Source organism: Saccoglossus kowalevskii, chromosome 3, assembly GCF_978046115.1.
Source record: "Saccoglossus kowalevskii chromosome 3, keSacKowa6.1, whole genome shotgun sequence".
Lineage (NCBI taxonomy): Eukaryota > Metazoa > Hemichordata > Enteropneusta > Harrimaniidae > Saccoglossus > Saccoglossus kowalevskii.
In genome coordinates, this window is record NC_140643.1 from 15,501,087 (window position 1) to 15,573,175 (window position 72,089).

The following is a 72,089-nucleotide window of genomic DNA, read 5'->3' on the forward strand; positions in this document are numbered from 1 at the left end:
TTTTTAATTTGACCCCCCCCCTCCAATCGAATGGTCTGACCCTTATGAGTAGTTACGTTTAATAACCCAGCTATATATAGTTATATATTTGATAAATAAATAGACATGTCTTCTGAAAAAAATCACACACTGAGAATTATAATAATTGACAGGTTTCATATATAGAGATATATTGGCAAGTGCTAACAATTAACTTAATGAGCAATGAAAATAAGGCGATCTTTCTGGTTAAAAAAAAAATCTGCAGGACAGGAACTCAGAGTGTAAACTTATTTTCAATGTTATTTAGAGATTCCTCAGTGTAATTAAAACATATGGTTCACTTTAACCACCAACCTGCCAACACACAGAGCCATTTGAACTAATGGCAGGAAATACGCAAGGGGTACATGTGCAACAGTCGTAAACAAAAGTGTGCAAAAATAGGCATTGCCTTCTTTTGTTAAAAACCAATAACACAACAAGTTTCCAGACTGTCAACATGTTTTTTATCATCAATTAGGGTCACCTGAAGCCATATAGATAAGTGATTTGCTTTCACCACCCAAGTCCCACGGGCTTCAGAATTGATGCACATGCTCCCTGACTACAAGGGTAAAAAAAGACAAGAAAACTTATCCTACCAGCTAGAATGTCGGATGCCGCGCCTGCGGCAATAACCCACGCTAGAAACCTAGAAAGGAAAAAGCAAAAGAGCCAGGCAGAGCCGCTCAGAATCATTCCCGACGAGGCGGAGATGAAAGAAGAGTAGTTGTACAGCCGTTAATGGCTATGCCATATGGCCTCGGTCACGTGGTTTGTGACGTAAGGGAAAGAGAATCTTGGGGTCATAGGGCTTCCCCTGACCTAGATTCTATCTCTCCGTCACCGGCAGAATCGCTGATTAATGCCTACAGTTCAAAATAGTCATTTTGACTGACCGGAGGTTATGGTGGGTAATTGAACGTAGTGAATTTGCATTCGTTTGCACATCTGTCTTTCATAAGTTGATATATGACCTCTACGTGCTCCAGCAATCAGTCCAATAATAAACGGCCATTTACGACATGATTATTCACATTTTTTTGAACATTTAACGGTGGTTCTCGATAATATAACAATATAGGTCACGCGTCCATGTAAAATTGCCAACTTTGCAATCACTTTTCACAACTTTGTAAGCAGTTTGTTTATTAATTTACGCTTTGATAGCGGTATAATCTGCTAAAATAAGTTTTTTTTTCCAATACATTTACTCATCTTTTTCTATATTTTCAACTGCTGGGTCGATATAAAAATGACTTAGGTCAAATATATTAGCAAACCCACCAATTTTTCAAATGCATTTCATATCTTTTTACGCTATTTTAGAACATACTCCGGTCAGCTCATATGTCACTCTGCTATACAGGACTTTCACTTGCTTCTATTAAAATGTCCGACTTTATAACTTCACGGTTAGATATGACAACAACTTAGGTCAAATATATACGCAAATCTACCAACTTTGTACTCACTTTGCACAACTTTGCACGCCGTTTTAACAGCTTACATTCATTATGTGCCTATTGCAAAGTATATTTGTATATTGAAAATACGTGTTTTCCATTGCCATGTTTGTGACGAAAGCAAAAAATAATATTTCACCAGCCAGTTTGCTCAGGGAGTCTCCCATGCAATTACTAGGCACGCCCGATTAATGTTAACTTTCGTGATGGCCGATCACCTGACTACTCGGCTATGCTGACTATTTGAATTTTATTCGAATTGGAGTCCATTTAATGTTTGGAAATGTTTCAAAATTGCATTTGTTTGCACCTGTGTCTTTCGTAAGTTGACCTATGACCTCTACGTCATCCAGCAATCAGTATGATAATAAACGGCCATTTACGGCATATTATTTACTTTTAGCGATGTTTCTCGATAATATAACAACATAGGTCACATTTTCATTTAAATTTGCCAATTTTGCAATTACTTTTCACAACTTTGTAAGCAGTTTTTTTTTTTATTTTACGCTTTGATAGCGGTATAATCTGTTAATATAAGAGGCTTTTCCAATACATTTACTCATCTTTTTCTATATTTTTAACTGCTGGGTCGATATTACATTGACTTAGATCAAATATATTAGCAAACCCACCAACTTTTGAAATGCATTTCATATCTTTTTAGGCTATTTTAGAACATACTCCGGTCAGTTCATATGTCACTCTGCTATACAGGACTTTCACTTGCTTCTATTTACTTTTCCGACTTTACAACTTCACGGTTAGATATGGCAGCAACTCAGGTCAAATATATATGCAAATCTACCATCTTTGTACTCACTTTGCACAACTTTGCACGCCGTTTTAACAGCTTACATTCATTATGTGCCTATCGCAAAATATATTTGTACATTGAAAATACGTGCAAATTTTAAAACATTCTATAAACTTAAAAAATCAAAATAATCAGCACGACTTTCTATTATAAGTGTGTGACTATCCAAGTATAAAATCCAAAACAAATGCTTTATGTCATTTCAATGTTTGTGACGAAAGCCAAAAATAAAATTTCACCAGCCAGTTTGCTCAGGGAGTCTCCCATGCAATTACTAGGCACGCCCGATTAATGTTAACTTTTGTGATGACCGATTACCTGACTACTCGGCTACGCTGAATATTTGAATTTTATTCGAATTGGAGTCCATTTAATGTTTGGAAATGTTTCAAAATTGCTTTTGTTTGCACCTGTGTCTTTCGTAAGTTGACATATGACCTCTATGTCATCCAGCAATCAGTAAGATAATAAACGGTCATTTACGACATACATTTATTTACCTTTTTCGAACTTTTAGCGATGGTTCTCGATAATATAACAACATAGGTTACATTTCCATGTGAATTTGCCAACTTTTCAATCACTTTTCACAATTTTGTAAGCAGTTTGTTTATTATTTTACGCTTTGATAGCGGTATAATCTGTTAATATGAGGCGCTTTTCCAATACATTTACTCATCTTTTTCTATATTTTTAACTGCTGGGTCAATATAACATTGACTTAGGTCAAATATATTAGCAAACCCACCATTTTTATGTTTTGCCCTGTGTGCGTCCGTGCGTCCGTGCATCCGTGCGTCCGTTCGTCCGTGCGTCCGTGCGTCCGTGCATCCGTGCGTCCGTGATCTCCTGTATCTCGAACATGCATGGACTGATTAACTTCACTCATACATCACACATTATATGGGACATATGCACATGCATTTTTTTCATGATCCGATTAACGATAGCTGAATAGCGGCCATTTTAAGGCCGAAAATGCATCAAAATCGCACATTTTCACCATTCCGGACCCGGATCTCAGTTATGCATGGACGGATTTCGTTCAAATTTGGTACATACATTAAACATAATAGGACCTTGATGCACGTCATTTTTTTGGATCGGCTTTGAAATGGCCGACTGGCAACCATTTTGTTTTAAAGAATTCAGTTCTGGATTCGTATCTGAGACATGCCTGGATTGATCGAGTTCAAACTTCACACATACAAGGTACATCATGTCAGAAATATGTATGTGCATTTGTTTCATGATCTCATTAACGATAGCCAAATGGCGGCTGCTTTAAGGCCGAAAATGCATTGAAATCGCACATTTTCACCATTCCGGACCCGGATCTCAGTTATGCATGGACGGACTTTGTTCAAATTTGGTACATACATTAAACATAATAGGGCCTTGATGCACGTCATTTTTTTCGGATCAAGTTCAAAATGGCCGACTGGCGGCCATTTTGTTTTAAAGAATTCAGTTCTGGATCCGTATCCGAGACATGTCTGGATTGATCAAGTTCAAACTTCACACACACATGGTACATCATGTCACAAATAGATATGTGCATTTGTTTCATGATCCGCTTAACAATAGCTGAATGATGGCCGTTTTAAGGCCGAAAATGCATCAAAATCACGTATTTTCACAATTCCGGAACCGGAGCTCAGTCATGCATGGATGGATTTTGTTCAGATTTAGTACAATGTGTTGCTACATATGCAGGTGCATTTCGGATCAGACCACGTCATGATCTGCTTTGAATGTATATGTCACTCAAATATGAACGGAACGGGGACGTGTCATTGACAATAACTTGTTTCAAATGCTTTTCATACGTGTTTAGGCTATTTTAGAACATACTCCAGTCAGCTCATATGTCACACTGCTAATATACGGGACTTTCACTTGCTTTCTATTCACTTTTCCGACTTTATAACTTCACGGTTAGATATGACAACAACTTAGGTCAAATATATACGCTAATCTACCAACTTTGCACTAACTTTGCACAACTATGCACGCCGTTTCAATAGCTTACATCCAACATGTGCCGACAGCAAAATCTATTTGTAAATTGAAAATACGTGCAAATTTTTATACATTCTATGAACTTAAAAAATCCAAATAATCATCACGACTTTCTACTGTAAATGTGTGACATCACAAGTATAGAAATGCACAAAAAATGCTTTATGTCTTTTCCAAGTTTGTGACGAAAGCAAAAAATAATATTTCAGCAGTCAGTTTGCTCAGGGAGTCTCCCATGCATTTACTAGGCACGCCCGATTAATGTTAATTTTCGTGATGGCCGATCACCTGACTACTCGGCTATGCTGACTATTTGAATTTTATTCGAATTGGAGTCCATTTAATGTTTGGAAATGTTTCAAAATTGCATTTGTTTGCACCTGTGTCTTTCGTAAGTTGATCTATGACCTCTACGTCCTCCAGCATTCAGTACGATAATAAACGGCCATTTACGACATATTTATTCGTTTTTTTCGAAGTTTTAACAATGGTTCTCGATAATATAAAAACGTAGGTCACATTTCGATGTACATTTGCCTACTTTTTAATCACTTTTCATAACTTTGTAAGCAGTTTGTTTATTATTTTACGCTTTGATAGCGGTATAATCTCTTAATATAAGGGGATTTTCCAATACATTTACTCATCTTTTTCTATATTTTTACTGCGGGATCGATATAACAATGACTTAGGTCAAATATATTAGCAAACCCACCAACTTTTCAAATACGTTTCATATCTTTTTAAGCTATTTTAGAACATACTCCTGTCATCCCATACGTCACTCTGCTAATATACGGGACTTTCACTTGCATTCTCTTCACTTTCCGACTTTGTAACTTCACGGTTAGATATGACAACAAATTAGGTCAAATATATACGCAAATCTACCAGCTTTTCACTCACTTTGCACAACTTTGCGGCCCTTTTTAATCACTTTTCACAACTTTGTTAGCAGTTCGTTTATTATTTTACGCTTTGATAGCGGTATAATCTGTTAATATAAGGAGCTTTTTCAATGCATTTACTCATCTTTTTCTCTATTTTTACTGCGGGATCGATATAACAATGACTTAGGTCAAATATATTAGCAAACCCACCAACTTTTCAAATGCGTTTCATATCTTTTTAAGCTATTTTAGAACATACTCCTGTCATCCCATACGTCACTCTGCTAATATACGGGACTTTCACTTGCATTCTATTCACTTTTCCGACTTTATAACTTCACGGCTAGATATGACAACAACTTAGATCCAATATATACTCAAATCTACCAACTTTGTACTTACTTTGCACAACTTTGCATGCCGTTTTAACAGCTTATATTCATTATGTGCCTATCGGAAAATATATTTGTACATTGAAAATACGTGCAAATTTTAAAACATTCTATAAACTTAAAAAATCAAAATATTCAGCATGACTTTCTACTATGAATGTGTGACATCACAAGTATAAAATACACAAAAATGCTTGATGTTATTTCCATGATCGTGACGAAAGCAAAAAAAAAAAGTATTTCACCAGCCATTTTGCTCAGGCAGTCTACCATGCAATTACTAGCCACGCCCGATTATTGTAAACTTTCGTGATGGCCGATCACCTGACTACACCTGGCTATGCTGACTATTTGAATTTTCTCGAATTGGCGGCCATTTAATGTTTTGAAATGTTTCAAAATTGCATTCGTTTGCACCTGTGTCTTTCGTATTTATCGGTCATTTACGACATATGTATTCACTTTTTTCGAACTTTTAACGATGATTTTCGATAATATAACAACATAGGTCACATTTCCATGTAAATTTGCTAATTTTGCAATCGCTTTTCTCAACTTTGTATTTAGTTTGATTATTGTTTTACGCTTTGATGGCGGTATAATCTGCTAATATAAGGAGCTTTACTAATACATTTACTCATCTTTTTCTCTATTTTAAACCGCGGGGTCGATGAAACAATGATTTAGATCAAGTATGTTAGCAAACCCACCAACGTTTCAAATGCTTCTCATATTATTTGAAGCTGTTTTAGAACATACTCCGGTCAGCTTATATGTCACTTTGCTAATATATGGGACTTTCACGTGCATTTTATTCACATTTCCTGGTATCTAAGTTCACGGGTAGATAAGACAACAATTTAGGCCAAATATACACGCAAATCTGCAAACTTTGCATTTGCTTTGCACATCTTTGCACGCCGTTTTAATAGCTTACATCCTTTATGTGAAGACAACAAAATCTATTTATATTTCTGAGAGGAAAAAAACGTATAATAATAATAATAATGAGGTTATTACAAGGATACTGCAAAAGTATGCACTCAGACAGTACTCAGACTCGTAATAACCTCATAGTAATACATAGCCAACTATGACAAGAATAATACTTAAGCCAAAAAATATACACAACTCCATAATTGGACAAACAGACTGACAAAATGTACTCATTATTGTTAATTGTGTTGATTAATTCATCAAATTCATCTGAGGCAGTATGGTTTTTGTGATACCAAATAAATACATGTGGTGTAACATTTTTTTTCAAGTACAACTGTTCCCAATCAAAACAGCACTACCACAGCTGAAAGGTTAATGTTGTCACCATTTGCATGGTGAACACATGCCATATGACATGACATATCATTTCTTGTTTTCTGAATTTGTACCACAATAATTATATTGACTCAGTATTATATGTAACAAGTAAACATTTACGGAAATCATTGCCCTTTATATACTTGCCACCAGAGTGCCACATTAGTTTTCGTAAAAAGTGCAGCAGTACCATAGTTCGTACACAATAAATATACATTCTCCTGCCATGTGAGGACAAAGGGCATTTCAAGTTCAGAAGAATGACACATCTTGATGTCAATTTTACTTTTTAATTTTATAGTTAGTGTTGATGAAAACAATTTAATATAACTTTAATCGCTATCCCATATCCATATAAATTATTGTTTTCTTTTTAACATAAAAATTGACATAATCTATCATAACACACACATGTATAAGCCGTTTCTCTTGTTAGAACAGAATGACCTCATTGCTGAAAACAAGAACAGTAACATGAAAACATGTTCAATTGCACTTACATTTCATTAAATATTTGCACTTGTGTTTGTGGATTATTTTCATAAACTAAAAAAAGATACGCATAAAAAAGTCAAAACACACCTTTCAGTTTGCAATCTTTTCTTAAAAATAGTAATGCAGTAAGTATTTTTGAATAAAACTGGTCAAAACAGCCGAGCAATGTAAAACAAAAATATATACACACAACACATTATTTCTACTCCGTAATGGCAGCTCAAGACATTTTATTCATGGAATAAAGAATGTCATGGACAATGGCGCCCCCTAGTGCTATACAATTACACATACACAGGACCTCCATAGTTCAAATGGGAAACAACTGATAATTTATAACTACATTCATGAATAAAACAATTGGCACAATTTATACAAACATAAAATCATTTTCATTTATTTAATCTTGCATCATATATATTTTGGCATTTAATTAAATCCGACTTGCCCCTTGTTCTGCCATGTAAATGCAATAACTGAATTAGAATGATTCAAGTAAATGATGGTTTGCTCAATCTGGTGAACTGAACATGAAACATTCTAAATCATTGGATATTTGATCAAGATACATTTGTTTCTATTGACACTTTATAAAAGATTTTGCAAATATGTCTAAACCGAAAAATAGAGAAAATTTGTGTGGTCAGTTTGTGTGGCCTGAGGAATGGCCAGTTCACCCATTCTAACATATCTTCTACACAAGCATGAATTGAATACGAATGCTATAGGAAGAGTTCTGTCTCAAAGTCAAAATTGAGTAGAAATGGTAATTGGAGATGCAAGTAAGGCATTGTCAAAACATGAGCGTAATTATAGTTTAACAGTTTAGTTTAGGGCAGGTAGTCACCAAAATGCAGATGGCATGTCAAGAAGAGAATATGAGGCAGTTGAAGAAGAGTCAGATTCTTTAGAATCAATTCCAAATGAGGATGTTCGGTCATCTAAAAGGCGTACACAGGGTAGGTCACCCAAAGTTAAATAGAAACCTAATGATAAGAAGGGTAAGTACAAGTAGCTACAAAAAAGGTAGCCAGATCAAAATAGACAGAAACTGACCACAGGAGAGCATATTTAGCTTATCTAGACTGAATGGTTGAAGCCAAAGAGGGTATTGGGCAGAATGGGGCCTTATGAATATGAAGAGGGGTATTGTATCATCAATATCAATCAGCTGATCGAATAACAATCCAGTATGCAAATGACAATCAAGCGCGAAACATCGCTTCCGGGTGCTCCGCAAAATCACTCTTTTCATGTACATAGACATGAATATATCTGCGATACAGTTGCGATGTTATTTTGCAAGTTCTGAGCGATGTTAGTGAGCTTTTCGCGTAAAAGCGGTAGGACTGCTCGAAATTACTGTCAGTCATGGGTTTATGCAAATGCAAGGTGCTAATCCTGCAATGTAAGGTGTTGTTTGTTCAATCTCTCTGTATGTTTATGGAATTACGGAGTTGATGTAAGTGATATCATGGAGCTAATAAAAAAAATGGTATGCTGTGAGCTGTTTGCTCGGTCACTCCAGGGTCGTCGCCTATCTGGCGCGAGCGAGTACGGGTGGCACGAACTGGGGTGTGCACGAGAAAGGGGAGACTGTGCGTAAACATTCCAATACTAGTAATTACCTTAGTGTATGTGCGCAAAAAGGACATTCACGACTAGAGGGCTTGTAAACTTGCTCGATTCTTATTTTTCCAGCGGCAAACAGAGGGGAACCAGGTCAGTTACGAGAAGGGAAAAATAGTTTTCACCCCATTGTCGATGAAAAGACGAACCAAGCTGTGGATACTGGCTTAGATTAGTTCATTGGCGGATGTGACGGGTCTGTTTGGTCATGATAACATGGTAATAGCGAGGTTCGTTCGAAGGGCTCGTCAACAAATAAGTCCCCGACAATATGTCGAGTATAGTTCTCGAATTCATTATATAAAGTTCTAGTTTAAAAAGTACAAATGTGTCTCGAAATAAATAAATTGAAAGATCTCGCAGAAAATGTTATATTCCCTGAAATATATCCCCGCAGTGAAATTATTGGTGGCCGACAACATTGCGTAAAATTTATACGTGTCCGTGTTTAATACTTTTTTGTAGCCTATGAGTCGCGCAAATATTCGTATTTATTGGGCGTCGGGCAACTGGGTATGCCCGTGCTACACGCCCGTATCACGAAGTTGTTGTTTTTATTTAATTTGTTGGCGCCTTTTTGTCACGTTGCCTGGCCGCATTGTGACAAACGTTGTACCGTGCAATAACTACATTGTGTAGGTCATTCAAATAAACTACACTTAATATTGTCGATGCGCTGTTTCATGCAAGCACGATACTAAATAAGGAACTCCATGATGCAAGTATGAAAACTGCTTTCAAAAGATTGCGTGGGCCCCGTTGGCGTTGAACAACGCGATTCAATGAGTCCTTTTAAATTCGATAATAGCGTATGTTAGCTCGCGGAATTGAACCTTCGGTTAAAATGATAACAGCTGTTTACCAAGTAAATAACTGGGGATCATGCAAATTACGTTTCCCATGACGCACTGGTACAATCCCTGGGATTGTGGGGCCGCGCTTTAAGAAAAACACTGATCAGGAACGCCCGGCCGGGCCGCAGGTGTTCCAAGAAGTGACACACTCGCTTGGTTTGTGAGAAGATGCGTACAAAGGTCTAAAATCCAAAATCGGACGGAATGGTTGAGAGTTTCAATAAAACATCAATAGGTGAGACACCAAATCTATTAAGACATCCACGCCAATTGAAATTGCAATGAGTAGGGTCATAAATGAGGAAAATGATGACATCGCCACAGGGTGTGTACAAACACTGAGACATAGACTGAGAGAAACTTATGAGCGAGCTAGAATAGTGCGCGACGACAAAAAACTAGACTGTGATCATATACAAACCCTTGAAGAGAAGTCAATTTGTATGGCTCTTCAATCTTCAGAGGAAAAAAGGGGTCTTGATTGAAGCTCGGCCAATTTGGGAGGGACCACACAATACACTATCTAAGTTGTTTGTTATATAGAATTCAGAAGTACACGAGTAGTACCAAAAGTAGTCCATTACGATCGACTTAAACTATATGGTTAGAACCCACTGATGATGGTGAGTAGTCTACAAATAGGAACAACCTGGTGTGAAGTAACATCAACTTTTCTGGATCTTAAATGTATTTGGAATTGGTTTAAATTAGAAAATTTATAGTATATCTGTGGTTAGTAAAATGTTAAATATTTTAGAATATAAATTAAAATATACATAAACGTAAAATTATATATATATATATATATATATATATACACCCAGTATATACTACACGAATTTGGAGAGTGATTCAATTGAGGGTGGATAAAAAGTTGTATGGTTATACTGTGCTTTGAGTATTATTTGAGTATGGATCGAAGAATGTTGGGAAATAGGGAAAAATGGGAGTCTGTTGGAAGACCATGTTTGATATGTTTATACACTTTATTTATATGTTCCTGTATATTGTACTTTACTTTTAACATGTTATATTGAATATCTGTTCACTACTGATACCCTATCACAGTACATTATGTATCTGATCAAGCCATTTGCCAAGAAGAGGAAATCACAGCTTGACCGAGATGCTCAATGAACTAGGGTCTCCAATAAGATAGTTAAAATTGCATATCTTCGGTAAACAGATACACATGAGAAATTATGTTTTCATTGTTGCATTACCAATGGCATTGACCAACAGCTTTTAAACTAACATTTAGTCAGTCCTCGGTGAAACCTTCAGCAGTCAATAGCTCAATTAGAAGGTTCCTGCAGTATGACACTGTACGTTGTACTGTTACATACAGTCAATGATAGCTGGAAAGACCACAGACTACAGGGGTTACAAATGACTCTGGAACACACTCCATGGAGGCTACCTATTCCTGAACTTTGCCAGTACCTTTGTGTCTCTGCTTGACTACTTGCTGTCTGCTACCGCATTGAGCTCCAGATCTGAACTTGCTACAATAACTTTACTCAACTACGCACACCTACATCCCGCATCTCCATGGCGTGGAAGAACTATGGTGTATACACCGTGGGCTTGACTTTCATCACGTGATCATCACTGAAGTTTTACACTGACTCTGTATTACCACTTTTCACTGAGCTGATCAGATAAATATTTTTTTTCAATGTGCTAGATTATTAATTGTGATAGGGATATTTAGTATTAAATCCAGATTGTATTTGTTTTATTTGAATGTATGCTGTGCCTTATTATGTCAGTCTGCTCCTATAAAAGTTCCATCTTGTCTTCCCGGCTCCTTAAGTGACCACTTTGAAATCCGAGCCTCGACCGCCAAACCACGTCTGTTTACGTTGCCATGTCTCAAAGTTTAACACTGTTCAAATTAAAAAGGAATTACAATGAGTTCAATAAATGAGTTCAGAGGGGAACTATATACATTAAACTAGTTTTCACCGTCAGTCGTGTTGTACAGATGAGTTATCTTTAGTGAAATATCGTATGTTAATCGGGTGTTGTTCATGGTTTTCATTTCCTCAAAATATATGGTTTGTTCTGGTGTAATTCACTTTCATCGAGATGTTTTCCTTACTGGTTACTATATATTTCCGATTATTTCAATATTATTTGAATGGATTTTTAACCATTTAACCATATTTTTGATAATATCAAATACTGTGGAATACTTTGTTTTCGCTTGAATTAATTTTCGCTGAAAAGGCTTTTTGGGCGTTTTACGTGGAATTTATTTTCACTGATTTTTTTATGAGATTAATGTGAAATATAGGAAAAAAAGTATATTCGCTGAATTTTATTTTCAACGAATCATCCCTTCAGCGAAAATAGTGAAATAAATTCCAAGCTAAAATAAAGTATTCTACAGTAGTCTGTCATAGTCGGCGTTAGTTATTGCGCCCTCGCCGACGGATTCACACGGACGCATTGAATCCGTGGGAGGGCGCATTGGCTAAAGCCGAACTTTTCAGACTGTATATCCGATTACTTCCAATTCACTATTAAATAACCTTCCTTGCTAGTCGAATGGCAAATATAATAATAAGTTGAGCATTAATAATAATCTCATAATCTCGCTACCGTTAAATGGGAATCTGCAAGGTTCCATTGAAACATTGTCTGAAAAGTACATCATGTGCAGTGTTTTTTTCGGGAGTCAGCAAAACGGTTTCGACTGACGTAAAAGGGAAATAGCCCAAGTTCGACGTCGGGAGGGTTGCAAAGACAGGGAAGTCGTTTAGAAAGGCAGAACTGTTTTGAAAAGCTGGACATGTGTCTTGCGAGTCTGAAAAACAGAAAAGTTGTTTGCAAGTGGTCAAGATTATGAAGTAAAATTACGAAACATTTCTTCCTGCTTGAAGCAGACTTTTGAAAGTAGTACATAGTTTAGGTTTTAGCAGGGGGGTTGTGTTATCTGAATTCCGTTCCCCCCCCCCCCCACTCAGGATCCATAGGGGGCCGCATGCGCGTTCCCATTTTCTCGGGAAAGGGGGTACTTTTTGACGATCTGTCTCGGGAACATTTTCCCGAGAAAATCGTAGAAAAGGGGGTATTTTTTGCTTGTTTTCCCGAGATTCTCAAAATAGGGGGTGTATTTCAAAACACTTCCCGAGATATACAAAAAAGGGGGATTTAAAAGGAGTTCTAGACTGAAAAGTTCCCTAGATAGGGGGTGAAATTCATCGAAAAAGCCCGTGAAAGAAGGGGTTAAATTTTCTTCTTTTCCCTAGATAGGGGGGGTCAAAAAAATGAGGGAACAAGCATAGCCCTCCCCCCCCCTAAATATAGGGAGTGGGGGGGCGGGATTCCGTTATACTGAGTATTGCAGACTGTCGACAGCCCTCGGGACTAATTTGTTAGTATACTAAGTCAGCGAACAAATGCCAGAGGCATTTCGGCAAAGACCTGAGAGGACTGTTAACGCTTGTAAACGCCCTCACGTGACTTTATGTGGGTTTCCACCACGTAATGTCGCGTGAGGGCGTTTGAGAGCGTTAACAGTCGGCGTGGTCAAGGCATTTCTGGTATAATGTTCGTTATATTTATAGTACGCATAAACCTTCTTCAGTAAAACTGAGTTACTGGGTAAGTTTAAACATCAATCCAGCAAAGGGGCGATGAGAATATTTGAAAAGAAAGTAATTACATGTAATTTGAACCTCAGAACAACATACCTCTGCGATAAATGCAAATAATACATACACTTCAGTGTTTGACATTGCCGATCGCCCCAGTTCAAGTTTTTTCTGTGACACAAAGATGTACAACGTCGTCACCCTGTTTTTCCACTACTTTTTGATAAGCGTCAGAAAGATTACTATCTAGCATGTTTTTCTTGTTAATTCTTTGTATTTTCCATTATGCGCTTATGAAGTTATAGCAATAATATAACATAGTTGAACTCTGGTGACCTTGCCCTTTGTTATATAATATAATTCCCTTTATCATAGTTTGTTTCAATATAAATATGCATTGTCATAATTAATTTTGAATACAAACAAGTTTTGGGGTTGAACCAACAGTGGGGAATCAGTCTACCGAATGTCCTTAAAAGATGTAAATATCTTACAAAAACATTGGTGCCTTGTTTGTTTAATTATTTTAAGGAACATAATTTCCAGCTTTATTGAAAGTAATTGAGATATTTAGAATAAAAACAAATGTCTCATTGCAAAAAAAAAAGTGCTGCATTTAGATGTGAATAGATTCATAAAACATGCAAGATAACAGAAAAATTTAGCTGGCTTTAGTTCAAGTATTTTGTACAGGTGTCTGTCAAAAATGAATGATTCACTGAGACAAATATGAACTGCCTCATTGTGTGACTACTGTATTATATGAAAAGTAAAAAAAAACACCCTTTATGAATAGCTATCATGTTGCAAGCTCTGCTTTGTATGCAAATCAACTTAAATAGTTGGTGTCCAGTGGAGGGAGAAGTCAACAGTACTGTTGCGTCCTGAGAAACTACATCTTCAAACACTGCAATCTCTGAAGTGCGTTTTTAAACTAGTATTATAAAAACTCTATCATTCTGTTCTAATAGCTGAAACATATTCCTGTGAGTTTTCATTTGTCGAATGAACTGTTTGTCAAATACAGAATACATATATTTTAGAATAATTTTCTTTTTAAAATGTGGATGAAATGTTTTGCTTTTAATGTATTTTTTATGTATTGTTTTTTGATTTGATAACTTTTGACTAAACAGATTTTCTATTAGCTTCAGATCTTGATCAAAGTTTGGCACCCAGTTCATAGCAGTGCTTATATTGATTTTCTGACATCTTGTTTTCTGTAAAGATTTTATTGGTAGGTTTGAAAATGTGTATCAGACTGTGCAATCTCTCCATGAGTTGGTTTTGAAACCCAGTATGCGATTCTGAGATACATTACCAAGGATATTATTACAAGATAAATCATTTGCTTCATTGAACACATACAACAATGCATATTTCCACTGAGATCAGTGACCTTTGATGTGTATCACCAGTGATCAGTCAAGTAGAAACAGTCAAAATATTTTATCAGATTTTCTCAATTTTTGCACGATATTTTCATACAGGACATCTGTTGTTCAAACTCAGGGAAGACTTTATACTGATGAATAAGGTGACCAAGTTTGATAAAGTTTGGAATAGAATTAGTAAAGTTATTATGCACACAATAACAATTATTAACGACGACGACGACGACAACAACAACAACAATGACGACGACGGCAACGCCGGACAAAATTTTTCTCTTAATATACCTTTCCCTTCCATCTTAGATGGTACGGGCAAGGTAAAAACACCACATAAGCACTCTTTGATATACTAACAGTGTCTCTCATTGGTAATACAGGTGGTTGTCTGTTGCAGATTATCCAGTACCGTCTTGCAACTTAACTATTGTTAACTTAACTAACTTAACGAGTCTGGCAACTAAAATAATAATAATAACTTTATTACACTACCGAACCATCAGCGGGGTCAGTATGGTAATTAAAAAAAAAATATTACGATATTAGGACAATAATAATTATGCGTGAGCGGCGACTCGTACGTGTACATGTTGTGGTTTTACGTTTTTTTGTTACTCATCGTTCGACTGCTGATACCTTAAAGGGCTGTAGTCGTAGCGCCGTGCAGAAAGGTTGAAAGTGTTCTGTATTGTTGGGAAATAGAAGAGAAAGTATAAAATGTCCATTGAGAGAATGTGAAACTTGTCTGGGGAGCCTGAAAACTATAGTATATTCACTCATCACAGCTGGGTTGAAAATGTCGATTCAAATATTGGCAACACTTGCTGTAATCATCATGCTATTATGGATTTTGCTAGATATACCGGTATATGGAAATGATGACAGATGCGTTTACCCTCATTCACATTACAGGAAGATTTCTAAAGCATTATAAACAATGCCATGTCTAATTTAGTTCAGTAGTATTAAATCTAATCAATACAATTCACTGAGATATATGAAACAATTATTTATTTGGATAAATAAAAGATTCTGAATAAAATACAGTAATACATAGACAACTATTATAAGGATAATATTTAAGCCAAAAAATATACATAACTTCATCAATAGACATAACAGACTGACCAAATGTACTCATTCTTGTTAACTGGGTAGAATAACTCATCAAATTCATGTGATACCAAACAAATAAATATATGTAGTGTAATATTTTCCCAAGTAAAACAACACTAGCACAGCTGGAAGGTTAATGTCATCATCATTTGCATGGTAAACACATGCCATGTGAAACGACACATCACCCCTTGTTTTCTTACAATGTTTGATACAACAATAATTAGAACAAAAAAATTTACAAAACAATGCTGATCATGGTCCTTTATATACCTTGCCACTAATTGTATTAACTTTCTCTTGTGTGCCACTTAAGTTTGCTTAAAACTGCAGTACATGTAGTAACAGTAATTCTTATACCATAAATATACATTATCCCACCATGTGAGGACAAAGGGCATTTCAGGGAAGTTCTGAAGACTCACACATCTTGATGGGAAATTTGTACTTGACTCTCTATAATCAGTGTTGGTGAAAACATTATTACATAAGTCGATTAACGTAGGCATTGTTATGAACAATTCTACTGATTTAATTTTAATAACAATGAAGTACGATACCCCTGTTCTATATGTATTTATATTATTTTTTTACATAAAAATTGACATCATGACACACACATGTGCAAGCTGTTTCTCTTGTTAGAAAAGAATGACCTCATTGTTGAAAACAAAAATAGTAACATGAAAAGGAACAAAACAATTGCACTTACATTTCATTAAATATTGGCACTTGTGTGTGTGTGGATTATTTTCATAAACTAAAAAAATTACACACCAAACAAGTCATAACACACACTTTGCAATCTTTGCTTAAAAATAGTAATGTAGTAAGTATTATTGCTGGTCTAGTCAAAGAAGCCAAACAATATCAAACAAAGTGTTACATAAACAAACAAAAATACACACTAGTACACAGGACAAAGAATGAGAAATGTAATGGACAATGACGCCCCCTAGTGCTATAAAATGACACACAAACAGGACCTCCATAGTTCAAATGGGAAACAACTTCGCACTGATATGTTATAACTACATTCATGAATAAAACAATTGGCACAATTTATACAAACATAAAATCATTTTCATTTATTCAATTATCCATCATATATAATTTGGCATTCAATTAAATCTGACTCGCCCCTTGTTCTGCCATGTAAATGCAATAACTGAATTAGAATGATCCAAGTAAATGATGGATTGTTCAATCTGATGAACTGAACATGAAACAATACAAATCATTGGATATTTGATCTAAAATAGATAACTAATTTTTGGAAAGTTGGTCATAAAACACGAACATTGTCTTATGATTCATGACCAATTTTCTCGAAAATTATAAGTCAGTTTTTACCTTAAAATAAAGTTTGTAAAAATCTTTTGATCATGACTTGAAACTGAATTGTTGTTAAATTAATCATAATCTGTGCACATGGTTACATTTGGCAAGGAAATGATGACATAATCACTGGTTAGTGGTCAGTTTCTGGTGATGCCCATTGTTCTACTGGTATGTTTCTAGGTATGTCATCTTGCCTTGGTTGTGGATGTGAGTATGTTCTTTTCTCTGCTCCTAGTACTGAAATGGGACCTATCTGTAAGATACAACATATGATGTATGTACGTTATGAACTCATACACTGGATATCATCTTGCCAAAGCACATGGTCCACGACACCTAAACCTAAATGTAATAATTGCTGATTAGTTTCACAATTAGTAAATCTAATGTTATGCCAGTCTTGACTGGCGATAACAATAAAATTTTATGAAAATGAAACGATAATTGCATGCTTTTAATGTTCATAATAATTTCTGTTTCAAATTATCCTTAGATGGCAAATCTTAATTGAAAACAATTTTTCGACAACAAATTAGCATAAGCCAAGTCACAAGTTGTTCCACAATGGAAACAGTTATCATCTGGTATATTGACACTTTCAAAATTAAATAAACTTTTGCCTAATACTAATCCAACAATTAAAGTGAATTTGTATATATACCCAATACTGGTATATTTATTAAATGCAGTTCATCACCCCATGCAAATTGGACTAGGAGAAATATCAAACAAATCAAGTATTTGGCTGTTTTATTTACTGAATAATGTATGATAGAAATATATGCACTGAAAATATTCTGGCTTCACTGAATATATTGTACAACGAATAAAAAAATGAGTAATTGTATTACATAGAAACTGTGAGTTCTCAAGTTTTAACATGAACAAGAACAGTAAGAGAATGTCATAGATATGAATCCAGAACTATATTCACTAAAACATTAATCAATCTGACAAATGAATTGGTATGCATTAATTTCCCATGAAATTTAAAGTACTGTACATAGTACGTTTGAACAAAATCTGTCCATGCATGACTGAGCCTCAGATCCTGAATTGCAGAAATACTTGAGTAGTTTGTGGATATGCTACTGCTCACGCTAAAGGCAATTATAAACGACAGAGAGACACACAAGCGTAATTTACGTTGGCAAAAACACAGTATTGGTTTATTGCAATACGAAGTAAACTGACATAGAGTACTGAGGCAACTGGTAAAAACATGAAATATAACAGAAATCATGGGTATTTATACCCTCTATGCGAACGTGAAAGGAAACACATTTAGGCATAAACTATGTAACTAAGTTTCAAATATGAGCGGCAAAACAAGGCCGAACTGTCACAGTTTGGCTATATCTTAAATTGTATTACTTGAATCAAATAAATATGCACATGTGCGACATAATATATGATGTTTATATACCAGTATATTGTTTTAATTTGAATGTTCAGGGCATCTCAGGCATATAGCTCCAAAATAACATTTGTTAAAACAAAAAAGCTGTCAGTCGGATATTCACTTCTGGAATGGCAGAAATGTTGATTTTGATGAATTTTTTAAACATTAAATGACTGTCATTTGGCCATCTTGAATTGGACTGACAAATGAATAAAAGTGTATGAAGTGTGACATGATGTTTAGTTCTTGTTCGGATGCCATACGCAAACAGGGAATTATGAATTGACCTGTGTGTTTGTTCGTGCTTCCACTTCTATATCTTAGACATGCCTGGACTAATCACATTCAACCTTCACGCATATATCATACATCATATTATACATATGCACATCAATTTGTTTCACAATCTGATTCAAGATGGCGTCCATTTTTGTGCTGAAAAATCATTGAAATCAAGCATTTCCCGGCTGTTCACAGGTAGATCTTGTTCAAACTTGGTACTTACATTGGACATTATGGGTCCTTGATGCATGCCATTTTGTTTTTCAGATCGGATTCAAAATGACTGACTGGTAGCCATTTTGTTTTGTAATGAATGCGGTTCTAATGCCATATCTCTGACATGTTTTGACTGATTATGTTCAAATTTTATATATTCATTATACATCATGTCATAGATACATGTACACTACTTGATCTAATTCAATAAATACCGGTAATAAAATATGCATATGTGTGACATGATAAATGATGTACCAGTACTTATAAAGTTTGAACATGATCAGTCAAGGCATGTTAGAGATATGGCTCTGGAACAAATCCATCAATGTAAACAAGATCAGGTTCCATAATGGCAGAAATGTTTTATTTTTATTTAGATTTTAAATTGGATTATGAAACCAATAGAAGTGCTACATGTATGTATGCATGATGCATGATGTATGTGTGAAGTTTGAATATAATCGGTCCAGGCATATCTGAGGCACACATGGGTCAAAACATAGGTCTCAGTTGTACAACTTAGGCAAGGAAGGGAGTATTTTCTTACCTGGCTCCATTTGTATTCTTCTTCTTTTCTGTGTGCCTCTTTTTTGTTCTCGACCCAAACATTCACTTCTTTTGTCTTATTTTTCTCAGATTTGTGAGCCTACAATTGAGTAGACAGTACATTTTAACGATTATCATATGTTTTACAGACACCCAAACTGATCTATTAGACTGAGTTTTCGTTCTGCAGTACAAACCACATTTGTAAATTTGAAATTTTGAAGGATGGACAGGGCTAACAAGTTAATGCAGTTACAAATTTGAAAATTTTGAAAGGTTCCATCAAATAAATTACAAAGAGCAAATAAAAAACAGGAATATCTGAACTTCTTTCCATGGATACAATGATTTGTAACCTCCCCAATATAATTAAATCTTACTGTGGTGGCCATTTCTAATTGAAATTTGACTGAAATACACAACTGAGTTTTATGATTTCAACAACTAGTTTGGATAATTAAGTTTTTCCTCAGTCCAAAAAAAATTCCTAGCTGTGTCAAAAATGTGTTAGTTGTGTCCATCCTAACATCAGTACATATTATATAATGTTCATATCAACTAATGATTATAAATAAATATGTTTACCTCTTGTTTTTGTTTTCTTAGTTGTTTCTGTAGTTTTTCTCTTTCTGCAAAACTAGTAGCAACCTGGCTCTGTAAAATAAAAATTACTTTGTATGATTAAAACTTTGCAATCACAACAGTCCTTGCTTGCAATGCTTGATTTTCATTTTGTACTTTTAAAATTAAAACAGCTACTATTTAACCATCTTAAATCAGATCATTGAACAAATGCATGAGATGAATTCATAATTGCTTTGTTTCTGGACAGTATCAGAGTGAGGACAAAAAATGTTTCTGTGAAGTTATAATCATGATTTTCTAGGGATGGGCGCATACCTGAGCGCACCCCCCCCCTGTGTAAAAGAGAATTTTATTACAATATTAATTAGGTACCACCCGAATTTAAGCGGAGGAACCCGCCTATTCACATAGTTCATACCCACCAGAGACTCCAGTCAGTCAAAATGACTATTTTGAACTGTAGGCATTAATCAGCGATTCTGCCAATGATGGAGAGATAGAATCTAGGTCAGGGGAAGCCTCATGACCCCAAGATTCTTTTCCCTTACGTCACGAACCACGTGACCGAGGCCATGTGGCAGTGCCATCAAAGCCAGATAATCAATTCTGGTTCTTTTCTCACCGCACTGAGGACTAGACCAATGCTATGAAAAGAGTGGGGTGGTTGGAGGGAACCCAGAGCCTATGATGGGTATGAACTATGTGAATAGGCGGGTTCGGAGAAATTCACTACGTTTAATTACCCACCATAGACTCAGGTCAGTCAAAATGACTATTTTGAATTGTAGGCAGAGCAAACAGAAAATGATGAAGGTCTTTTCCCAGTCCGGGATGATACACTCTACATCACTCATCACCTAGCTAAGACCCCAAAGAGGGTGGTGTCTTACCTTGCCTGAGCAAAAAGCCAAAAATGACAGGGTTCGGTGTGCCTGAGAAAGCTAGACCCAAAACCAAAATTAGAAAGCAGCATACTTTCGAAGTAAAGACCAAAACAGTTCTGCGTGAGGACATAGGCCGAAAGCAAGACCTGGAAACTTCCAAGGAGTGCTGATGGTAGAGAAATCTGTCCACAAAAATGCTGAGACCGACTTATTGCCTATGCGCAGGGACCCTTGTGGTCGTTCAGGCTGGGTCAGCAACCAAAGTCTACGACGGAATCCAATCTAGAAGAGGGCCTCCTCAATGGATTGGGTGTCTCTTAGGTAGTAGTTGATAAAGACGTTTGCGTTCTCCAGAAGCCTGTCCTCAGAAAATGGGGGTCGCCTGACACTGGGACTAGTGAGTTAGCAATCGCACGGGCCTCATGCGCTCATACTTGGTGTCTCTGCAAGCTCTCTGTTGAGGAAGTTAAGTTTTATAGACCTCTAATACAGTCACAGTAATCCACCTGGCGATGGAAGTCAGGGAGGCCGGCCTATCCAGCCTGCCTGGACTGTAACACAAAGACAAGTGCTTGGCACCACGTCTTGAATCCTTAGTATGGTTTTGGTAGCAACTCAGTGCTCGAACCAAACAGAGAAACAATTCCTCCTGACCCTCTGGGTCGACAAAATTTGACAGCCGGGGGATGACGATCAGGTGAGGATCTTGTCCTGGGATTTGGTTCTTGGCGAGAAACTCGATTTGTGTCTTTAGCACAACTTGATTGTCCATAAAGGTGGTACATTGTCCGAGAAGGACAATGCCACCCAGTTCTGACCGATGCCTACCTGAGGCGAGGGCCAGTAGGAAGACTATTTTCCACGTCAAAAATTTTAGTGGTGCTGAGTGGTAAGTCCGGAAGCACTACTGGTGTTTCGACTAGCATTTCCAACAGAAGTGAAAACTAGGCCTTGGTTGGCCTATTGGGTGCAACCAATGACAACATGCAGTTGTGCACCTGTCAAAGTTTTCTTCGGTGCCCGGTGAACTAGTGGGAAGGGAAGAAAGGCATACTCATCTATGTGGGTCCACGGGGTCAGCAAAGTGACCCTGCCCCAGGCTCCTTGAGTCGACAGGAGTGTTGTGTACGTCGGAAGCTTGGCATTCTGGGGTGTGACGAACCGGTCTCTTTGGACTGTCCCACAGCCAAAACAGCCTGAAGGCTACCCACTGGGGTATAAGCCACTCCGTTTTCTGAAGACGAAGCCGCCTTGAAAGGGCGTCTGCCAGACTGTTCCTCACCCCTGGAAGGTGGTGTGCGGTTAGCTCCACATTGTATTCCAGGCAACAAAGGCGAATTTGCTCCGCTAGGACTGACAACGATGGGGAACGTGTCCTCCCTCCTTGTTAAGAGAGACCACCGCTGTGTTTTCTGTGTGGAGCGGGACTCTGTGATCTTGAACTTCGGGTAGAAAGTGTGGTAGTGCTAAGTGCACTGCTTTCAGTTCGAGCCGGTTGATATGTCAGTCCCAAAACTAATGCAGGGCCATATACCTTGGGCTTTTTCATCCAATAGATGTGCTCCCCAACCTTGGAGAGAGGCATCTGTTACCAGTGTCATAGCTGCGGCGAGTGGGTCCAAAGGGACCCCCTGTCTGAAGTTGGCCAGTGACGACCAACAGGGCAGGGCTTCCTTCACTTGGTCCGGGATCAATAATCACCTCTTTAGTTCCCATAGGAGAGCCGTGTGTTGTAGCAACAAGCGTTGTACTGGGCGGCTGCGCAATGTGGCAGCAGCACCACCTGTTCCATCCATTTTGGTGGAACGTAGGGCGCTGTGCATAACCCAAAGGGGGGGGGGGCACCCGAGATTCGAATACTTGGCCCAGATGGGCGACTCGTAGGAGATGGCAACTCGCCGGGTGCATTGATATGCGCAGGTAGGCCCTGCTTAAGTCTAGTGAGGCTAGCCAGTCGAAATGGTGTCACACTTTGGGGTCTGATGCCAAAACCACACCGACTGAATAGCGTTTGGTCTAGCGGAAAGGGGGCCTTAGGCATTACCTCCTCCGCAGCTTACCAACGTCCGCCCATCAACATTGTCTGCACGCCCTGCACCCCACTCAGCACTGGGCTGAACAGGGGGAGATGTGCCGACGAGGTTGCTTTGGATCCCGACGCATGTGATCCCATAAGCATTGAAGCAACAGTAAGTGGTTGCCTTAGGATCAAGGGTGGGGGTATATACATCGTATCACGGATGGAAGACTCTGAGGGACCGCCCGAGGTACCAACTGTATCCGACGCGAGTGAATTGTCTCCTTTCAACTTAAATATGTGAGCAAGAGCGTGTTTGACTGTGCGTCTCATGACAGGGTTGGTTCCCTCTGGGGATGACCATGGGTCGGTAAGAAGGGATTCAAAACCCACAGCGGAGCCCGGACTCTAGGGTAAATTCCTGAGTCCGGTACCACGCAACGAACCCTGGCTGGCTGTAAGTAGGGGGGGACAACATGTGCCCTGACCCAAAAGCCCTGCCCCGAAATCGGAGGCTTGGCTGCCAGCATCCCTGTTGGCATTCAGTGCCCAAGGTCCCAGAGGAGATCTGATGCAACTAGCCTGAGCCTCGCCTCACCCAAATCAGCGGGAGAGTCACGGCTGGGAACGGGGGGTTCCCCGGAAGAGACATGTTTTGAATGCGAGCAATGCTTTTGTGTTTCTTCCTGCTTGCTGACTGAGGGACAGTGCCAGGGACGCAATTGCCCCGACAATCCTTTGACCAAAGCACTCAACTCGGAGGCGAACCTGGCGCCGTGCGAGGAAGGGTCCACAAAAGGACCCACAACGGGCCCCATAGGAGGAGAGCCTCCAGAGTCACAGCCTCGCTGCAGCCGGTAAAATCGGGTAAACCACCGCCTGAAAAAACAGACTGTGAGGATGCCCTCCGATCAGCGGGGGGGACCGAGAAAAATACCGGTACCTCCACCATCGGGCCTCCTACTCGACGTCTCATTACACGAAGTACCGGTAGCCGAGCGTGAGGACTTTCCACTCATGCCAATATGCAACTCACTTTAACAGATTTTTACTGGATGCGTGACCTTGCTGTGAAAATACGAGCGACACGGTCAGTCTCAGCGATTTTGTATGGTCCTGGAAAACATCCCAGGCTTCAAAACTCCAGTGAAAAACACATGCCTTCAAGGCGAAAACCCCGTACTCTGCACGCAGTCACAGCAAAAATAGCATTTTGGATGCGGGTTCTATGCTGGTAAATTCTGATTATAACCACTGCACAGTCGCCTCAAAAAACGAGGAGACAAAACCAGCAGCAAGCCTCTGGTGCTGTCATTACATATATCCATCTCTGAATACATTGATAAAGCATAAAATGAACACAACATGCATGAGGGAAGCGAAATACAGTTAGAAAAGGTGACACAACGAAACCAACAGGTGCAGAGATAAAAATAGAAGTGATTATCTGACTATGATGGCACTGCCACATGGCCTCGGTCACGTGGTTCGTGACGTAAGGAAAAAATTCTTGGGGTCATGGGGCTTCCCCTGACCTAGATTCTATCTCTCCATCATTGGCAGAATCGCTGATTAATGCCTACAGTTCAAAATAGTCATTTTGACTGACCGGAGTCTATGGTGGGTAATTGAACGTAGTGAATTTACGAGGTTAGAAATATTAGAGTCTGTTAGAACACAAAGTCAAAATCTTCATCATTATCTTCATAGTTGAATGTGTTGGATTGTATGCACACTGTTGATGAAAAGCACTTTCCCCCATGATGTAGGTAGGTAGTAAAGTTTACTGAGTTCAGTATATGTTGTCATACATGTACCTTTAGCATTTGCAAACTACCTCCAGCTTCCTTAGCTCTCTTAAATAAATCAGCATTTTCCATCTTCAGTCTCTTGATTTCATCTTTCAAGATTCCATTTTCATCAAGAAGAAACTTTAAAAGTGAGTAAAGAAAAAAAAACATTTAACCTTGGAGGTAACAAGTGCATCACCACTAGAGGGCGCTAATTCACAATCACTAGAGGGCACTACTTGTACTGTAGTGGTGAACGGTGTACTGTAAATGCATTAATTATTCACTAAATTTGTGAAATTAAAACCCAGTGAACACACTCACAACGTCAAAATAGTGAAAATACATTGTTTTAAACTACTGTAAAAGGATTAATTATTCACTGGGTTTTAATTTTGCTTATTTCGCTGATTGGAAAATGCGCTAAATTAAAACCCAGTGAATATGTAAAATTTAGCATAGAACATATTATCTAAATGATAAAATCGAGAATTTAAAACCCACTGAATATGTCTGGAATGGTAAATAAGTGAAATTTAACCCCCATGAATATTATCCATTTTACAGTATTTTGTTACTTGTAACTATGAATGCATTCTTTTAATTTACTGAGGGTATACAGTGAGAAGTACCTTATGCACACATGTGTACCTGCACGTAATAGACCCATGAATTGTAACGATAACCATCGTGTACATTTACGCTAACAATCTCGTGCACACAAATACAATCCATTTCGTCTAATTATCCAGAAGTTATTTCTTTACCAGGAATTACTTCTAATCACATTTCCCTGAAACACACTTATACTCCTGTATTGAATATAAAGACTTTATATTCACCTGATACTTTCTTTGTAGATCAGACGACTTTTGGGATGCTCTCAATCTGGCGGAGCCTTCTCGACTCTTGCCTCTTTCATTCTCATCATCTTTGTCTTCTGTTTCTTCTTTATTATTTCTAATCAAATAATAAATTAGAAAAATGAACATTGTGGTAACACATATAAAATTACATATTTTATTATAATTAATTTTACTCATATTTGACTTATAGTTCATGATACTACTAAAATTTGCAGTTTTTTTTTCAAATTAACCAAATTTTAGGAATGATTGATAATAATGCTGAAAATAGACATACTGCCTTGTGGACTAGGTTAATCACATTTTGTGTGAGAAAAAAGTATTAGCAAACTCTGAAATGAAAAATTAGTGGAATAGTTAATGTTACCGACACATAAATAGGATACAGATCTGAGTTTTGTGAAGACCCCTGTGAGTCACGTAATGTACATTTTACAGTATCATGATATATGTCAAAAATAAAGAGACCTTAGATGCAATGGCTGCATTAATTACGTTAATTGTTTTTGACCCTCAAATTATAGTGTATCATTCTCTCTTCTCAACAATGAACACAATGACGAGAAAGGATGTGATACTATTGGATGGATAAATTAAGTCTAGTGACTCTCTCTTGTGTCAAAGTTCTGCTTAACACTTGTGAGATATGCAGAGCAAGGGAGTCGTCACCTGTGCATGCGTCAGATGGCCATAGCGTGTCATTGTTTACAAACAAGCATCTACCAATGAACCTTTGTGTTCTTAGCGTGTGTTGTTATCATCGCTTGGGACTCAATTCCCGCGCGTGTGCAGGTGACGACCCTCTCGCTTTAACGCATCGCCCACCAACACCATTTTTCTCTTCCCCATTCATTTCCATTAACGTGGAGGCTTTCAGCAGGTGATGCATTAAGACTATTGCAATCGAAACACTGAGACTATAGAGATTCTCAATAATACGACTAAGTAGCAACAACACAGTATAATAACGACTTATCTATTCTATTAGAGACAGTGAGTACACTTACTCTTGTTTATCTTGAGAGCCATCACCCTCACCATCACTCTTAGCTTTTATCTGTCTCTTTCTTTTCTCCGTCTCATACAAATCTTGATACTTTTTGGCATTTTCCTGCGTTCTTTTTAATTCCTCCTCCATCTCAGTTAGTCTCCTTTCAGCTGCAGCAAACAATAATAATAACAAATTATTATAGTGTTAACACTTCATTCTGTGTTGTGTTTTTTTCTCTGATTTTCCAGAAAATACCACACTGTCCTTGGATCCTTTGCAATTTGTTAATTTTACTGTGGACTGTGAGAATGCGTTTAGTAAAGTTGTCACACAGCATTTTATCCTCACTCAATTCAAAAATTGGAAATTCACAACATTTCACTATTATTGTTTTCTTGTAATGTTTAAAATAATTCATGTGCATCCAACAACAGTCATTATATTCACAGTGACTCTTCACGTTTGTGATTTACCAGAGGCCACAGTAGCGATTCTGGCCAAATCCTCGAATATCCTCACAATTCGTACATATTCATACCATAAATATGTCACGTAACATTGTAATAGTCCTAAGACAAAGCTTTATGAATTCTATCTCTGAGGGCATCTTCAAAGTAATCTACCCTATGAAAAGATTGTTTGGAGATGAAAATGAAAATGACACACTAGGTAATTGTTATACATTACAGCAGTTGAAGCATAAATAAAGCTACTGTAGCTTATCTTGCTTTCAAAACCACTATATAATTACATATGTCTCAAATAAGCAGAAAAATTTGCCCGAGTGTGTCTCATATTAGGAGAACATAGGTACCGGTGATGACAATGATGTTCACCTTAAAAAAATATGTATTATGTGAAAAAGGAGTGAATTTTGATGTGTCACCAGGTGTAATGTTAAATATGTTACACAGAATTACATCATTAGATGTTAATATTTACAATATGTTGATTAATCTAGAACATGCACAAGAGCAATGATTTCAAAATTGCTACACAATTTTTGTTAAACCTGATTGACTGTGTATTCAATAACACTCAATGTTGTAGTAGGTACGTCACCATAGTAATTTTTTACTGCTACAAAATTTTGTGATTTTCAATTGAACATGTGAAATTTAATATTCACGCGGTATATTTCACTCACAAAATTCAAGAAGTTTACAAAATTTGATTGATGAAATTTGAAAAGACATCGACTTACGCAAGAAATTTATGCAGCATATTACACAGCCATCATGTCGTGAACAAGTGAAATAAGCGGCACTCCGGTATAATGCTCATTATGAATATTGTCACTCAACATTATCTAATGCTATTGCTTATTTATGAGGATATACCGGTACAATTCATAACAATGTATAAAACCTGAAATGGTAGCTGTATTTTTAGAGCACTTATTGCTTTGGTGCACGCATCAAAGCCACTTCATCAAAGCCATGAGTAGATAAACTCAATTGATTTCCAGAGCGTTTGTTCCTGTCCACACATGTTTTGTTCGGTTACATGCGGTGTTCATTGTTCTATGTACAATGGTAATTCAGATATTTCTAAAAATAGTAAATCCATGCATTTTATCGTGATAGATTTTTTATATGACCAGCAAAAAACATGTAATTTTGTATATACATGTAAGCCGCTAAATAGTCACTAAATTTACCATAACAGTACATCACTGATACACTGTAGCAAATCCTGGAATCAACTAGAAGCACTCATTCATTGACTAGTTTGATTGACAGTATATATGTCTACTGTGAGACTATTAACAAAAATATTAAAGACTGACAAGGTATATAAGCACGCAGAGTCTATTATTCAAATGAGAAACCCTCACCAATAGCAATAGCTGCGACTAAAAAAAGCTTCAAAAAACATGAGAAACAGTGATTCATTGCATTATATTTTCTATTTTTCAGACATCAAGGGAACTATGAATGTTCAATTAGATTATGGGAGGAAAATGTCAGTGTGATTTGTATAAACAGATGGTATGTCCAATCAGTGTAGGATTCTTGAATCTAAACGAGGACAATGACATCCCACACTCAATGCCATACAGATGCACAGTGTTTTTAGAACTTAATTTTTAGTTCACTTTTATTTCAGTCTATTTCATTGATAGAAGTGCTAAAATTAAAGCTTAGTGTATGTTTATCTATGACATTAACCATATAAAATATATTGCTAATTTGAAAGTTATTTCCATTTTATAACAATTCAACGAATTTATTTTTGCACGTTATTATAATCATTACTAGGTAATAATCAACAATTGTAATGGCCGAATTGTTTGGAGAAAATTGCGCTGTCTACTTTTTAATCCAACAAGAAAAAAAATGTATAAAATTTTAGATTAACTTCTTCAATAGCTTCTTTTGTTTTGGGTGGTCCAATTGCCGGCATTGAAAATCGGTGTAGGTGGATTTTTCAATGAAAATATAAGTCCCCCTAAAAATATTTGATGATAATTATTTGAAAATTTGAACCCCAAATAAGGGCCCGCCAGCCGTGAAACCACCAGGGCGATTTTTCGGATGGGCGAATTTACGGCAGAATTCGGTATTACAGAATGTGATTTTAGGTTTTTTTTGACAAAATGGCCACCATCTCGACAAATTTGATCAAATCTCAAGACAAAACATGTTGTTGTTTTACCATCTTGCAGAATACTACCTATGTACAAACTTTGAACTAAATCAGGTCATATCTTTCAGAGGAATCAGCACAAAAAGGAAACAAGCAGCCTATCGGCTGAGATAGCTCCGCTGTTAGCAATGCACATTTCAATTAAAGAACTGAAGACATCATTAGAAAATGAACAATATGTATAGTATCAAAGCAATCGGACTTACAGTTTTTAACAAGAAGTCGAAAATATCACTTTCTACCAAAAATGACCAAAATATTCACCAAAATTAGAGAATTGAAGATATCATCACGAAATGAACAAATCTAAGAAAGGTCTACATGTAGTACCTATATATGTAATATCAAAGCAATCAGACTATTGGTTTTTTACAAGAAGTCGAAAATATCACTTTTTACCAAAAATGACAAAAATATTCACCAAAATTATAGAATCGAAGATACCATTACGAAATGAACAAATCTGAGAAAGGTCTACATGTAGTATCTAAATATGTAATATCAAAGCAATTGAACTATTGGTTTTTAACAAGAAGTCGAAAATATCACTTTTTACCAAAAATTACAAAAATATTCACCAAAATTAGAAAATTGAAGACATCATCACAAAATGAACAAATCTGAGAGAGGTCCACATGTAGTACCTATATATGTAATATCAAAGCAATCGGACTTGTGGTTTTTAACAAGAAATCGAAAATATCACTTTTTACCAAAAATTACAAAAATATTCACCAAAATTAGAGAATTGAAGATATCATCACGAAATGAACAAATCTGAGAGAGGTTCACATGTAGTACCTATATATGTAGTATCAAAGCAATTGGACTTGCGGTTTTTAACAAGAAGTCGAAAATATCACTTTTTACCAAAAATGATAAAAATATTCACCAAAATTAGAGAATTAAAGATATCATTACAAAATGAACAAATCTGAGAGAGGTCCACATGTAGTACCTATATATATAATATCAAAGCAATTGCACTTGCGTTTTTTAACAAGAAGTCGAAAATATCACTTTTTACCAAAAATGACAAAAATATTCACCAAAATTAGAGAATTGAAGATATCAACATATACACCAAGTATCAAAGCATTCAGGCTTGTAGTTTTCAAGAAGAAGTCGAAAAAGTAAAACGTTGACACGGACGACGGACGATGATGACGGACGACGACGACGGACAATCACTCATATGATAAGCTCCGCTCGACAAAGTCGACAGCGGAGCTAAAAACAAAATGGTTGTAAGTCGGCCATTTTGGTTCAGATTTCAAAAAAATATGGCGTGCACCTGTAACCCTATATGGATGAGCACCATACAAAGTTGGATTGAAATTGCCCCTTCAATCTCCAAGAAACAGTTCTGGACATATTACAGAATGATATTTTACATTTTTGGACAAAATGGCCACCATTTCAACAAATTTTATCAAATCTCAAGACAAAACATGCTGTTGTGTTACCTTGCAGTATACTACCTATGTAACTCTCAGGTGAATCAGGCCATATCTTACAGTTGGTCCAAATTTTGAAAGAAATATGACATGCACGAGTAACCCAATATATATGATCATCATACAAAGTTTGATTGAAATCACCCTATTCAGCCCTGAGAAACCCTGTGATTTTAAGATATTAAACAAAATGGCCGCCATTTCGACAAATTTGATCAGATATCAAAACAAAACATGGTGTTGTGTTATCTTTAAGTATAGTACCTATGTACAAATTTTTAACTGAATCAGGCCATATCTTATGAATGAATCAGCACGAAAACGGGAAATGAACAAAATGGCCGCCAGTCGACCATCTTGGACCGTATCTCGAAAAAAAAGTGACGTGCACCTATAACCAAATATGCATAATCACCATACAAAGTTTGATTGAAATCACCCTGTTCAGCTGCCAGTCAGCCATATTTAATCCAATTATAATGAAAATTGGCATGCATATGTAGGTCATCATACATTGTCTGTATGCCAAGTTTGAACGAGATCAGTCAAAGGGTGTCCGAGAAATGGCTCCGGACGGACGCACAGATGCACGGACGCATGGATGGAACCCAAATTAATAGTCCTCGTTTTCAGACTTTATACAATAATTCTCCTTATACAACAAATCACTATGTTTAATTAGCTTATTTTGTCTTCTATGCTAATCTTGAAAAAAACAAAAACAAAAAATAATAACACAGTTAAACTACACATGACTTGTCCTGTATATGTTTAGACTAGCTGATATATATTTGTCTGACTTTAAACTTGTATTTAAACTTGTTTAATCAAAAATGGCTAGTTACTAGTTTTTTTGAAAAACCATGTCGTTTATTCGCTGAAATCAATTCCAACAGATCGTACTTCGACATCGATAATTCACTTCCGCATTGCGTTATCGGAAAGTCTTCGGGAATTTCCGGAGAATTGCGTCGTGATTGGTTAATAACCAGCTTGACCCATTAGGTCAAAGGACGCTGCTGCAGGTCAAATCTGCAAATTCATCATGGCGGAAAGAGATTTTCATGGAGAGTTTGCGTATGATCCAACACCTTCGTCAGTGGGGATAATGATGAGAGTTTTGACTTTGACTGTGTTCCAACAGACTCTAATATTTTTAATTTCATAAATTCTGGTGGTACGTAATTAATATTGTAATAAAATGTGCATATTTTTTGTGATCATTTCTGTTCCTTCATTGTGAAAATCAATGACGACGCAACTAATTTCGTAATTTGATTTTCCCTCAAAGACGTAACCTGTCACATGATGACTCAAAATTTTCATTTGCACTCTTCTTTGAGGGGGTGCTCGGGTAAGCGCCCACCCCTGAAAAATCATGATTTTCTGAGTTGAGGCCCCTGGGCGCTAAGGCGGTACGGTACAGTAGTCTAATGGTCCTTAATAAAAGAAAGAAATCATAAAATATGATCATTACCCATTTGAGTAGAATTTGAGAAGTCCTGTCTGGATGTAATTATTAGATGAATGAATTAATGTATATTTTATAGCAATTTGGATAAAAGGAAATTGTCAGACAACATGACTACTGGTAGATGTAGTGTTGAATCATAACACAAGATGCAATCTCATGCTTTTAAATCTAATAGAACTCTACTAATTACTTACATAAACGACAGACCTGTGTCTATGGTCAAACCTTCTTGAAAACTACCAGCTCAATGTTTTGATACTTGGTGTCTAGGCACCTCTGTCAGATTTGTTTATTTTCTGGCAATAACTTTTTTTACTTTAATTCTTTCTCTACTTTAAGTGAATGTTTTTGCCTTTTTTGGATTAAATATGTTATTTTTAACTTCGTCTTGCAAAACTACCAGCTCAATTGCTTTGATACTAGGTATGTAGGCACTTTGGGTGGTCTTCTGTCAGATTTATTTATTTAATGACAATAACTTCAATTCTCTATTTTGTAATTTTTGGTATAAAATTGGATTTTTGACTTCTTCGTGAAAACTATCTGTTCAATTTTAAGCTTTGAAATTTAGTTTGTAGGGTACATTGATATTACTAATTGTAATTGTCATGGCAACAACCAAATAAACTACTATGGTAATGATAAATAGTTTAAATATCTCATCTTACAGAATAACTTTGTTTTGAAGAAGACACTCTACAAAGACAGCAGAGCTATTTTGACCATTAGCTTGCTTAATTGTTGTAGACATGCTTCAAATAGAAATAAATATAAACAGTATTTACAGCAAAACATATAACAATCTGTTCATAGAAAGTATGCATGAATTCATCTTTCTTATTTAATACCATTCAAACACTTTCTTTTATATACACAGATACAGCGAGTCAATACAAAGCTACCCAAACATGTTTGGTATTATTTCACCAGCATCTCACCAGCCAGTTTGCTCAGGTAGTCTCCCATGTAATTACTAGGCACGCCCGATTAAAGTTAACTTTCGTGATAGTCGATCATCTGACTACTCGGCTATGATGATCATTTGAATTTTATTCGAATTGGAGTTCATTTAATGTTTGCAAATGTTTTGAGATTGCATTCGTTTACACTTGTGTCTTTTTAAGTTGACCTATGACCTCTATGCACTTTAGCAATCAGTACAATACTAAGCGACCATTTACAACACAGGTCAACATATATAACAACACAGGTCAGACCAATCAGTGAGAAGCTTGTTTTTTTTTCAACGTCTCAAATTCTGCCTTGGATGAGGTTTGTAGTATCAAAAAATCACCCAAACGAAACAATTAACGATAGATTTAACAACTAAAACAACTCAAAAGTATTTCTACCTTCTTTAGCCCGTTTATCAAATAACTTCAACAACTTCTGTGAGTTGCTTCTTGATGTATTGACATCGGCCTGCAACCGTTTATTAGTCTGGGACATTAACTTGAGGGCTTCAATCCTCTCGTGTAGAGCCAGCTCTGTCTTCAATCTGCCATTTTGTAGTTCCACGTTCTTAGCCATCTGTGATTTTAGTTGGAGAGTCAACTCTTTCTCCTGATTGGACAGTTCACTGAAATTTGAAAACATAATTGAGTTTTAGCTACAAAGCTGTTATAAAGCGTAACCAGGAAGAATATTCCCCTCAGTGTTGATCACTACATGTCTTTGCTAAGTAACCATGTGTGAAATAAACAATTTGAACTCTGACCCCACAATAAAGTGCAGAAAACATAACAAAACAATGACACAGTAGAGAACTTCATTTGAGGTTAAAGGTCATACAGGGACAAAGATCAATACATTTATACTTAAGCACAGTACATGTATATTCCAATCAGGATTTATGGAACCTCACAGGGAATCTGAGCTGTTCATTTTAATGCAATTTCAATAAAATGAATCTGAAAAGATTTTATTGCTTAAAGTTTTGCCATTTTGTGATTTGAAAATGAACAAAAAATACATATCATTGAGGTTCATGATTCAAAACCAGTTTGGGTACCCCAATTGTTTTTTTTTTATTTAAAATACCCAATTACAGAAAATAACTTTCAGGCAATAAATGTTCAAAATAGTTGTTTTAGTCGAGACCAATCTTAAAAACCCATTAAATCATGTACTGCAATAATAATTTCCCCAAAAATTCAAGTCATGTGAAATTAAAATGGTTCACAGCATTTTAATCCATCCACAAAAAACTTTTTTGGAAAATAATCCATCAGCAAACTTTTCAGTTGCAGTTTACTACAAATGACCGAGTAATTGCTCATTTGAATATTACACATACATATTATTAGATACTTATCTATACAAAAAACAAGCATGTAGCAGGTTTTGATACATTTGATACTGATGCAAAAATACACAATGGAATTGCTAAAAACTTATTATTATGCAAAATATCTAATTAATATGCATGGGTTAATTAGAAGCTGTTATTAGATACTTATCTATACAAACAACAATCTTGTATCAGGTTTTGATACATTTGATACTGATTGCAAAAATACACAATGAAATTGCTAAAAACTTATATTATGCAAAGTATCTAATTAATATGCATGAGTTAATGTAATCAGGTATGATGAATATAATAGTAGTTATTATACCTAGTTTCATTTCAATCCAGCAGATAGTTATTGAGATACCAGTGCAGGCACAAGAAATGATATACACACGCACACACACACACACACATCAACAGACAGACAGACATACATAGACAGACAGATAGATAGACAGCCTCCTGCATGCAAATGGTCCATTACCAAACATCACACAGATTAAAATGGCTTGCAGTAATCTTATCACAATTAATTATGTACTATACAATATGTATAGTAATAAATTGAATTCTTAATGCTATCTTTTGAATGATGCAATAACACATTTACTCCAGCGTGCTGCATGCATACACAGTGGAATTACATTCAACTGTGAAGTGAACATGTGATGCAGCTTTTACTAATAACATTGAACACTGCTTTATATTTGTTAAATTTAATGTATTAGAATAGGGTTTGATTTTAATCTGATCTCTTACCCAGGTTCCATTTGTCCCTTTTCTGCTGCCTCATGTTGTTTTTGTAATTTCTCTAGATCTTCTTTCAGAGCAGTGCTTTGACTCTGAAGTGTTTTCTGCAACTGTGAGAGAACAAGACATTATAAAACACTCAACTAATGCTAATTAAAGTTATATTGATCAACCCGATACAATTAAAGGACCATGAAATGCCCTGTCAATTCCATACACAGCTAAAATGTTCTTTTTTGGAACTAAATGAATTTATGCTGGGTTCAATGCTAGAATGTTAAGACTATGCCATAAGCAAACATCATTTTGATTTGTAATTAATGTTTCAGCTTATTGATCATAAATATATGTGATGCAACATTTAGTACCACAAAGATCATTTGGCCTCTGTATTGGTTTACAAAGTATTGGAAAACAAATCATAGCTCAGTGTCTGTTACAGATGTACCATACATGTACCATGTATGTACCATTGGTTAGAGACTGAAGGGATGATTCCGTGAAAATAAAATCCAGTGAATATACTTTTTTTCCTATATTTCACATTAAACTCATGAAAAAATCAGTGAAAATAAATTCCAAGCAAAACGCCCAAAAAGCATTTTCAGCGAAAATTTATTCCAGCGAAAATAAAGTATTCCACAGTAAGAAAGAAGGAGAAATCACTTTTAGAAATTAAATAAAGAGCATTTCATATTTGAACAATCATAGCCTGATGGTATTAAAAAAATAATAAACCTATTATATATTTATTTTTTCCAAACAAATTGTGTGAACTATTTACAATTTGGAGTGGCGGGTGTTCATCTGATCAATATTGAAGATATTTCTTTTAACACAAAAGCTGACCGTGATAAAAAACGTAAACTGATTAGTTTTAAATTAAAACAAAAAATCAAACGTCATATTATGTTTTGATCATATTACAGAACCCTGGGCGAATTACCTGTATTGAACCCTTAAGCCAAGAACACTTATTATGCAAACTGCCACGTTCAAATGAGGAAATTACTAGAAATAATTGATAATTCTGAAAAAGAAAACAACGTCAGATTTGATTAGAGAATTCTATTGATAAGATGAACAAACTCTTGATTTCACTGTAAGGAGAATAAATTTCAATTTAGAAACAGCTCATGATAAGAGCCTGATAAATGTGTTTTTGTTGTTAGGTATGTAATACCTAGACTACTGTAGTCAGCACGTTTAACAATAACTAACCGTTGAATGAAAACGTGATGTGAATAATACAATACTCTGTATCGTAACTCTTTGCAAGCTTATTTTGTTTACAATATTAAAGTGTTGTTTGGGATAAAATTAAATTTGGGATAAAATTAACATGAAAATTGCTTGCGACTGTGGTGCAACATCGTTGTTGGTTATTTTCCAAAGAAGCTAGGCGACAAAAAAAACTTAATCGCCCAAATGTACTAGCTTACATGTATACTATTAAACTGCTAATGTATTGTGAATTTTTTTTTAAATAAATGTCACACAATTATTTTTCATGTCTCAAGATTCAAATGAAACCATTGAAAATAAGTTGAATAAAACAGTAGCAACTGCTAAGGAGATGTTGATTTTTAAAACATTCACATGGAAAATGTGATCTTGAAGGTGAAAACAATGTACATGTATGCAAAACTGTTTTTGTTTTTTTATTTTTCGTCGTTGCAAACTTTTGCTCACAGAAGAGGTGAATGTTTTCTAAAGTGATTACCGTATGTTCACATATTTTAATTATCTGCATTTCTATAAACAAAATTGATGAAATCTCTTAAAAACGAAGATATTTAGAATGTCTTATTTTGCAGGAAAAAAAATACATGTAGGGAAATAACGTTAAACTAACAATTTTGATTGGGACTCAAATGAGACAAAATATATTGTGTAAATTGTTAATCTCAATTTTTAATCTTATCATGCTTAACTTATAAACTTATAAATTACTATTTATAAATTAAATTAGTTAATTACTACTAATAAATTAAATTAGTTAATTACTAATTATGAATTAAATTAGTTAATTACTAATTATGAATTAAAATCAGCTGAAATAATTGTATCCGTTGACAACGTCATCAATATTCAATACTATACATTTTTCGCTATCTTCAGTATTTTCTTCCTAATTTTAATTTGTAATGGTATTAATTAGTTTGATAACAGACATGCTGTACAGCTGTACAGTGAAAGGGAAAAAAACGATTTGCATTATTGTTTGATTGGATGACATATCATATGAATCACTGTTGAATACATACACACACACAAATTTATGAATGAGTCACATCGTCAACGCTACATGTTTCTAACACACGGTGGCTAATTAACATAAATATGTAAACATGTACACTGCAGGCCCAGAGCTAGGAAATATACTATCTATCTATACTATCTGAACCACTTTGATGTAGAAAATCATTTTGATTAGTGATTTGAAAAAAAATAAATAGTTTTTGAATAAAAAGATTTATGAACCTCAGTTGTATGGGAAAACAGAAAAGTCATTGTTTCCATGGAAACAATTTAGAGCAACCCCCCACTCTGCTATTTTTTTCATTTATTTTACAACCCTGCAAAATATAGAGAATTGTTAGCGCTTTTATATTTTTAATAGTTTTTACACATAAATTATGTAAATTACATCAATAGTATTATTTTATGTTTGAACCTATTGATTAATACTCAAATTATAAATTATTGAAAATGTAAACAAACTCAAATTCGATCAAAGAACAAAACAAATTGACAATATTAGCGTATGTTTCATTTTACCTGTGCGTTGGTTTCCTGCGACGCTTTCAGATGTTCTTTCAAACTGTCTATCAGTTGGGTAGCATCTTGTTCATTTGCCTTGCCTTCTATGGTTTCAATGTCTCTGATTAAGCTTATGTTCTTATCGCTTATTTCCTCTATACTGTGGAGTATACTCTGCAGATGAAATGTATCATACATATCCATGATAATCAATTTCACAAGATAGACTTCAATATCGGAGGGGAAAAAAATGCTGCTATACAAGATATCGATCAAGGCAATGGAGGACACAATTTATGATGCGATGAGTCAAACTTAAACAGAGCAGCTACAGTGAAGCAGTATCACAATCAGGAATTGAGTCATTCTATAATAGGATTTCCCACAATAAATCGACGCTCAGCATGCAGTTACCAAAACTGAATAACGTAGTTAAGTGTCACAGCAGCATATATATATATATGCAGAGCTCCATACACCATAACAATCCTGTCTGCGACTGTATCAACGGGCAATTTCCTGCATACAAAATACTTGGTTTCCCGAAGCAATAAAATCTATTAAAGTAATGACACAAATGACCTAATTCCGACAGTTGCATAAAACAAAAGCCCACAAGACTGCACTTGAAGTAATGTAATGATCCGTAGTGTGGATGAGTGCATTGTACGTAATTATGTATGGAATCAAGTTATCACATATGATGTACAATTGGAGGTGTCGTTTTATGCTTGGATGAACACGAAGCAGACTGATTATATGAACACTGTGACACTGACAATAAAGATAGTATATTAATACATCAAATCCTAATAACTGTTTGTTTTATATTCCTCCGGGCTGCCAAATTTATACTGTAGGTCGTTTATCACAAAAATGAAACCTTGTGGTCATGAGTTTTCATTTTGTTAATGACTCACCAAAGTAATTTATTCAATGCAAAATATCATGTATCAGTCTTGCTCAGTCAGGTCCCTTAACATTACATTTATACTACTTCATCAATTATACAATGAAATAATTAAGTTTCTCAACAACTGATGTTCAATTTAATGCTTTTCATTTTATGGAATACATGTACCAGGCAATTAATTAACTGTTTTGAATGGCAATATTTGTATAATTTCAGTAATTTTTTATAATACATGTGTATCTGTTTTTATTTTAGCCCAAAATGACATCATATATTCTTGATACATTTTTTTTAAATTTATTTAATTCAAATTGTGAATAGGTGTTAATAACAAAAGTTGATTTCATCATGCTATATTAAAGTAGTGTGTCCATAGTCGTCAGATTTTAACCTTTTTTCCCCACCAGTTTCCTCTTTTCATCACAAATTCACAAAATTAGGCGAGGGTTCTCCGAACCCGCCTATTCACATAGTTCATACCCACCATAGACTCCAGTCAGTCAAAATGACTATTTTGAACTGTAGGCATTAATCAGCGATTCTGCTGGTGACGGAAAGATAGAATCTAGGTCAGGGGAAGCTCCATGACTCCAAGATTCTTTTACCCCTTACGTCACTAACCCACGTGACCGAGGCCACATGGCAGCGCCATAAGCAGCTGTACAATCACTCTGGTCCCTTTCTCTCCGCCTCAAGGACTTAGACCAACGCTACGGAAAGAGTGGGGTAGTTGGGGGGGACCCGGAGTCTATGGTGGGTATGAACTATGTGAATAGGCGGGTTCGAAGAACCCTCGGCTAAATTCACTATGTTCAATTATCCATCATAGACTCCGGTCAGTCAAAATGACTATTTTGAACTGTAGGCAGAGTCAGAGTCAGACGCCGATAGGTGGCGGGTTTTTCCGAGCAAACAGAAAAAATGATGAAAGTTTTTTCCCAGTCCGGGATGAAAACAAACTCAACACCCTAGTTAAGACCCAAAAGAGGGTGGTGTCTTACCTTGCCTGTGCTATCCCCGGAGCAAGAAGCCAAAATGCTACTACAGTGACAGGGTTCGGTGTGCCTGAGAAAGCTAGACCCCAACCCAATTCTGGGGGGGGGGGTAATAAGCTTTCGAAGTAAAGACAAAAACAGTTCTGCATGAGGGCATAGGCCGTAAAGCAGGACCTGGGAGCTTCCAGGGGAGTACTGATGGTAGAGAAATCTGTCCGCATAAAATGCTGGACTGACTTATTGCCTATGCGCACAGACCCTAGCGGTCGTTCAGGCTGGGTCAGCAAACCAAGACTGTCCCGCTACGACGGGACCCAAACTAGAGAGACCCTTTTCAATGGATTTGATGTCTCTTAGGTGGTAGTTGATAAAGACATTCTGCGTTCTCCAGAAGCCTGCCCTCCATGTGTGCTGGGGGGGGTGACGCTAGCACTAGCGAGTTAGCAATCGCACAGACTTCATGCGCTCGTACTTGGTGTCTCTGCAAGCACTGTGTCGAGGAAGATAAAGTATTATAGACCTCTAATACAGTCGCAGTAAACCACCTGGTTATGGAAGTTAGGGAGGCTCGCCTATCCTCCCTGCCTGGGCCATAACACAAAGATATGTGCCTGGCACCCCGTTCCAAATCTTTAGTACCGTTAGGTGGCAACTCTGTGCTCGAACCGGGTGGAGAAGCAATTCCTCCTGACCCTCCGGGCAGACAAAATTGGACAGCCGGGGGATGACAACCGGGTGAAGATCGTGTCCTGGGATTTGGTTCTAGGCGAGAAACCCGATTCGTCTCTTTAGCACTACTTGATTGTCCATAACGGCGGTACATCATTCGAGAAGGACAATGCCCCCAGCTCTGGCCGATGCCTACCTGAGGCGAGGGCCAGTAGGAAGACTATTTTCCACGTCAAAAATTTGAGTGGGGCTGATTGGAGAGGCTCAAAGGGCAGTCTGCTTAGAGCAGACAACACGACCGACGAATCCCAGTTGGGCGGCTCCTTTGTATGGGGTCTCAGTGTCTGGAAAGCAGTAAATAGTCTCCTAATAATAGGACAATTGGCTAGTGGTGTTCCTGTATGTTTTGAGTGGTGGGGAACAAGACCAGCCTGTAGCCAACTATCGCTGCCTAAGACAAACCTACTTCGTCAAACAGGTGGACGAAGGAGCCTGTTACCTGGCCAATGGAGGGATGGTATGGATCAATCTCCCTTCCGCTACACCAATCAGTGTATGCTCGCAGCCTAGAAATGTAGGCCGTGTTGGTGGAATCCCTGTTCGTCCTGGCCAGGACATTGGCAGCCCGCTCAGATAAGGCTTTCATATGTGCGGGTCTACCGAGAGCCTCTATGCGTGTAAGTGATACCTGCTGGGCTCGTTGGTAGTGCGCCGTCTGGTTGGGACGGCAGGTCCAGTAAGTCTGGAAGCACTGCTGGTGTTTCGACTAGCATTTCCAACAGAAGTGGAAACTAGGCCTTGCTTGGCCAATTGGGTGTGACCCATGATAATATGCGGGTGTGCACCTGTCGAAGTTTTCTCAAGTGCCTGGTGAACTAGCGGGAAGGGAGGAAAGGCGTACACAACTAAGTGGGTCCACGGGGTTAGCAAAGTGACCCTGGCCCAGGCTCCTGGAGTCAGCAGGAGTGTTACGTACATCGGCAGCTTGGTGTTCCGGGGTGTGGCAAACCGGTCCAACCTTGGACCGTCCCACAGCCGAAACAGCCTGGAGGCTACCCACTGGGGTATCAGCCACTCCATGTTCTGGAGACAGAGCCGTCCTGAAAGGGCGTTGCCAGACTGATCGTCACCCCTGGAAGGTGGTGTGCAGTTAGCTCCACATTGTATTCCAGGCACCAAAGGAGGATCTGCTCCGCTAGGACTGACAACGATGGGGAAGGGCCCCTCCCCCTCCTTCTTGAAGGAGACCACCGCTGCGTTGCCTGTGCGGACAGGACTCTGTGGTCTCGAACTACGGGTAGAAAGCGTGGTAGTGCTAAGTACACTGTTCTCAGTTCGAGCCGGTTGATATGGTAGTCCCAAAACTAATGCGAGGGCCATATCCTTGGGCTTGTTGGTCCAATAGATGCGCTCCCTAACTCTGGGGGAGGCATATGTTACCAGAGTTATACCTGCGGCGAGCGGGTCCAAGGGGGCCCCCCTGTCCGAGGTTGGCCAGTGACGACCACCAGGGCAGGGCTTCCTTCACTTGGTCCGAGAACGAAACCCGCCTATCTAGTTCCGATAAAAGAGCTCAGCATTATAACAAGTGTTATACCAGGCAGCTGAATAGTGCGGCCTGGGGAACGACCCTTCGAACCGAGGTCATCATTCCGATGATCCGCATTAGTTCTCGGAGGGACACTGAGGGAACGCTGACTAGGCATTCGGCTACGCTGCTTAGCGCTAAGCAACATGCTTGATAAGCCAAGCTTACCTCTGTGTCAAAACTCCATGCCCAGGGACACCAACTGCGCGTTGGGTCGAGGTGGGACTTGTCGTTTTACTAACGAGCCCAACTGGTCAAGTAAATCCTGTGTTAGCCTGACGTGTTTGGCTATTAACCCCTTGCCCGGGTTGTTAGTAACCAGTAGTCTGGGTATGGATTGAGGTGTACCGACATCTGGTGAAGCAGCAGCACTACCTGTTTCATCACTCTGGTGAACACGTAGGGCACTGTGTCTAACCCAAATGGGGGGGGGGCACCCAAAATTCAAACAGTTGGCCCAGCTGGGCAATTCGAAGGAGATGGCAACTCACTGGATGCATTGGTATGTGCAGGTAGGCCCCGCTTAAGTCTAGTGGGGCTAGCCAGTTGGTATCCCGTAATTGGATGTCACCACCTGGAAAGGTCCAGGCCGCCCATCAACACAGTTTGCATGCTCTGCGCCCCACTCCGCACTCGGACGGACAGGGAGAGACATGCTGACGGGGTTGCTTTGGATCCCGATGCCCGTGATCCCATAAGCGTTGAAGCAAACTTAGGTGGTCGCCTTAGGATCAAGGGTGGGGGTATCTACATCGTATCACTGGGATCGATGATACTCTGCATCACCCCAGAGTACCGACTGTATCCGACGCGAGCGAACTGCGTCCTCTTTCACTTTAAATATGTGAAAGGGAGTGTGTTCGACTGTGTGACAGGGTCGGTTCCCTCTGGGGACGCCCGTGGGTCAGTAAGAAGGGAGTCAAATCCCACAGCGGGCACAAGGATAAATTCGTTACCGTTGTACTGTTACCACGTGACGAACCCTAGCTGGCTGAAAGTAGGAGGGTCAACGTGTGCCCTGCCCTGAAAGCCCTGCCCCGAGATCTGAGGCTTGGCTGCCAGCACACCATTGGCATTCAGTGCCCGAGGCTCCAGAGGAGGCCCGGTGCAATTAGCGTGTTTGAATGCAAACAAGTTTTCGTGTTTCTTCCTGCTTGCCCACCAAGGGGACACAGTGGAGACAGCTCGCTCCGACTGTGTCTGATCTACCCGGCCTGCCAGGGACGCAATTGCCCCGACAGTCCTTCGACCAAAGCCCTCAACACGGAGGCACACCCGGCGCCGTGCGAGGAAGGGTCCACAAAAGGACCCGCAACGGGCCCCATAGGAGGAGAGCCTCCAGGGTCACAGCCTCGCTGCAGCCGGTAAAATCGGTCAAACCACCGCCTGAAAAAACAGACTGTGAGGATGCCCTCCGATCAGCGGGGGGGACCGAGAAAAATATCGGTACCTCCACCATCGGGCCTCCTACTCGACGTCCCGGTACACGAAGCACCGGTAGCCGAGTGTGAGGACTTTCCACTCATGCAAAACACGCAACTCACTTTAACCGATTTGTTTACTGGACGTGCGACCTTGCTGTGACGTGGTCAGTCTCAGCGATTTTGATGGCTCTGAAAGAAAATCTCAGGCCTCAGAACTCCAGTGAAAAAACACACACCTTCATGCAAAAACCCTGAACCCCACACACAGCTACGCCAAAGTATCTTGGATGCGGGTTCTATACTGGTAAATTCTGAATATAACCACTGCACAGTCGACTCGAAACACGAGGAGACCGAAAAGAAAACAGCAGCGAGCTCTGGTGCTGTCATTACAACTATAAATTGCTAAATACATTGTAAATAAAAGATGACATGCATGAGGGAAAAACTATTTACAGTTGTAAAAGGTGCCGCCGTGGTTAAATAGTGGCGCCGGGTTTAAATCTCTTTGTTGTGAAAAATACTACACACAAAGGGGAAAACGACACGAGGGTAAAAATGACAAGGAAAACTTATCCACCAGCTACAATGTCGGATGCCGTGCAGCGGCAACAACCCACGCTAGAAACCCGGTCAGGAAAAAGCAACAGAGCCAGGCAGAGCCGCTCAGAATCATTCCCGACGAGGCGAAGATGAAAGAAGAGTGAGTGTACGGCTGCCTATGGTGCTGCTATGTGGCCTAGGCCACGTGGGTTCGTGACGTAAGAGGTAAAAGAATCTTAGGGTCATAGGACTTCCCCAGACCTAGATTCTATCTCTCGGTCATCGGCAGAATCGCTGATTAATGCCTACAGTTCAAAATAGTCATTTTGACTGACCGGAGTCTATGGTGGGTAATTGAACATAGTGAATTAGTCCTGTTTATAGTCTACACCTTCCATCAAAAACCACAAAAGATTGGGACAAAAATGACACATTTTTTGAGTACAAACTGAAAATTTACTCAAATTTTGCCTGTTAGCTCCGAAAATATCACTTTTTACCAAAAATGACAAAAATATTTAACCAAAGTCGACAGCGGAGCTAAAAAGTGCAGACAAATTTGGATGAGAAAGCCTGGCGGTGAAAAGGTTACAAGTTGCATATTAAAGTTGGAAATCTTTCTTGAACTTTATTTGGGTCTTAGAACAATTATGTGAAATATTTGGTGATTTGAATATGTGCAAATCGTGACAGCCAATGTTTGGTTATTCTGAAAACCATGGAAAATTAGACATTTAGAAAATACAGCGGAAAACGATTCAGCTCGAAATTTTTGTTTGGTGATTTACTGAAGCAATAATTGGAAGCAATAAGTGTTATTGAAACTACTGGTACATGTACTTTATTTTGGATCATTTATTTCAAAATTACAAATTGTGTCACTATTCAATTTTCGATTTTTTCACTTTATTGCCCTCAATTTGTACAAATACAGACAATCAAATTTTTTACATCAAAATCCAAGACACAATTGAAGCAGTGATCTGAGAGTGCAATGATACAGCATACAATTGCTTGTAATAGGTAAATGTAAAAATGTAAATGTAAAAATTAAGTTGGCTTGTGGTGAAGGACTACAACATATTTTCTCTATTAGTAAAGCATACTCTCCTACCCGGTACATAAATAAAAGAGGTGTGTCAATAGTCAGAATAAGTCGTATTTTAATAATCCAGTATACAATACCAGTAAATGCAACTGAACTGTGGATTACATGTGCTTCTATTAAATATGTATTGGAGCAAATACAGTATAAATATATATATATATATATAAGATATAAATATATCAGGTAAATAAAAATAAAATGTATACTGAAGTTATTGTGAAATCACCCTAAAATAATGTGGATGTAAATAAAAATAAAATAAATAGTGAAGTTATTGTGAAATCACCCTAAAATAATGTGGATGTAAATAAAAATCAAATACATGTACCAGTAGAACTACACTCATCATGGTATCAATGATTTGGTGTGGCATCACAAGTTACCTTATTTATTATGCAACATGCATATATTCCTCATCTGAATAATTTATGTACATCATGAATATTGAATAGAACACATATACAAAGCTAGAAAACACATGTACCATTGTAAAGATGAATTACTTGTGAGCAAGATTTGTTTAATATACATCAATTTTTATTTAAAAAATTATTATAAAATATGTTTTTCTTGAGATTTAATTTTTCTTTCAATAAGAAGTACATGTAATAGTATATTGTCTGCAACTGAACGGTGGACAGAAGACAAGATGGTATACATGTACATGATATAATTGGACATGTCTTATAGATATGATATCAGATCTAAATAATTTTTAGTCATTATATTTTATAAAATGGAATTTCAGGGTGAATTTAGAGAAAACAAAACATAAATTAATTTTGTATTGTTTTAATTTTGGTGAGAGAAATACGTTAAAAATTTCACAAGTCAGAAAAACAAAAAAATGTTCTAGAGGTGCACAATTAAAAAAAAAATCATTTTGAAACTTTTCTGTATTTGTAATTATGAACAATACATGTAATTAATGGCAAATTTTATTCATTTGGTCCAAAATTTACAAAAAAATTTTTGAAAAATACATAAAAATTTGCAAAGTGTTTCATTAAAATTTTGGCAGGAAAAATTATGTTATGTGTTAGGACAGAGTGACAGAGACTTTCTAGCAATTTTGTTCTCACCAATGACCTAAAATTATTGAATTGCAAAAAATAACATGGTTTACAGATTCTATTGTCAAATTATTGCCATTTATTGACCAGTAACAGTACAGTGAAGTGGGTGTTATTGCATCCTAGTACTATTTTTTTTGTTTTTTATATTTTAACTATTTTTTTTCAATGACAAATCCGGAAGGATTATAATGTTGATGTAGAGAAGGCAGACATCAGCACTCTCATTTAATTTGTAATCATCACCACAGATGTGCATTTGAAGTCAAGTTTACTGCGTTTTTAAGAAACATGTTTCAAAATGGCTACAAATACAAATTGTTACACTGCCCTCTATGTTAAATTTACAGATATTCTGAAATAACATCTCGTCTTTCTGTTGTTGCTTAGTAATGATTTGTAAAGATTGATGAGTTATTGACTTTTGTACTTTGCCAAACCTGTCTAATTTGTCCCAACATACTAGTACAATGTATGAGTAGTAGCCATGGTTACTGTCACATGATAGAAAGAATAACAAGTCCACTAGAATAATAACTACACTGATAAATAACCACTGAACTGTAGAATACTTTATTCTCGCTTGGAATTTATTTTCGCTATTTTCGCTGAAAGGATTCCGTGAAAATAAAATCCAGCGAATATACTTTTTTCCCTATATTTCACATTCAACTTGTCAAAAATCAGTGAAAATAAATTCGATACAAAACACCCAAAATGCCTTTTCAGCAAAAATTAATTCCAGCTAAAATAAAGTATTTCACAGTAGTACCAAACTACACACATTCCAGTATATTGTATTTTCAGTGAAATCTTTCTTCACTGAACACCAAAGACACTGAGACCGAGTATATATTACATGCAATTACATGCATGTGTTCAATTTATATAGGAATTTCAAATTTGTATAAGCATGAATGAGTGAAATAATGTCAGACAAGTTTCAAGTTTACACAGGATTCAGTTGGAAAGGTATCACATATATTCTACATAGGTCAGTTCATTCAGTCATCATATACTTTCACTAACAATTACTGGTACAATATGGTTGTAATATTTACTACCATATTAATATTTAATTTTTGGGAACCATACATGTACAATGGACTATCGGTATAATTATAGTACCATGGTAGGACAGAATGGTACAACTGTGAATGTAAATATTGTGTTAATTTATTGTTCATTTTTAATAGAAATTCAATAAAAGTTCAACAGATATATCATTAGAGCAATGTGCATAATATTTCATATCTATAACCAAATAATTCATTTGTTACAAGAACCGCAATCATACAATATTCAGTGTTATAAATTCCCCACAAATAACATGGTAGACACCAGGGTTAAATTGCCAATGCTGTTAATATCAGTATAAGCAATGTACAGTATATTTACTTAAATAAATAACATTGCCAATAATGCTGTGTTTCCTTGACACTAACTAATACATGTGATAGAAATAACTTTATTGCTTATACTTCCATAGTGATAGTTTTAGATGTATTAAGGATGTAGTGCAGGTTTTTAGGAAGTAAAATTCACACTATATATTTCACAAGAGTGCATAAATCACACAAAATAAAAATCCATGTTACAGATGCAACTTTCATATGTCTTTTTTCCTCAAATTAGATTAAATTATCATATTAAAATATAAAAAGATGTGCATGTGCCAACAAAATACATCTTTAACCATCAACATCATTCAGCAGTTCATCCTCAAATTTGGAATGAGTATGAAATGTCTTGCTATTGATTGAGCTGTAGACTTATTCACTCTGCATGGTTTTACTTTCTGAAAATTTAGTACTAATTTTTGACCATCCTCTCTTGCCATTAACAAGCTTGTCTCACGCAAATTTCTAGTATTTATTCTTATATTTTCAATTGACAGCGAGGTGACCATCACTTGCAGTAAATTGCTTTACAATGGTGATCAACGTAAAAATTGTTGTTGTAATCGTTGTTAGTGGATGATATTTGAACGGTTTGTAACAAAGAACTTATAACCACAGTAAACATCACCATGCATGCGTTTGAGTCGCTGCCCATGCATAATAATTATTTCAGTTACCAGACTCATATAGTTAAGATGCAGGACGGCATTAGGTACTAGTAACACACCCATCTGCATTGCCAATGAGAACCATTGTTAGTACAACATCAAAACATTTCCATATCATGGAGTGTCTACATGATGTTTTATATAATTACTACTACTGTATAAATTACAGCAAACATTTGTTTATAATAAAAAATACAAAGGAATAACCTTTTTGATTTAGGAGTTTGCTAAATTATTGTCAATGCTGTCAACATTTTCCATGTAATCATAAGAGTAATTGTCATACATCAGCTAAAATAATTCAAAAAGTAAAGTAATTTGTTGAGAGCTGAAATATTGAAGAACTTTTAAATTTTTGCTCACAGTTTTAGTGATGTACTATCAACGCAGCCAACCTAAATCTCTATTTTTATAAATTTCAATGGAAACTGAATCTAACCAGCCAATCAGCGAGCACAGTGCATAATGATGTTATTCGAAAGTGTTCCAATATTAATATATTAGCCAATGGAAACCTCTAAGGCAAGCTTGAATTGTGAAATTTATGATTTTGTTGTGTCGATTGTATTATATTGTACTCACAAGAACAAAATTACATGAAAGTCACTGTAACTACTACTCCGGCACAACAAACTCATTCCCTTCATCTTTATAAATATTTATGAATTTTGATGGTGGTTGAACAGCAAGGAGTGCGCAACAGCGTCATTTGAAAATGTTCCAATGTTATTCAATCGGCCAATAGAAACCTATTGATTCAACTTGCATTTTGAAATATATAAAGATTAAGGAAATGGGTCTGTTGTGCTGGAAATACTAGACTACTTGTGACATGTTTAGTGCTACATGGCTTTATAGTCATGTGATTTGGGATATTTTCCATATTTTTTTTTTTGCATTTTAGGATTAGAATTAAAATATTTTGTGCAATGTCTTACAGGTTGTATGCATAATAAAATGGAAATAGTGTAATTACCGGTATATTACGTTTTGTTCGTTGGTGATTATTTTGTATTTTGGGTTTTTGTCGTCATGCACTATTGATCAATTCGTATTGTAAAAGTTATTAAATCATTATTATTAAAAAATCTAGTGTTACTTTGTATTACACAGTTGACTATTTTGTGGTACATTCATAAATATTCATGTTCACGTTCCTCACATCGACGTAACCCTGTGGATTAATTTGGTAACTTGAAGGTCAGTACCGAGGAGGGACTGTACTTGTACGCAGGCTACATTCATGAAGTGTTTATCATGATCGTTATGCATGTACAGTGTTCCTTTGACAAAATCCCGTTGTTTATTGCTTTCACGATTACACTTTATAATGTCATTGTTACAATTTGAATAGAAGTCACTGCACTGAGCAATAATATCACAGGCAAAGACTGTGTTTACTCGCTGTGTAGTGAATTACGGAGGTTGGTCGAGCAAAATGTGCCAACTAATTCCACTACGACGATTCACACAGTTACAAGGATTGTAATTCAGATTTTAGCTAATGGTTAAATTTTATCATCGACACTGCTATAAGTATAATAGTGTGCTGGCATTTGTCACTTACCTCCACCCGCTGATTGATCGACTCCACAGCAGCCATTTTCACTCGGTATGTTTTGGTGCTTTGTGTACGCAGGTAACCATGACGTCATCGTAATCTGTGTTTTGGATTTTTCGGCGTGCCAGTGGATTTAATCGAGGTAAACATTGGCTTATTTAGTTGTTAATCATTTTATAACATGTGAGGTCATGACATACGAGACTACTGTTAATTACTGCCGATGCATTATCGTTGCAAATGTTTGTAATAAATAATGAGTAAGTTAGGCGGTTAGACTGTTTGTGTCAAAGGTAATTGTAACTCACGCACACTAAAGATATGTCGATCGCAAACTAGCTCAAAAAGAAGGGATGAACGGATAGTGGGTGCGAGATGTTAATAAAATATGTTTTAATTTCTGGTAAAACAATATGATATAGTTATTTAACAACAACAATATTCCAAACTATAATAAAAAAAATAATAAAAAAAATCAATATTGTTCCCAATTTCATATACATAAGCGCAAATAAATCTGTCAGACTCTTTCAAATAGCTAAAATGGCGCACTAAGTGTCAACGGGACTACGAGTACATTAAGACAAATGTATAATTTGATAGGTCAGAGCAACCCAAAATGCGGACGAAGAAAAAAACGTGTTAGTTTGCATTTACAAGTTCCTGACATATGTATAACGAGTCTTAGGGGTTATTGGAAAATTTGGAGCAGTTGACTTTTTTTGTATATGTTATTCATATATACCTAAAGGTAATTTAGTAAATTACATTTCCCCAAAGTTGTTCCATTATGTAATTATGGGCGTTTTTCCTTTCATTCTACTAACAATGTTTTGCGGTATACATTATTTTATTGTTCATAAATATTCTGAGCAAAGTACGAATAAGTCACTATAAAACATAATACATTAAAAACCGCCCATTTCAATTTATCACGTCTGATAGAGACTTTGCTTGGTGCGCCATGACACTTGAGATGAGAACCAGCCAAATCGAGACTTTGCGTTTATGTCTATATCGTGTCTTGACGTACAATTCTTTTCCTTACTTTATTATTTGTATATTATAAATAATTACCTTATGTACTTTCTGTTCGTTGTGAGCGTCATTGCATGTTAAATATTCTAAAAGTGACACTACATCAACTTGACAAAAATCACTGCATTGTTAAGTGAAAATAATCTGAAACGATCACGTTGTGACGTTCATTGTAGCACTACAATAAAGACTTTCCATTTTCGATATTGCAAAATTCTTTCGTTTTGGGGGGGGGGACAGAAAAAATGAGTTTGACATGATAATTAAGGAATTATATTAAGAATAATTCATAACTAAATGTTTGTCTTATGTACCCATAAATTATTTTCATAATTACCAATTACACAAGAATATTACAGAAAAAAGATAATTTGCTATATTCTCTATATTTTTGCGTTGTATTATGACTGAAAGAAGCTGAATGAAATTACAAACTATGTAGTGTGTTCAACAACTCATGTATGAACAATAACTTTAATAAATATGATTTTACTTAGTAAAAAATACTGTATTTTTCTGCATAAAAACGAAAGAATTTCCCAATGTCGCAAACGGGAAGTCGATATTGCAGTGCTAGACATGTACTCAGAATGACAGGTGAACTGGGGGGATGGGTCTGTCATGGGGTGAAGCACATGCCAAAACTAAGGATATAATAAAGTGGCACGTTTTTGTGGCAGCCTTATGTGAACAACAAACTGTTAAGAGTGTCTTTGTGAATACAAAATATCATTGATACAAACACAAACGAGTTGAACTAAATAAGTAAATTACTCTGCATGTAACTAGCCACAACAATTTTATAGCATCATAATTGGTTGAAATCCAATGTGTTTTCTAATTTGTCTGTACATTGGCTAATAAGTATGCTCTATAAGAAAAATAAGCCAAATGTTTGTAAAAAGGTGCCTGTATTTCAAACCTGTTTGAAATTTAACGCGCTGTTCTCTAATTAGTTAAAACAGTTACCATAGTTGCTCTATTTGAAGTGCATTCAGCATATCCAATGCGTTTGCGTGATGAGTGCCATTGGGAAGTTTGTCTTCATTAACTTAAATCGCCAACTTTTAGAAATTCTATAAAGTTATAATAATTTCATAAAATGCATTTCGTAAACAGGGGTTTACCTATACTTATCCTCTCCTTCACTCTGTACAAGGCAGTATAAATACGTTTGGAAATTTCACGAAAATTCTTTAAAAAGTTAAAGGAAATACCTACAATAAAAAACATCAAAATGTTCAATACAACACTGCGTATTTAATATTCAAATTCATGTTTTATTTTGAAAATTAATTAATTACAATATTTTTAATATCAGTTCTTCCGTTATTTTCCGTTATCTCCCCATTATCCAATCATGTGATCCAATAAGATCTGTAAAATAAAATAATCAAAATAAAAAGTTATGATTGATAAAGTTTAACATACACGTTTCATACATCAATTCTGCCACTCCATCATGTACAACACATTAATAATAAAATAGAGTAAAAGACATGTCTCACCTTGCCGCGTTCTTCATCTTCATCACCAGTCTCGTCAATCTCCCCATTCTCACTTTGCATCAATTCAATGGCTGTTACATCAACTTTTAAAACAAGTTTTGTCTGGCCACTTCCATCTCTGTCATCGGAGAAGACTCTCACTCTCGCACCAAACTCACCATCATCAATCACTCTAGAATTGTCACATAGTTGATACAGTTCCTCCACTGGTACGTACATCCCCCCAATAAGCACAAGGCTGTCTCTACGTGACTTTAGATCACCTTTATAACAAGAATCTTTCTGTCCATCAAGTCCTTTGACATTAACGTCAGCGAACAGTAACACAGTTTCCCTTGCCATCTTTATCTCCTCGATATTTTTTTCTGTGTCAGTCCTGTGTTTTGTTAAAGTGTCGACGTCCAGCTTCTCATATGCTTCGATATATCCTCCCATTTTCTCTTTCTTTTTTCGGATTATATCTATGTTGACTCCGAACAGTACCTTCAGAAGTTCTGAGACATTGTCACGATTAGTTACCTCTTCAACCTCAGCAGATATACGTGTCGTTACACGTGCTTTAGGGAAATCACGACAGAGATTGAGAGTAAGCTCTTCGTCAGTGTTCTTGTTGTTTTCACGCACAATGTCTTTTTCATCCTCATCCCGTACTCTTCCGTGAACTTTCACAGCAATAAACACATCGGGATCTACCACATCCACCGATTTGTTACTTTCATCTACGATGTCATCCTCTATCTTATTCTGGGCATCCAAATTGCGTCTTCGCTTACAGTACAAATAATACAGTGCTCCTCCAGCAGCAACCGCTAAAGTAGTTGCTAGTACACAAGTTGCCTTCCTCATAATGTGGACGATACGTCGGTTATATCAGAGACAACGATTAAAACGTACCCACCACTTGTAGTTGTACACGAATGTGACAAATAAACGAGAGATTCCACGTTACTACAACACAGTCGCGTTCTGACGTTCGAACTTATATTGTGTACGCGCGCGTATCCCATTGGCTGTCGACTCCCAGAGTCTTTCGACGGCGAAGCACGCCACCAACGCTGATATTATTTACTTTGACCGCGCTGGGATGTCAATGTTTTTTTTTGTTTGTTTTTTTAAAACCCATGCACATAAATAGTAAATTTCATAATGTGAAATGTGTATCAACTAACGTAGACAAGATGCTGAATTATTCAAGCTATGGGCACTGAGTTACGAGCTTTTAGTTACAAAAATGATCACGTCCGTATCTTAGAAACTGCGCCTAAATTGTAACTTAGAGTTTCCTGCAATATACATTTTTGTTTTTGATGAACGTCCACAACTAGCAGCTCAAACTTTGATTGACAGTTAATCGAACGTAACGAATCGAGTTAACGTATATATTCGGGAAAGAAATACTGATTTCACTCAAAGGGATTTCCTAACAACTCCGTTCATCTAATTTTCTGGTGAATATTTCATACTATTTCTGCCTTGAACGACTTCGATTTTTCGCTTCTAAATCTAAATTTTTGCCTTTTATTTCTCTTGAATTATGACTGAAAGAAGCTGAATGAAATTACAAACTATGTAGTGTGTTCTACAACTCATGTATGAACAATAAATTTAATAAATATGATTTTACTTAGTAAAAAATACTGTATTTTCCTGCATAAAAACGAAAGAATTTCACAATCTCGCAAACGGAAGGTCTTTATCGCAGTGCAGGACATGTACTCAGAATGGCAGGTGAACTGGGGGATGGGTCTCTCCTGGGGTGAAGCACATGCCAAAACTAACGACATAATACAGTGGTAAGGTCTTATGGCAGACTTATGTGAACAAAAAACTGTTTTCTAATTTGTCTGTACATTGGCTAATTAGTATATTCTATAAGAAAATAAGCCAAGTGTTTGTAAAAATGTGCCCGTGTTTCAAACCTGGCTGAAATCTAGTGAACTGTTCTCTAATTAGTTAAAACAGTTACCGTAGTTGCTCTATTTGAAGTGCATTCAGCATATCCAATGCGTTTGCACGATGAGGACCATTAGGAAGTTTGTCTTCATTAACTAAAATCGCCAACTTTTAGTAATTCTATAAAGTTATAATAATTTCATAATAGGCATTTCGTAAACGGGCGTGTACCAATACTTTTCCTCTCGTCTACCCTGTACAAGGCAGTATAATACGTTTTGATATTTCACGAAAATTATGTAAAAAGATGAAGGCAATGCCTACAATAAAAAACATCAAAATATTCAATACAACACTGCGTATTTAATATTCAAATTCATGCTTTATTTTGAAAATTACTGAATTACAATATGTTTAATATCAGATCTTCCGTTACTGTCCATTAACCAATTATGTGATCCAATGCGATCTGTAAAATAAAATAATCAAAATATAAAAGTTGTGGTTTATAAGGTTTAACATACACGTTTCATACAACAATTCTGATTATTCATCACGTAGAGTAACACATTAATAATGATATAGAGTAAAAATGCATGACTCACCATGCTGTGTTCTTCATCTTCATCACCAGTCTCGTCAATCTCCTCATTCTCACTTTGCATCAATTCAATGGCTGTTACATCAACTTTTAAAACAAGTTTTGTCTGGCCACTTCCATCTCTGTCATCGGAGAATACTCTCACTCTCGCACCAAACTCACCATCATCAATCACTCTAGAATTGTCACATAGTTGATACAGTTCCTCCACTGGTACGTACACCCCTCCAATAAGCACAAGGCTGTCTCTACGTGACTTTAGATCACCTTTATAACAAGAATCTTTCTGTCCATCAAGTCCTTTGACATTAACGTCAGCGAACAGTAACACAGTTTCCCTTGCCATCTTTATCTCCTCGATATTTTTGTCTGTGTCAGTCCTGTCTTTTGTTAAAGTGTCGACGTCCAGCTTCTCATATGCTTCGATATATCCTCCCATTTTCTCTTTCTTTTTTCGGATTATATCTATGTTGACTCCGAACAGTACCTTCAGAAGTTCTGAGACATTGTCACGATTAGTAACCTCTTCAACCTCAGCAGATATACGTGTCGTAACACGTGCTTTAGGGAAATCACGGTTGAGATTGAGAGTAAGCTCTTCGTCAGTGTTCTTGTTGTTTTCACGCACAATGTCTTTATCATCCTCATCCCGTACTCTTCCGTGAACTTTCACAGCAATAAACACATCGGGATCTACCACATCCACCGATTTGTTACTTTCATCTACGATGTCATCCTCTATCTTATTCTGGGAATCCAAACTGCGTCTTCGCTTACAGTACAAATAATACAGTGCTCCTCCAGCAGCAACCGCCAAAGTAGTTACTAGTACACAAGTTGCCTTCCTCATAATGTGGACGATACGTCGGTTATATCAGAGACAACGATTAAAACGTACCCACCACTTGTAGTTGTACACGAATGTGACAAATAAACGAGAGATTCCACGTTACTACAACACAGTCGCGTTCTGACGTTCGAACTTATATTGTGTACGCGCGCGTATCCCATTGGCTGTCGACTCCCAGAGTCTTTCGACGGGGAAGCACGCCACCAACGCTGATATTATTTACTTTGAACGCGCTGGGATGTCAATGTTTTTTTTGTTTTGTTTTTTTAAAACCCATGCACATAAATAGTAAATTTCATAATGTGAAATGTGTATCAACTAACGTAGACAAGATGCTGAATTATTCAAGCTATGGGCACTGAGTTACGAGCTTTTAGTTACAAAAATGATCACGTCCGTATCTTAGAAACTGCGCCTAAATTGTAACTTAGAGTTCCCTGCAATATACATTTTTGTTTTTGATGAACGTCCACAACTAGCAGCTCGAACTTTGATTGACAGTTAATCGAACTTAACGAATCGAGTTAACGTATATATTCGGGAAAGAAACACTGATTTCACTCAAAGGGATTTCCTAACAACTCCGTTCATCTAATTTTCTGGTGAATATTTCATACTATTTCTGGCTTGAACGACTTCGATTTTTCGCTTCTAAATCTAAATTGTTGCCTTTTATTTCTCTTGAATTATGACTGAAAGAAGCTGAATGAAATTACAAAGTATGTAGTGTGTTCTACAACTCATGTATGAACAATAACTTTAATAAATATGATTTTACTTAGTAAAAAATACTGTATATTTCTGCATAAAAAACGAAAGAATTTCACAATGTCGCAAACGGAAGGTCTTTATCGCGTGCAGGACATGTACGAAGAATGGCAGGTGAACTGGGGGATGGGTCTCTCCTGGGGTGAAGCACATGCCAAAACTAAGGACATAATACAGTGGTAAGGTCTTATGGCAGACTTATGTGAACAAAAAACTGTTTTCTAATTTGTCTGTACATTGGCTAATTAGTATATTCTATAAGAAAATAAGCCAAGTGTTTGTAAAAAGGTGCCCGTGTTTCAAACCTGGCTGAAATCTAGCGAACTGTTCTCTAATTAGTTAAAAAAAAGTTACCGTAGTTGCTCTATTTGGAATGTATTCAGCATATCCAATGCGTTTGCACGATGAGGACCATTAGGAAGTTTGTCTTCATTAACTAAAATCGCCAACTTTTAGTAATTCTATAAAGTTATAATAATTTCATAATAGGCATTTCGTAAACGGGCGTGTACCAATACTTTTCCTCTCGTCTACCCTGCACAAGGCAGTATAATACGTTTTGATATTTCACGAAAATTATGTAAAAAGATGAAGGCAATGCCTACAATAAAAAACATCAAAATATTCAATACAACACTGCGTATTTAATATTCAAATTCATGTTTTATTTTGAAAATTACTGAATTACAATATGTTTAATATCAGATCTTCCGTTACTGTCCATTAACCAATTATGTGATCCAATGCGATCTGTAAAATAAAATAATCAAAATATAAAAGTTGTGGTTTATAAGGTTTAACATACACGTTTCATACAACAATTCTGGTCATTCATCACGTAGAGTAACACATTAATAATGAAATAGAGTAAAAATGCATGACTCACCATGCCGCGTTCTTCATCTTCATCACCAGTCTCGTCAATCTCCTCATTCTCACTTTGCATCAATTCAATGGCTGTTACATCAACTTTTAAAACAAGTTTTGTCTGGCCACTTCCATCTCTGTCATCGGAGAATACTCTCACTCTCGCACCAAACTCACCATCACCAATCACTCTAGAATTGTCACATAGTTGATACAGTTCCTCCACTGGTACGTACACCCCTCCAATAAGCACAAGGCTGTCTCTACGTGACTTTAGATCACCTTTATAACAATAATCTTTCTGTCCATCAAGTCCTTTGACATTAACGTCAGCGAACAGTAACACAGTTTCCCTTGCCATCTTTATCTCCTCGATATTTTTGTCTGTGTCAGTCCTGTCTTTTGTTAAAGTGTCGACGTCCAGCTTCTCATATGCATCGATATATCCTCCCATTTTCTCTTTCTTTTTTCGGATTATATCTATGTTGACTCCGAACAGTACCTTCAGAAGTTCTGAGACATTGTCACGATTAGTAACCTCTTCAACCTCAGCAGATATACGTGTCGTTACACGTGCTTTAGGGAAATCACGACAGAGATTGAGAGTAAGCTCTTCGTCAGTGTTCTTGTTGTTTTCACGCACAATGTCTTTTTCATCCTCATCCCGCACTCTTCCGTGAACTTTCACAGCAATAAACACATCGGGATCTACCACATCCACCGATTTGTTACTTTCATCTACGATGTCATCCTCTATCTTATTCTGGGCATCCAAATTGCGTCTTCGCTTACAGTACAAATAATACAGTGCTCCTCCAGCAGCGACCGCTAAAGTAGTTGCTAGTACACAAGTTGCCTTCCTCATAATGTGGACGATACGTCGGTTATATCAGAGACAACGATTAAAACGTACCCACCACTTGTAGTTGTACACGAATGTGACAAATAAACGAGAGATTCCACGTTATTACAACACAGTCGCGTTCTGACGTTCGAACTTATATTGTGTACGCGCGCGTATCCCATTGGCTGTCGACTCCCAGAGTCTTTCGACGGGGAAGCACGCCATCAACGCTGATATTATTTACTTTGACCGCGCTGGGATGTCAATGTTTTTTTTTGTTTTTTTGTTTCTAAACCCATGCACATAAATAGTAAATTTTATAATGTGAAATGTGTATCAACTAACGTAGACAAGATGCTGAATTATTCAGGCTTCGTTATTGCTCATGCGCAGCATCGTAACCCGGGCGATTACAAACGAACGGCAAAATCTACACTCGCAGATATATACAATATGGCCGACAACTTCCAAGAATTTGTCACTTTTCAGCAGTTTTTTGAACAAATTACAGAAGAGACTGAAGATGGTTTTATTTTTGATATTTTATCTAATTTCATATCAATCGCTGCGTTAATTACGCTATTTTTGCGTAGGAAATATGTTCCTAGAATCCGAGATTTCGCTGAAGTAATCGTACCGGAGTACTCATTATGTGATTTTTGTTTTCACTTTCGAATCAGCCGAGGTGTGTTTAATTATATTTTAGAGCGGATTGGATATTTACTTATATCAGAACATGCCGGTGGCAGACAGCAGGTTTCCCCAGAGAGTGCATGGTATTGTGCGAAATATTGCCAACATTTTCAACACGGGACTTAGAAATGTAAGTTTAATGTATTTAGCGTTGTTCTCTTCGACAATGAGAAAGTCTATGCTCGCAACTTTACACACAAAATATAAACAAAAGCATTTAATTAAAAGTTGACACACAGACCAGACCCCATGTTATTCAGTATGATAAAAACAAAAGTACTAGCACGATATAACGTTGAGTATGGTTTTCCATGATCAAGGAAGTTAAATTTCACAAATCATTTTATAAATTAAAGTTGTCATGGCAATTTTTTTTTTTAATTAAAGTATATTTATTTGTTTTATGTCACATTGGATGAATTAGTCTTATATCAAATCCAAATTCCAACACAAGATAGTCTGAAACATTGCACATTTACTTAAAATGTGTTGAATATCTTGTTTCTATTTTAACTAACTAACTAACTAACTAACTAACTAACTAACTAACTAACTAACCAAGTATAGTTGTACTATCTTGAACCACTAAGTGCTCTTAAATTCGGCCAGCATTTTTAAAAAGTATACCTCATAGCAGACAGCAGAAAAGTTACAAACACACAAAATATTAATATTTATTCTCACAAAATAATATAACAGTTGAACGTTGAATATTGTAATCAAAATTTTGTGAGTAAATATAATTTTCACATTTGTATAATTACATTTGGATTAACTGTGGCCATTCAAAGCGATATACTACTTCACATATACACTACCAGTATAAATGTTAAATACAAGATTTTAACATTATTTTAAACATTATATAACTTTATATTTTGATTGTATGTTACATTAGTGATAGTAAAATATTTACAAATTTGATTTATGGAATAATTTGAAAATTTTATTGTATGAAGTTGCCCTCATGAAGCTGTATTGTGGTATTAAAATATTATGCAATATGTTTGATAGTCTGACCAGCATGATCTTCTCGAGTACGGTAGAATACTTAATTTTGGCTGGAATTAATTATTAGTGAAAAGACATTTTTGGTGCTTTGTATGAAATTTATTTTCAATGATTCTTAATAAGTTGAATATATAAAAAAAGGTATATTGGTTGGATTTAATTTTCACTTAATCACTCCTTCAGGGGAAACAAAATTGAAGCGAAAATAACATATTTTACAGTAATATATAAATGTTCAAATTTGAAAAAAAAAAAATTCTAGTATTTCAGCTCCCCATGTTATTGTTTATTCTCTTTTGAATATGATTCTAAAATGCAAAGAATTCACAAAGATTCAGATTGCAGTAATTCCAAACACAATAGTCACAGTGATTTGTTTTTGCTGTAATGTACACAAACTCAGACCATTAAACATAAATGCTTTCAGAGTTCAACTTTAACATATAATTTCTAGAAAACATTTATACAATACATTTCTCAATCTTAATGACAGCACTCAATTTAGTATTTGTTTGCAAAACCTTTTTTTTCAGCCTCTGATGTAAAATATAGTGATATATTTTATTTTTTGTTTTGGCCTTTAGGTAATCAGCTGGCCAAACCAACAGAAACAAATGGAGATTTCACATAATTTTCAGTTGGCACATGCTCTGAGAAGAGTTGTTGGATTAATTGATGGAACTCGCATTAGATTAGGTGCCTGCATAGGTGGTGACCAAGACTACATAAATAGAAAGGGATACCCATCAATACAACTACAGGTTAGAATCAACAACTTGCTGATTGTAGATCCAACATCAGTAGCCTTTTATGCACCTTAAAGTTTTGTCCAGAGAGGGCATATTTTGTTTTTCATAAACAATGAAATTTTGCGAATGCCATAATTGATGGACATATTTTATATTGAATAGATCTACATATTAAATTTTAAAAATTCTGCTTGCATTTAATTATGTACCTCGAACATCACAAAATCAATGAATATTCAACATATTCTCTACAAAAGTAAGTTATGCACATAGTGTCATTATCAATTTTTTTTTACATTTAAATAAGCAATATAATGCTACTTTCTTCAATATTATATTCTGCATCTTACATCCTCTAATCCCATAAACAAACATTATAATATAATATTACATACCTGAATCTTCATTTACTACTACAGAATTCTCCATGAAAATTTTATTATTTATTTTCCAGCTAGTGGTAGACAACAACTTGTTAATTACCCATGCCTATACAGGATGGCCAGGAAGCGCTCATGATGCACGTGCATTACGCAATAGTTCAATTTATGGAGAAGCCAACAATATCATCAATGATGATCATTATTTGATTGGTGATTCTGCTTACCCACTTCGTCACTGGTTGGTTACCCCATTTCGAAACAATGGCCAATTGACCATTCAACAACATAGGTTCAATCGTATGGTGTCTGCCTGCAGACAAAGTGTTGAACGATCAATCGGTCATTTGAAAGGGAGAATGAGAAGACTGCGTGAATTACCAGCTCATAGTGTTGAGGATGTATGAAATATTATCATGGCTGGGTGTATTATGCACAACCTGTGCATTCTTCATGAAGATGACATTGATAAGTACATTGATCCAGATCCTGAGTTGATTGCGCATCCAAACAGATTTCCAAATATATATCGTAATGCTGCAGAAGGTATTGCACTGAGAGATCAGCTTATGAATATGATGCCATGAAAATTTATTTTATATGGAAAACTATTTGCTAGTGTCTTTTGTGAATTATTTTTAGTGTACAAACCATATTCTAATTCTATCTATTTTGTAAATAAAAAATATTTATGAAGAAGTATTTAAATGAGCTGCTAAAAATGGTAGCTGTGTTCTAAATGCACCCGTTTGTTTGATATATATTTTAAAGCTTCAGATATAACACTAATTATGAGTATGACACTCTTGGTCATCAGACCAATTCTTCTGCTTGTATGTTTATTTCTTCACATTTTTGTGTATGTACAATTTGTGATTCCCAAATTACCGTCAGACGTGATGTAATTCTATTTATGCATGCGTAACCTACCTAGCAATGGGTAAGGGTAGGACAAAAATATAAAAGTCAAAAGAACAATGGTAGACATGCAACCCGAAGTCATTTGAAACATTTTGTTGTTGAAAATAGCTGATTGAGTTTGGATGGGTACGAATGAGAGCAGCTCGAAGAACTTTGAAAAACATGGATTTCAAGAAAAACAAAAAAATGGAATGAAACAGAGATGGTATGTGTGTGTTTCGCAATGTAAATATGACCTTGACATAGTTTTTCAACTCCCTAAATACCTGCAAAAAATTTGAAAATATTACACTATAGCCAAAGATAATTTGCATGTTCATCAATCTTGCTTGGGCAGAATAGTATGCAAATTTTCTGAGGCTGGTACCAGTTAGTTGAAGGATGATGGCAGTCTTATTTCAGGGGATTTTTTACGTTGCAAGTTCAAAACATTGGTGTAATGATATTTGTTGACCTCAGGTCACATATTATGCAGAAACGCACAAACAATAACATGCAAACGCTACCAATTCTGGAACCGGGAATTGTAATCAGCCACATTTTTAGTCCTATGAAGATTAGTAAGCACCATTTTTTTTTAATATGCACAATAGGTTCATGCATATGTAAATTATTTTTCAACTTGTTTCTTTATTGAATTTGAGCCGTGTTCCATGCTTCCCCCATATAGTAAATATCGTTGATATAATTGCATTTATATTATTATCACTTGTATGCATGCTGACTGTGTTTCTGACCATAGGAAGACATTGGACAGGGGCAATTCTGACAGAACTACCAAGTATTTGATAGGATCTGATGTGTAAATTTTTACATTATCATGTCTCTTGTAATGCAGCATTTCACCTTTGAAAAAGAAATCTTAGACAGGTACCAGGCTACATAAAAGCATTCTATGTTATCTACTGCAATATTGACTCACCCAGAGTGGACACGGCCACAGGCAAATTGACTGCCCCAATATTTCTGAGACTTGATGTAAAGACAATTATTTTAACTAGTGCATTTGACCAGTCATACATAATAACTAGAGAAAGACCTATCATTTTGTCCAAGGCAATTTTAATATTGGCAATAACAGAAACACAACAGGAAATACCAGAAATGCCTCAAATATTACTAAAAAGCAATATACCCCGGTATAAATAAAACAGAGACATATCAAAATTTATTCTACGTCTTAACAATAATGAGAACATCAAAGCCATTTAATCAATATAATTTCATTTCGGGTTTACACAAAATGAAATATCAACCTAAACTATTTTATTAAAGATGGAGTACAAATATTATTATACATGAACAAACAAAAAATACATCCACAAAACTAACTGATCAGTAACCATCATGTCTGATGTTTTTGCAAAATCTGCTCTGGCATGCTTGAAAAATTGTTAAAACTTTGTGATTTAGTTATGTTTAAAAATGTCTGCCAGTTGGTTAAATTTCATCAACATTTTGAAAGAACTGAATGTATCATGCAACCCATGATGTCTTACTTTAGTTTTATAAATAATAAAAATCTGTAAAAATGTGTTTGAAAATTTGTAAAAAAAAAAAAAAATGAATAAATAGCCACCAGTTGGCTATTTTCAGTCAAGTAGCTACAGAGGTGACAAAATGACATGCACTTTATGTCAGAAATGATCAAACATATCAAGAAAAAAAAATTGCCTAAACAGACGATATGCATGCATGCATACACACACACACACATGTACACACATGTACACACATGTACACTTCTCACTGTCGTTTTAACAACGCACATTGGATTAACTTTTAATATAGTTGCGATATGAACTCAATTAAAATGCCTTTGTAAATAGGGTTGCTTTTTAATTGGAATTTAATTAAAGTCAATTACAATGCAATACAACATAGAATTGCTTTTTAATTAAGTTTAATTAAAATAAAAATTGAATATCCCGTGACTGAACATAGAAATGTTTGCAAAGCTTAGGTTTAGTAACGGGGGAAGGTATGGTACAATTATATTAATATAAATTTGATTAAATATTGAATATTATTACGTTATGAAAATAGTCAGGGTCGTCACAATGTAGGTCCTGTCGTCACAACATTAGTACTACACACGCACACACACACACACAGAACCCAAAACATCAATTCTTGTTTCAAACTAATTCTGACAGTCAAACAATGAATAACTTTATTCATGGTAATGACACCATGAATAAATTAGTGTCACCACCATATTGTTTTGCTTTTTACATCAAGAGATCATTAAAGATTCAAACAAAGTGAGATCAAACCATATTAAGGGAGCAATACATTGTAAATCAGGCATTGTAACTAAATTTAGTCTCGAAATAGCATAACTTTTCATTTGATGTTGATTTCATCTACTTAGTTATAATCAGATAATGATCTAAAGACATGACATCAAATTACCTCCATTGATTGGTGTGAATTGTTTCCCATTATGTCGCCACCTTTGAACAAAATCAGACCAGGTATGCTGTTCAAAGAAAGACAGGAACTATAAATGATGTGCATCAAAGTATCATAAATGTAATGCAGCAATCTTTGGACATTTTACATGAATCCATCCACAGCCTGAGAACTGTTCCTGGAAATAAGGTGTATAAATAAACAAAGATAAGTGAGGCATCTGAAATAATGGGAATTAAACTGCAGTAAGAGTCCTTGTTCTGAAAAGAAAATATATACATGTATATATAGAAATTAAAAAAAAATAAGAAATGTTGCATTCAGTGTCATGGAGATTCATTTGCAGTTCTTGTTCTGGATAGATGTACAAATTTCATAAAATTGTTCTAGGATGCATTTGTTGATTTGTTCTGTGCTGTAAAATTATAAATAAATGTGAATACAAATTTGCACAAAATTGATTTCATTTACATGTAATACAGAAATACCAGGGGTAAGTGAATTTGTTTTAAAAGGCTTAAAAGCTGAAGAAATAAAAAATTGTGTACATTAACAAACATCTTTTAGTAGTCATAAAAATTAAAAATAATTATTTTAGTCATTCTTTGTTAATAGATTTTTCATACAAATCCAACATACGGTCCACTCTTCTCATTTTATCCTTATGATGTTCCTCCATCAAATTAAACAACTTTTCACTTTTGGTTTCCATATTGGTAACCACAGCTAACATTTTGTTTTGTGTGGATATTCTGTCTAATTTAGATTTATATTTTTTAGGGGCAGTTATTGTTGTACGCGTATTTCCATTTATTTTTTCATTTGGTATTACCGGTAAGGATATATCCGCATTAACACTGGTTGATGCTATTGAATCAAGGGTGTGTGTTGGGCATGTACCTTCTCGCATCCCATATAAACCATTCAAATCTTCGAAATGGCGACAAGTTTTACGGTCAGCCCCAGTTTTTTTGTTGTTATCGATTACTTCCATGTAATTTTTTTTTAAATTTTTCCATTTATCCCTTGCTTGTGTCATTGAGACCATGACTTCATGTTTTGCCATATCAGAAATTATTTCATGCCATAATTTTTCATGTCTTACAGACGCTTTAAATTTGTCTTCCTTCCCAGATCTCAATGACACAAGCAGTTTTTCTTCTGGCTCTGTCCAAATATGAATTTTTCCAACTTGAGGTTGCTTGTGTCTTAAAACTTCACTTGATGTTGTAGCAGTTGGTGTTGCTGACATTGGTGGTGGTGGTGTTGCTGCAGCAGATGAAACTCGTGTTGGTGGCGGTGTTAAATCTTCACTTGATGTTGTAGCAGTTGGTGTTGCTGGCATTGGTGGTGGTGGTGTTGCTGGCATTGGTGGTGGTGGTGTTGCTGCAGCAGATGAAACTCATGTTGGTGGCGGTGTTAAATCTTCACTTGATGTTGTAGCAGTTGGTGTTGCTGGCATTGGTGGTGGTGGTGGTGTTGCTGGCATTGGTGGTGGTGATGTTGCTGCAGCAGATGAAACTCGTGTTGGTGGCGGTGTTAAATCTTCACTTGATGTTGTAGCAGTTGGTGTTGCTGGCATTGGTGGTGGTGGTGTTGCTGCAGCAGATGAAACTCGTGTTGGTGGCGGTGTTAAATCTTCACTTGATGTTGTAGCAGTTGGTGTTGCTGGCATTGGTGGTGGTGGTGTTGCTGCAGCAGATGAAACTCGTGTTGGTGGCGGTGTTAAATCTTCACTTGATGTTGTAGCAGTTGGTGTTGCTGGCATTGGTGGTGGTGGTGTTGCTGCAGCAGATGAAACTCGTGTTGGTGGCGGTGTTAAATCTTCACTTGATGTTGTAGCAGTTGGTGTTGCTGGCATTGGTGGTGGTGGTGTTGCTGCAGCAGATGAAACTCGTGTTGGTGGCGGTGTTAAATCTTCACTTGATGTTGTAGCAGTTGGTGTTGCTGGCATTGGTGGTGGTGGTGTTGCTGCAGCAGATGAAACTCGTGTTGGTGGCGGTGTTAAATCTTCACTTGATGTTGTAGCAGTTGGTGTTGCTGGCATTGGTGGTGGTGGTGTTGCTGCAACAGATGAAACTCGTGTTGGTGGTGGTGTTAAATCTTCACTTGATGTAGCTAATACCTGACTGACTACAGCTTGTTTAATGGTTTCATCTGTTAAATATTTTGAAATATAAAATAAAGTTAATTTATTTTTTTATATAAGCCATTATTATACATCCAACAACAGAAACAATATAAAACTTTTTTTTGTTTTAACTTATGACATAGCAAAAATGTAGCACATACCAGGTAATTGAATTAAAATCTTGTCATCAACACAAATGCCTCTGCTGTTATTTCAGACTTTTTATGTCTCACTAAATTAGCTCTATACATTAAAAAATCCAAATGAAGTGCTGGTCGACAATCTTTGATTAGATTGTGACACAGACCAAATTTCATTGATGTGCTGAAATACAATTGTCTGAGCACTAATTTCAAACCTAACCAGGTAGAGAGAATAAACAGAATTGTGAAAAAAGACAAAAAATTTAGACTTTGGTCAAACAAAATAGCTACCAGGCAACCATCTTGAATTAGAATGTGATATAATCAACTTTCATTGATGTGGTTGAACACAAGCATCTGTGAGCTAAATTTGGATGTAATTGGACTGCGTGAATTTGCAATATAAGCAGAATTATACAAAAAATGATGAAAACTGATGTCCATGTAAAAATTTACAACAAGGATAGTGCGCCAGAAATATGCACACAATGCTCTCTATTGTTCATGGTAAGTTTTAGTATTTTCTTGCTGATACAGTGTACATATGACAAAGAGGTCAATCTCTGTTAATACTGGGGATATTAAATGTTTTGTATTTTTTAGTTGTGTTATCTCTAGTATTAGTTATGTATAACCTATAATTATTATAATCTAGCACCACAAATAACTGTTTTGATAAAAATTTGTATTCATTCAAAACATATCAATAAATTATGGTGTACAAACATATAGTATATGGAACAAATGAATGTGTGAATGCAAACATATTATGAAGCAGAATAGAGTAGAGAGTAGAATAGAGTGGAGCAGAGCGGAATAAAAGGTAGAGTGGAGTGGGGAACAAGGTGGAGTGGAGTGGAGTAAATGGTAGAATACAGTGGAGTGGAGCAGAGCAGAGTGGAGCAGAGAAAACTAGTCTAGACTAGAGAATGGATTAGAGTATAGTACTAGACAGATAAATTGTCCAATCCAAAAAGATATACTCACCTCAAATCATGGATCATACATATTTACTTGTTACCAAAAATTGATACATATTCTAGTATAAGTGTGTGTTTTTTGTGAAATAATTGAAATATTACATGTGGACATGAAACAATAAATGTTTTATTAAAACAAACACTAGTATACCTGCTTTGAAATAAAATCCAAATGTCATTTAAAGTAAACATTTTCAACACACTAAGCCTGTGTTATTCAATACTTTGGTTGATGTGACCGTAAAATCAACAAAATTAGCATACTAGGTGCACACAAATGATATTCAACAGACAATTATAATTACTGTGCCTTGGTTTGATACAAAATTCTTGCAGTAGTCACTTCTTTCTGCTAATATTATTGGAAAAGTATGGTGGGCGTAAATATAGAAATAATAATTAAAATATGAACAAAAGTTACACAGAATGATAAAAAGCTGGATTTTTATACACCAATAATATCTCCTAAATTAGTCAGTACATGTCTCAAGGACATAATTTTATTATTACTGAAAATAAATATTAAACAATTTCAAATACATATGTTGGCTTACAGTCACAGTTACTCTACGTATTCTGAATGGAAAACAAAATATATTACAGATATGTTTGTTTTTACACAATGTTCAATAACTATGTGTGTGTCAATACATGTCTGGGTTTTAATCAACTTTAAGTAACTTTGATGTACTTGACAGCCGACTCCCAATTGGCCAATGAGTGTTTTTATATGCTGTAACATGGTTATGGAATTAAAACAGTTAATAGCCACAGCTACTTATGTACAATAACACACAATTTGATTGTCTGAAACTAGTAGACGTATCACAAATACATATAATTTTTTTGAACAAAAATAATTATTAAGATAAAAAATGAACTGTACAATAAAAATAAAAGGTAAAAATGATTGCATATTGGCTAGTAGTTTTTAAAATAACACACAATATATCATAAGCTTGAAAAAATTACAATGAAAAGACAAAATAATAGATAAAAAAAATAGTTGATAAAAAGTGGACTAATAGCAACATAAATAACTTTTCAATCATTTTTGTTGATAGTGCAAGTCTAAATGTATAATTTAAACATTTATCAAGATAAACTGGCTAATGTTATATGTACTCTATAATTATATGTTTTACTATCGTTTCAGTCATTCTTTGAATGATATTGTTTATGTAAATGTTGCTGCACTGCAATAAGTTATTTTCAACATTGCTAGGAAATGTACATCAATTGCTTTGAATGTATATTGAAGTTGTTTTGCCACAATAAAGATTGTTTTGATACATTCAAGATGCACTGAATAATTACTTGGTGAAAATTTTTTCATAGTTGCATGTATGTAGATAAGTAAATAAGCACAAATAAAAACCAACATGAATGTTGTTTAGTCTTAGTTACAACCAAAATTATTGTGTCTGATAGGGACTAATAATTCATGACTATTAGATTAGTTTAAGCTTGTTAGATTTAGTTTACCTTGAAGGCAGTTTTCATCATGGAAACAAATTGTGCAACAATATACTTACCAATAGTTTCTGAAGTTAAAAGAGACACAATCTCTTTATCAACAAAAATAGTTCTTCTTTCACCATTCTTTACGATCTCAACCCTTAATCAATACATAAAAAATATTACAATTACCCCAGATTTTAGAATGGACTACAGCAGTTTGTATTGTATTATTTACATATGTTTGCAGTCAATATTAATATTATTCTACACAAAATTATCACAAATTTTAGTTTTATTCAAAAATTTGGATAATTTTTTATCGTTTATGATATTTGTTATTGTTTCTAATATTTTATTCAACAATTTAAAAAAAAATAGGACATGCAATTTTTTTTAAGGATCAAAATTTTGGCATCAACGACCTTGAATTGTTGCCAAACGAGTTCAAGATGTAATGTTGGTCGTTGACAACTATCATTTTTAGTTGCTGCCTTTGATCAGTTTTAACTAAACTGTGCGTACTTTCAACTCAAGTTCAAATCATGCACGTACAGTTTGCTGAACAAGACTAATATTAGTATAGAAATTGTAATTTGCCAATAAAATATTAATGAATTGACCAATAAATACGCGAATTTATATAGTCTGCACAATTGTTGGTGCACAAATTTACAAGAGTTGACAAATATTCATAATCAAACATATTTCCAACACATTCATATTAAGTATAATACTTCAAACTCTTGATAAATACAAAACATAATCAAAAACTTCGCCATACTCACTTTTGTTTAGCGGACATTTTGTAGAGTTACAACTCGAGCAACCTTGGTACATCAGCTGGAAAAGCCCGAGTAGAGTTTAAAGGTCAAATGACATAATTTGACGTCATTCGCGTCGCAACCCCGGTCGTTCGAGTGCAACTCTCGCGAAGCGCGTAGAGACCCGCGTTACAATCGAACTCAGCCCCAGAGTCTTTCGACGGGGAAGCACGCCACCAACGCTGATATTATTTACTTTGACCGCGCTAGGATGTCAATGTTTTTTTTAAAACCCATGCACATAAATAGTACATTTCATAATGTGAAATGTGTATCAACTAACGTAGACAAGGTGCTGAATTATTCAAGCTATGGGCACTGAGTTACGAGCTTTTAGTTACAAAAATGATCACGTCCGTATCTTAGAAACTGCGCCTAAATTGTAACTTGAGTTCCCTGCAATATACATTTTTGTTTTTGATGAACGTCCACAACTAGCAGCTCAAACTTTGATTGACAGTTAATCGAACTTAACGAATCGAGTTAACGTATATATTCGGGAAAGAAATACTGATTTCACTCAAAGGGATTTCCTAACAACTCCGTTCATCTAATTTTCTGGTGAATATTTCATACTATTTCTGGCTTGAACGACTTCGATTTTTCGCTTCTAAATCTAAATTTTTGCCTTTTATTTCTCTTGAATTATGACTGAAAGAAGCTGAATGAAATTACAAACTATGTAGTGTGTTCTACAACTCATGTATGAACAATAACTTTAATAAATATGATTTTACTTAGTAAAAAATACTGTATTTTTCTGCATAAAAACGAAAGAATTTCACAATGTCGCAAACGGAAGGTCTTTATCGCAGTGCAGGACATGTACTCAGAATGGCAGGTGAATTGGGGGATGGGTCTCTCCTGGGGTGAAGCACATGCCAAAACTAAGGACATAATACAGTGGTAAGGTCTTATGGCAGACTTATGTGAACAAAAAACTGTTTTCTAATTTGTCTGTACATTGGCTAATTAGTATATTCTATAAGAAAATAAGCCAAGTGTTTGTAAAAAGGTGCCCGTGTTTCAAACCTGGCTGAAATCTAGTGAACTGTTCTCTAATTAGTCTAATTAGTTGCCGTAGTTGTTCTATTTGGAATGCATTCAGCATATTCAATGCGTTTGCGTGATGAGCGCCATTAGGAAGTTTTTCTTCAGTAACTAAAATCGACAACTTTTAAAAATTCTATAAAGTTATAATAATTTCATAGAAGGCATTTCGTAAACGGGGGTTTACCTAAATTTATCATCTCGTCTACCCTGTACAAGGCAGTATAATACGTTTTGATATTTCACAAAAATTATGTAAAAAGTTAAAGGCAATGCCAACAATACAAAACATCAAAATATTCAATACAACACTGCGTATTTAATATTCAAATTCATGTTTTATTTTGAAAATTACTGAATTACAATATGTTTAATATCAGATCTTCCGTTACTGTCCATTAACCAATTATGTGATCCAATGCGATCTGTAAAATAAAATAATCAAAATATAAAAGTTGTGGTTTATAAGGTTTAACATACACGGTTCATACAACAATTCTGATCATTCATCACGTAGAGTAACACATTAATAATGAAATAGAGTAAAAATGCATGACTCACCATGCCGCGTTCTTCATCTTCATTACCAGTCTCGTCAATCTCTTCATTCTCACTTTGCATCAATTCAATGGCTGTTACATCAACTTTTAAAACAAGTTTTGTCTGGCCACTTCCATCTCTGTCATCGGAGAATACTCTCAC

The 72,089-nt window shown here is 36.1% G+C and overlaps 2 protein-coding genes across 2 annotated transcripts; both read right to left on the reverse strand.

Annotated features, from left to right (window-relative positions):
* Positions 1–17,073: 17,073 nt before the first annotated feature.
* LOC100375342 (uncharacterized) lies at positions 17,074–50,343 on the reverse strand. The gene is made up of 10 exons (XM_085496811.1): positions 50,270–50,343; positions 38,340–38,495; positions 35,568–35,668; positions 33,868–34,094; positions 26,952–27,102; positions 25,921–26,038; positions 25,106–25,219; positions 20,388–20,456; positions 19,804–19,902; positions 17,074–17,606 (listed from the first exon to the last, which is right to left on the reverse strand). Exons 1-10 carry the CDS (start codon positions 50,303–50,305, stop codon positions 17,484–17,486), a joined length of 1,194 nt encoding a protein of 397 aa, XP_085352937.1. The 5' UTR covers positions 50,306–50,343; the 3' UTR covers positions 17,074–17,483.
* Positions 50,344–65,399: 15,056 nt separating this feature from the next.
* On the reverse strand, positions 65,400–66,146 carry LOC146747511 (uncharacterized). Its single transcript, XM_085497316.1, has one exon. The coding sequence runs from the start codon at positions 66,144–66,146 to the stop codon at positions 65,400–65,402; it is 747 nt and encodes a 248-aa protein (XP_085353442.1).
* Between the last annotated feature and the right edge of the window lie 5,943 nt (positions 66,147–72,089).

Coding starts and splice junctions, on each gene's coding strand:
- LOC146747511 (XM_085497316.1), bottom strand. CDS start 66,146: ATGCCAGCAACACCAACTGCTACAACATCAAGTGAAGATTTAACACCG.
- LOC100375342 (XM_085496811.1), bottom strand. CDS start 50,305: ATGGCTGCTGTGGAGTCGATCAATCAGCGGGTGGAG. Junction 38,496..50,269: donor CGATCAATCAGCGGGTGGAG/GTAAGTGACAAA, acceptor TTTCATCTGCAG/AGTATACTCCACAGTATAGA. Junction 27,103..33,867: donor TGATAAACGGGCTAAAGAAG/GTAGAAATACTT, acceptor TGTTTGCTGCAG/CTGAAAGGAGACTAACTGAG.